The sequence below is a fragment of the Anopheles nili genome, chromosome X (assembly GCF_943737925.1).
Source record: "Anopheles nili chromosome X, idAnoNiliSN_F5_01, whole genome shotgun sequence".
In the NCBI taxonomy this organism is placed as follows: Eukaryota; Metazoa; Arthropoda; class Insecta; order Diptera; family Culicidae; genus Anopheles; species Anopheles nili.
In genome coordinates this window covers 4385171-4453176 of record NC_071293.1, presented here as the reverse complement: position 1 = coordinate 4453176, position 68006 = coordinate 4385171, and the positions used below count along the sequence as shown (strand labels likewise).

The following is a 68006-nucleotide window of genomic DNA, read 5'->3' as shown; positions in this document are numbered from 1 at the left end:
AGGAGAACATGCGAGCGACGAAGGGTGCTGGGATCCGGACGCGCCGTACGAAGGATGGTCTGATCACTCCGATCGCGTGGGTCAACACGATGGTGTACGATTACAAGAACCAGCTGAAGGTGGATTTGGTGACACTGTACACGTGGGAGTACGCCGAGGACACGCAGTACGACGAGATCCTGCACCCGCTGGGTACGGTCGAGCCAAACCCGAAACGGGACGGTATCGTGATGCCGATGTTACTGAGCTTCGGTCCGTACGGGACGGATGGTCGCAGCATCGTGTACCCCAGCGAGGAGGAATTGCTGGCACACGCGGCCAGGATGAACCACCGTAACCAACATCTCAACCGAGAGAGCGCTGAGGATACGCGCTCGATCAAGGCAATAATGTCGGCGTACATGTACAACGATCGGTTGAACGATATTCATGAGCAGGATCGAAACGCGATCTGGGCGAAGCGTCGAGACTGCATGCTGCAGATGCCGCAAGGATTGCCCTGTCTGCTGTACTGCGTTGAGTGGAACAACCGGGATGAGGTGTCTGAGATCGTGTCACTGTTGCAGGAGTGGCCAAAGCTGCTGGTCGAGCGTGCTCTTGAGCTGCTCGATTACGCCTATGCGGACAAGTACGTGCGCCGGTACGCCGTGGATTGTCTCCGCACGATGCAGGACGACGAGCTGCTGCTCTATCTGTTGCAGCTTGTGCAGGCGCTCAAGCACGAGTCGTATCTAAACTGCGATCTCGTGTATTTCCTGTTGCAGAGAGCACTGCACAACCAGCACATCGGGCACTATCTGTTTTGGCATCTGCGTTCCGAGATATCGGTTCCGTCCGTGCACGTGCGGTTCGGGTTGATTCTGGAAGCGTACCTGCTGGGTAGCCCCGAGCACGTGTCGGTGCTGTTGAAGCAGAGGCAGATGTTGCGCCATCTGAAGGATTGCTCGGACCTGGTAAAGGTCGGCAACAAGGAGAAAGGTCGCGCGCTGTTGATGGAGCAACTGGGAAAGGATATGACGGCGATGAGCAATGTTATCAGCCCGCTCAATCCGAGCTTCCGGTGTAGTGCGGTCCGGATCGAACGGTGCAAGGTGATGGACTCGAAGATGCGTCCACTCTGGATCGTGTACGAGAACAGCGACCCGAATGGTGATGACATACACATGATCTTCAAGAATGGGGACGATCTGCGGCAGGATATGCTGACGCTGCAGATGCTGCGCATAATGGATCGGATCTGGAAGAGCCACGGTTACGATTTCCGGATGAACCCGTACAGCTGCATCAGCACCGACTTCAAGCTTGGTCTGATCGAGGTCGTACTGAACGCGGAAACGATCGCGAACATCCAGAAGGAGCGTGGCATGTTCTCGGCCACTTCACCGTTCAAGAAGGGTTCGCTGTTGGCGTGGTTGCGTGAGCATAACAGCACCGACGAGCAGCTGGCGAAGGCAATCCAGGAGTTTACCCTTAGCTGTGCAGGTTACTGCGTAGCGACGTACGTGCTCGGTGTGGCGGATCGCCATTCGGACAACATCATGGTGAAGAAGACGGGCCAATTGTTTCACATCGATTTCGGGCACATTCTGGGACATTTCAAGGAGAAGTTTGGCTTTCGTCGTGAACGTGTACCGTTCGTGCTGACGCATGACTTCGTATACGTCATTAACAACGGGCGTACGGATCGGGAAGCCCAAGAGTTCTGCCATTTCCAGACGCTCTGCGAAGAGGTACTCTATCCTTTTACCCCCGCGAGATGTTTGAATTGCATGAAAATTATTCCATTTCTCCTATTATCTCCTTCAAACAGGCATTCCTCATCCTACGCCAGCACGGCTGTCTCATTTTGTCGCTGTTTTCGATGATGATCTCGACCGGCTTACCTGAGCTGTCATCGGAAAAGGATCTTAACTATCTGCGAGAAACACTGGTACGTAGAAAGGGCCTGCACAGAGGAGAAAAGCAGTAGTGTATCGTGGCATTTGCTGTTGTTTTAGGTACTCGACAAGACGGAAGAGGAAGCGCGAAGCCATTTCAAACACAAGTTCAGCGAGGCACTTGCCAACTCGTGGAAGACGTCGCTCAACTGGGCATCTCATAACTTCTCCAAAAACAACCGTCAGTGACAGCAAACCCATGCCGGACGCAACCACCAGACGATGTAATGTGGAAGCGATTGATTGGAGCTGCTTTGTATTGTTCTCCTCGCACCTGAGAAAGCTAGAACCCGCTAGAGTGCTTCTGTTGGAGAGGTCTAAGACTTGCCGATCCCCGCCGATCGGGCGTATGTAATGTAGTTTTGGGAACCGTGTGGGGGCGGGCTTTCTAATATTTGAATTACTTCTCGATTTAGTTTATCCATGCGTATATGCTGAATTTGATGTGTATTTATGTTTCATTACCTTAATGTTAATCAAGCGTTTTTCTGCATCCCAAGGAATCGAGGTTATGAAAGGTGTCGGAACGAGAGACAATTATCTTAAGTTATATTGTAACTTCTAATAATTGCACTACGTAGGGTTTGGTAAACTGAACAATTGTTATCTAGTTCAGTGATTTACTAAACGCTACGCATTCACGATTATCCCCCACATGAGAGGGTATATTATGATTAGTATTAGCATGATCCGACTACAGAACGCGATGGTGTTCGAAGATGATTACATGTGCGTTGTAGAACCATTGAAATGACGTGTCACACAGGTACGATCGCTGTGAGGAACTTGAATTTATTGTAAATCGATTTAGAATACCATCTTCTCAACCTCACGAATATCGAGGCAATGTAGTTTGATCGGTTTGCAACGGCGTTTATCAGGTGTAGCTTCGACTATTTAATTGCATGCAACATTCGTACGATTTGAGCCAAACATCCTTGAAAACATTTGAGAATTTGACCGAGGATCGCTAGGAATTAAACAGTAATGCGACATAAGAAAGGATGAAAGATGAGGAGAATAGGAATGAAAACTCAAATCGCATGCAGGTTGTTGGGCAACAGGAATCCATAAATGCAGGAATCAAGTTTGATGGGTAAAAATCATTGAATTCTATCTGACGATTATGTTGAGATCATTATACTTAAGAAAATGTTACTTTTGAAATATGCAATTTGAAATTTGTATGCAATAGAAACAGTTCGAAAATCTGAAAAATATCATAGAATTATCAGGTGAATACAAATTGATGTTATTTTCTGTATAGATAATAGTGTTTGGAATTCCTTCGTTAAGAATGAATACAATGTGCGTGAGATCACAAATTCATGAAATTGCAACCTTGAGATGATTCATATAAACGGTGGAAATATTCACCGACAATAAATTACCAACAAAAAACAATAAAATTATCTTCTACAGATAATACAACCCGTCACGTACAGAACAACGTTCCTTCGCAGTGTGTAATACACTTCCGATACCGTAATCAATACGTCAGCGGTATTAGAGCATCAATTACAATTTCCGGACACCATTGCTTTATCAATCTTAATTAGTAACATCACAAATTTGTTCCAGTTGCCGTATCATGTGTGTAGTATCTCGAAAAGGAGCATATTTGCACGAACCGCATATTTCCGGTATTATTAAAGCTTTTGCTTTGTTTATTGTAATAGGACTTTTTATCGCTTAAGTCTCTTTTATGGTTCACAAACCTGGAAAGCATTTTCAAGCTTTTTTTTATATATAACTTAAGATTTGTTTAGATTTCTTTCCGTATACGATCGGTTAACAACTTTTGGATCAACAAGTGGTTCTTAATTTTTCACACATAAAAACTGTTTTTAATCAATCGGTTGGTATTGTGATTGCCTATGTAATTTTGGAACAGTTAATTGAGTGTTGAGTTGCTTGATTGGATTTTTTGTGATACGCTGATATATATCATTTTACTGAAGTTGTAACATCCTGATAATTCGGAGCAATGGTGATTTGCGGATACTTGAGTCATTATACAATGTCTTCAAGAACAAACTCCTTCAACTGTAAAAGGATACTATATTCACAATTATCGAAAATAAACTTCAATCAACTTATAATTCTGAAAACGATCAGATTACCATAGACAAAATGAAAGCTTTAATCAACATCGAATGATTGATAAAAGAACGATTTTTGTGTGAATGTTAAAAAGCTTGTGTTCCTAATACGTAACTGTTAAACAAAAAGATTGATTTTATGAAACGAGACATTAAGAGAGAGAGAGAGCATGTAAGCAAGCAGGAACAGAGATACAAAAGTTGGTTGCGCCACCTTTCTTCGCTTGGGGAAAAGTGGTTCCTTCATCTGTAATGTACATTAATCAAGAACCATGACGAGCAGCAGCTTGGTTCAGATGTGTATCCTAGGGCAATATTTGAAGATGGAGGTGGGAAAGTTGAGCGAAAAAGAAAATTCAAGACCGTAGTGGAAATCAAGAGAGAACGAGTGAGAAAATGGAGAGAGGACCACTGCAAGGCGGCCTCCACTACAATCGCAATGGTGTTCGGCACAAGGAATGGTATCGTGCAATGTAGACTCTAGCATTGGGATAGGGCTGACGATTCTAGCCTTAGGGTCGTATATTTTAAAGATCGATGATAGAAGACGTTTAGTTCCCGCAAATGTTGAGAATGCGTTGTAGAAGATTGGCTAGGTCTTTTATACGGCGTACAAACGCTTGCACACTCCGTCTATGAGTTAAAAGGGGCGGACGGACTTACTGCACTTACCGGTTTACGATGAAATTATAGGATAAAGGTAAATGGAAAGGTGCGATAAAGCAGCTCACCATTAAATGGACATATTACAGGCTATCACAGTCTTATTTATTGCAATATTATTTGTTTCATCACTTTTCTGTACGTCGTTCGCCGACTATGGTCGTATTATCATATACTGCATAATGTTATCCCAAGTTAATTTCGGTATTTATTGCTACCCAGCTTGCATAGTTCGTTTTTTTTAATTGCACAAAGCTACAACACATCCCTTTCCGTTCCGTGTCCTCACGTAAAGTGCCGAGAGTGTTTAGAGAGTCTTGTGCCTTTTTTTCGTATAGTTTCTTAAGTCAAACTGTTTGTTGGACATCATCAATTTATGTTTTAAATTTAATGTGTCTTGTGTCCTTGTTAGATAATAACCCTGGTGCTGATGGTGTGGGAAGAGAGAGGTTCGAAAGTATATGTCAATAGAAGTACGGCTAGGCTTTGTGATGAATACCGATTCGAAGGCAGACGCTGTACACTTAAGAATTGTAGATTGCGTTGTGATTGACGATTACATAAGCGATTGAATGCACGTATAATGATTAGGTGGTAAGGTTCTGGATGAAAAAACACGGTACAAGTTAGGGTTATTTCGTTCGGTCCGTTTTCCTCTAGGCTGCCATTCCAGGAAAATGGCTACTATTGGGTTACGCATCGACATCAAAGAGAGCATGGATATTCACACGGACACATACACACATTATACACCCGGACGTCATCTGCCGACCAGATATTGGCGAACATTTATTTTTCCCGGATTCAATTGAGGCGTTATTCTAGTCTTGATTCTTTAGAGCAGATGAAATTTCTATTATTTTACAAAAAAATTTGACAATCAAGAACTTATTCTGAAAATGATTTTCCCTCTAAGTTTAATTAATTTACAAGTCATTTGTTGAGGCATGTCGTCTCCGGTCCTAAAAAACTTAAAATTTTTTAGATGATTTTTTCAAAACTACTATTTTTAATTTGCATGATTAATAAGTAAGATTTTTTCGAAATACTTGTGAATGTTAGTTTACATTCCTTTATAAACTGAACCTAAACTTACATTGAAAAATATTATATTGGTTATAATTAGGAAACTTTGAATATTAATTTCAATGATCAAATGAATTGAAATGTTAGACCCCGGAAATTAAATCGTTTACTTCCTGCCCACTGAATGACAGCTCGTAAATTTTTACATTTTTGAAAAAAAATTAACGTAATACTATAAATTTGACAATGTTTCATGCAAAAAAATAAGATAAGAGTACGTATCCGTTTCGATTATACAGAACTTCAAAAATAGGCAGAACTGTATGCCTCTAGACTAGAACACCCCTTTAATTTCAAAGACGTTCAAGAACCTATTATGGGTTCTCGATTAGCATCAGTGCTGATTTTCCATCAACACATTCTGCTGGGTAAAGCAGGTTTTGGTATTTTATCTCATTTATATTTTTTAAAATACTTTTAATATGAATAAGAACTTCATTAATAATAATATTAATTTTATTTCGACAAACAAGGAAACAGTAAATGCTGCTCTTGATCTAAATTAGTTTGAAACTTTATCACTGCATCAGAAACAAGAGTGATCGTGAGAAACTAACTAAATTCGTTACGCGCTGGTAGGATTTCGAACCTCGACCCTCGATCAGCCTTCGACCCCTTCTTAAAGTACTGCATTTTTCTGTTTTAAATTCCCACAAGACAATGATGAAAAACTTAGTGAAAACCTACCCAGCCATATCGATTATGGGGGAAACGATGAAAGGATACATATGGTCCCTTAAATAAATGACGACGTAGAATATGAAACACTCACTCGTCCTTATCATGTGGCATTTTGTTATCATCCCACTCAGGAGTGGCAAAAATTTTCTTTTGGCGGTTATTATCGACTCTTGTTTTCCTTTATCGCAAGCAAGCTGGAAGAGAAGGGACCATAGATCCCTTGCTTGGTAATTGTTTTTTTTTGTTCTTATTTGCATTCTTAGTGGCACAAGTGCACGCTAGCGATACTAAGCCAAAGCGCTAGAATCGGCTGTGAATATCGCGGGAATAAAGGAAAACTAAAAAAAACACAGACACCACCGGAGAACACCAGGAGGCGTGGCCGAGCGTGGAAAATCGTGTTACGGAAAATCGGTGTCCATGTCACAGCGAAGTTGAGGGTTTGGAGGAGGAAATGAAATCGACACAACCATTTGACGGGGAAGATGCGACAGATCGAGGGCTACTCGCGTGTGTACACCCGATCTAATAACTATTCTAGAGGGGAAAATAAAAGACCGACCTCCTTTTATTAAATATCTTATAGCGTTAAGGAACATCTCCCATTAGCACGTAAATGAGGGTGGCCGGTGTATTATGTGGGTGTGTGTGTCTGGTATATTATGATATTGGGATGGAAAAAAGGGGGAGGCACATCAAAGTGGAGTTTTATGAACAACATAAAATCAGAAAAAGTGTATGATAGCGCGAGAGATAAGAGAGTAGGATCAATTTGGGATGAGAAGCCCCCCTAACAGCTATACAATAGAGAACCCGAAAAGTTGATAACAAATAGAGAGATGCAAGGAGCGAGAGTGAGATTAAGCAGAAGTGTAAGTGGATGAGTAGGCAGGAGCCCTTAACACCTGCTGAAAATTGGGATAAGGAAGGGGTTGGGTTCATGTTCCAGCACACGCGTGTCTTCAAATGTCCAGTTGCAGGGTAGATCTCGAGATCTCCACGCCCGAGCGTGGCGAGTGGAACGTGAAATCAAGTGCCAGTGGTGGAAAAATTGTAGTTGCGAAATTTATAGACCGTTCCGTGAAGGAAAACCTGTGGGAAAGGATGCAAAAGGTGTGGTATATACGGTAGCTGAGAACAAAACCTCTGACATGAAGGGAGAAGGATACGGAGAAGGGGTAAGGGTGCAGTTGATCGATACACACAGTGCAGGGGGAAGGGGGGTGCGGACCGATGGACGTATTTATGATAGCACGATCTTATATATACATCTACCTAAATATACACAAAATACTGAACAGTAAATTATATGTCAAGACATTAAATACGCTGAAAAATGTGGGAATCAAAATGATCACAGAGAACTGGATTGGAGGGCGAACAGCAGAGGTACGGTAATAATGAATCAATATTGTGTGTAATCGGTATAAGAGATGGAAGGTTTGATCAGTTCTGCAAGGCAAAAATAAAATCATTGTAATTTTCACAAAAAAAAGACCTATTTTTCTCTCGGATGACCGTTTTTTGGGGGGTTTTTTGTATTTTGCTTTAGGTTGGCTGGTAGTAGTATAGTTTTACAAATTATTTTATTTGAATTCTATTATTTATTAAGACCAAAATCTATTGTAAAACAGTTGAAAGCCCTTATTCGTTTCTGTAAAATTGCGTGCGCCTTGAAGTAAATATTCAAGTATTAGTTTAAAGGATTAAATTTTTTAAATAATTCCAGAAGACATCCTTTCAGCTGTCTCTCCCAACGGCCCAACTGCCTCTGGCTGCTGTGTATATTTCGGATTCTGATGTTAACTCGCAACAGTCGTCAATATCAACGCCACAAACCACATCCAACAACACTCCACCGCCGTTCGGATCTTTTCAAGGATGTTGCACACGCAACGGGACACGCTACGATGCCGCCATCAAATTCTCCATCGACGCCGTTAAAGGAAACCGTCCGTTTGCGTAGGCTCAAAGCAGATCGACATTCGTTCACAACTTTAACCAGTCATCGACGACCGGAACGGAGCATTTGATAAAACGGGCGCTGAAACACGGCATTCCGTCAGGCCGTTTGTGCAAACCAATTGGTTCGGCGTGCGGGGTTGCATAAAAAGCTGAAGAAAGCTACGAAATGTGAAGCCCGGGCTGTATCAAAACCTTGAATGAACGATCCTTTCCAGCACCCACGTCCCCCCTCCCGGGGTATTATTGTCGCACAATCCATAAACAGTAAACAACCGGCGAATAATCGCGGGCAGGAATTATCAAAAATTGCGACATCTCCTCCAAGCGTATGCGCTCACGCGTCTCGGTAGAACATAGCATTGTAGCACGTTTTTTTTTTGCAAAACCCGCTCTCGAACACATTACGCCAGCATGAGTTTAAAGATGGTTTTGATTACGACTCTCGGTGGCATTCGTGAGGGGGAACCCGGTACTGAACGATTTTTAAGATTTTTTCGCTTGATTTGGAGCATGTTATTAACGACTTGTTGTCACGTCGAAATTAACGCATGTTATCAGTGGCAGGATGTACGGAATGAAGATGGTAAAAGGAAGGAGTAGTTATTTAAAACAAAATCAACTTGATTAGCTTTTTTAATTAACACTGATATAAGCAGTTGAAATATTCCAAACAGAAGAGAAAATCTCTATAGCTTTCTTAAATGTAGAATATTTTTCAAACATGGAATTATTCTATTTCGCCAAGAATTTAATATGCATGATTGTAGATTTCTGATTCGATGATAATAAATTTAAAACTTAAAGTTTCTATTGATTATTAATTAGAAGCTAAACAATGATTGTATCTAAAAGTTAGCTTTTTAAAAGCTCATCACGTACACTTGGGACAGTTGAGCAATAATGCTGAAAAGGAAACCAGATCCATCAGACGACAGGAACAAGGACAAATTACAGATAACATTCGGAGAAAAAAGCTTTCCTTCGATCACTCGATGCGACCAACGATCGGACGCAATCAAAAAGCTAGATCAAATCGATTTCGAATTTCGAACGACTGTAGCTAATACACTACGCACTGTAGTGTCGCATTCCCTGCAGTACACAAACGAACCGGCAAGATCGGGTTCTGGCCGCCAACCAATACCACCACCACGTGGGATCGGCCATGGGAAGCAATCGGCCACAGGGCAAAGCAAACGCATGTGCCACCGCAGAACATTGCGCGCCACATCGGTCCAGCGTTACGCACTGCAGCGCATGGGTTGGTGTATGTGTGCACCGAACCCGCTTCGGGGATGCTTGTTTTCCTGCCCGAGACCCGGTTCGGTCAGAGCTCAATACCAGTTCGATCACGGTCCGGAACGGTTGCACCAGCGAGCGCTGAGCGACCGACAGCGAAAGTGCTAGTAGTGTGACGTGCAAGCGAGTGACAGTGAGGTAGTGGTTCGAGAAGAGGCTCAAGGATCGCCAGCAAGCATTGTGTGGGTGTCCTTTTCCCTTTATTCTTTTATTGCACGATTTTGCGCGAGTCTCCCGTGGCGAGGGAAGCTAAATTTAAAGGGCCCTCTCTTCAGAGTCCTTTTTCTGCCGGTGAATCTTCTCCAACGGCTCGGTGGGTGAACGTGAGAGTGTGTGGGAGGACATAAGAATAAAATGGGGTGAACGTAGCGAACTGAAGGCAATGATCCGTGGTACAGGACGCACATTAGCTAGACACCGCGGAACCTGATGCTGTGCAGCACAATCAAAAATGGATGCTTCCCGGCCCGGTGTCTGGCTGCTGGCAGCTGGCTCCAATACCAGAGCAGGCTCTTCGAGTAAACTTCAATCAACCGTGGTTGTGGAACGAACAGGGACAGACAATGGCTGGGCTCGGCATGGGTTAATCCAGACCCCAATGGCTGCAGTGAATGATGATGAAGGCATCGCTTATCAGCGATCTGTTGACCGCGAGGAACACAAGCACACATACAAACGAGAAAAAAAGCGCATTCCTCGTTGCCGGAAGCCACTGCGAGAGGGGGGAGAGAGGGTTTCGGAAGTGACAGGACGACGCGCGTTCCTTGCGCCTTTAGGAAGCCCTTTGCCGGTACCAGGAGAAGAAGCCGCTCAGGGTGAAACCAATCGGATTAGTGGCGGAACCGGCACGCCAAGGTGTAAACGGACACCACCACCCTGGTGACGCGTACACGAGCCGGCAGGCAGGTTATGTTTCCACGTGCTTTTTTTTTTTTTGTCTTCTCCACCCCCGACCGATCGATCGTTGGTGGTGGAAAATTTCACCCGAATACGGTGCAACGGTTTCTTTCAAACGAACCATGTGCCTTTTTTTCGTATTTGTGTAACGCTCCCTGCTAAATCACGCGTTACATCCCAAGGCAATCAAATTGTGGAAGCCTCCCAAAAAGACAAGAATTGCTTATTACCGCTGGTGCGATGTAAAAAGCGACCAGACCGAAAATGCGCTGAGCCGAGCAGGCTAATCGCGCGGCCACCGGGAATCGGGTCCTGGTATCTGCACAACCGCCCAATGCGAGCCCAAGACAGATCGGTTTAGGTGGAGTGGATGGTAGCGTTAAAGCAAAAAAAGGGGGGGCCACAATAAATACAACACACAAAAAAAACCTTCTGATGCTGATTATGCGCTGAGGCAGGAATAGTATTGCTGCTAACCGCCATCTTCCCGGGTGTCTTAGCGGCGTAGTAGCTGTTTTGGTGGATTTTTTTGTTGCACCATCGCAAGAAGGACTTTTTGTTTGTTTGGAGGGTTTTTTTTCGCTCTTCCTACTTCAGGGGGTTCTTTAAATCACAAAAAGGAGAATGCTGCAACCTGGAAAAAGGGTTTGTTGGGCTCTAAGGTAGATGTTTCGATCTCACGTGCAATCTAGCAGCTAAAGCGATCAAAAAGGGATCTTTTACACAAACTTGCGGACGGTTTTTTGGGGATGACTGCTCATTAAAGGCCCCATTAGAAGCAGGGCAGTTGCGGGCTGATAGCGCATGAATGGTATGTCGTGTGATTAGGTCTAATCTCGTTCTGTTTCGCTTTCACTCTTCACAGGATCAGGCAGTCGGTACAGAAGAACAAAAACATAGTAAACCCTCCCCCGGAAAAGGTACACAGCCAGACGTGAACCGGGTGTAGAGTAACGTTGGCCAGCGAAGGAATCGGAGGCACAGGATGACGATCAACACCGACGATCAGTACGGAGATGGGGAGTCCAAATCCACCATCAGTTCCAGCCGGGTAAGTCCGAAACAATCGGTAACGGTGTTGCTAGTGAAATGATCAACCTGGGATTGATGGCCTTTTGGGATCTTGCCACTACGCAATACGAGGCCAATGGGCTCATTCCCCGATCGTGCGGTTCTTGAACCAGTTCCGGACATCACGACTGAAGGACTGGTTCCTATCGGTTCCCGTGGCGTGTTTTCACTTCACGGATCGTGATGGAGGACGCCGACGCTATTGGCTCTCGGGCATGGTTCATTGGCAAGGAGAGATTGCGACTGCTCAGCCAGCAGCTGGGAAAGATCCCGACGTGCCTGAAGGCCTCCGGACTTGAGATCTTAAGCCACCAGGTTCATCGAAACGGAAGAAGACTTTCGTTTTCGCTCGCGGCACATTCCGGAAGCCGAGACGACGGATAACCAAGAAGCCGGACAATGGTCTGGATCTTGCGTGGGGCGGTGTGTTAGAGCGAGAAAAACGAGAGCACGACCGAGGTACATTAACGCCAGCACACCCGAGACGGCTTATTGAGCACCCTTGGGAGCCGGTGTGCGGTTACAACCCAGCCCCACGAACCATAACCTCAACTAACGCCAGTCGCGCTAGATGTAGGTTAGGGTAGTCGCATCACGCAAACGCGGTTTCGCTTCCATCGCAGATTTGCCACAAACACACGATTTGCCTATCAGCCCGACGTCATCGTTTCGTTTGTCAACGTTTTGCGATGGTGGGAACGGGTTTTCCGAGCGCAAATTCGCCGGAACCTGAATCGAGCCACACTCTCCGGTCGAGGTCTCAGCACACGGTGTTCGATGAACCGTGATGCGAGCGAGGCGAACCGAGACGATCAACAACAGCTTCTTGAAATGATGCTTACAGCATGAGGTGGCGATAAGAGCCTGTACGGTAGCGTTCGAGGCGTTGTCTTGCACACTGGCACAACATGCAGTAGCTCCTGAGGATGCATGCTTGGGTTATCACTTCGCTGGAATGGCCCCAAAATTCAAACGAATCAACGCACGGCTAGCAGGCGGTTGACAAATGTCCCAAATCGTTCGATCATTCGACGTCGTAAGACGCGTTAGTTGCATACATCGTTAGTAGCGTTCGATTGCATAATTCCGATGGTTGAAGGGACTATAGACGGTGCTTGTTGCATGGAGGTGGCTCTGACCCAACTGGGACGTGGTGGCGACGTTGAAACCCCCCACCTGGAAGCAGTACAACCGTCGGTGGTGATGGATCTAATTTCACTCCACGGTTCTACAACGGTTTTCGCAGCAGTTCCGGCTCACTCCCAGGTACCGGTAGCGAGCACCCGGTTAGAACGGACACACGAAACAATTCGGGAGTTGTAGGCTTTCCTCTCACGACAGACTGCCCAGAAGAGGGCTGTCGTTCCATAATCGGTGGTATTTTTGAGTCATTACCCGGCTTTGCGTGTCGCGGTGTATGTCTGAATACTAGCAGAGCGCGTTAACCGGGGTAATGGTCAATTTCGGCACCAGCTACCGGCAGGTTTGTTTTATTTCCCGCCATCTCGATGGCCGTTACCCACCCGAGCAATTTTTCAAATGCACCGTAAACCCGCCATGGCGGGGATGCATTTTATTGCGATGCATTCCAACACACCTCGGTTGCGGTTTTTTGCATTCCACTTCGCGATGGACGGTTGTGGTTTTTTTCTTCGCAGGTGAGGGGAAAAAAGAAAACCACCGGAACATGGCTGACATGGCAAATTAGCGTGCGGTAGAAATGTGTCACAATCTCCGAGAGTAGAAAAGTAGCCGCCTTTGGAGGTACTAACCTAAGTCTCTGCTATATAAGACAATTAGCAAACTGGCAGACATCAAACGGAATGGCGGCTTGTGGGTTAAAAAAAGCACCGACAAATTTGTGCAAATTGAACAAGGAGAAAGAGAGTCGATCAGGGAAGACCCTGCAGGTTAGTTTGCTGCCTTAACACCTACGCATCCTCTGATGACTGAGCACTTTTTGTGACGTATCGCGCATGCAGGGAACTACGACAACAAAAACGCGCCTTCTTACTGATAATTTTCACCATCACTCAGACCCGCTCTGTTTGCCGTCCCATTCACCGATGGCGCGCAGCGGGGTCTTCCGGCAAGTTTGTAGAATTCAAGCGATTTTAGGAAAAGGGAAAAAATCTTGATAAGTCCGGTCCATTTCGGTGGCGACTCTCAATGAGGCCTGGTAGCGTTTGGGCTTATCAGGAACACGCGCCCGCCCGTCCCGGGGTACGGTAAATTGATAACGCTCTGGTGTCCTGTTTTCTTGTTCTTCTGCTGCTTGTTGGCTGCTGCTACGACCCACGGGGTACCTTCCGGTGTATACGTACGTGCAGTGCGAGATCTACGAGTGCACGTGGAGGTTGAGCTACGAGTCGAGAAATTACGACTTCCCCGTCACGTCATACGTAATGTAGCGTAGGGTGATGCCCGTTGTTGTGTCGTGACTGCTCAGTATCCTTCTGCCGTAGTTCACCTTGCTCGGGACCTTTCAAAATTTGCCTCCTCAAACTCCCAACTACCTGTTTTCTCTCTCGCACTCTCTCTCTCTCTGCTTGGTGGATGCTTTCTATCTCTAAAGGGACTCCTATCAAACGCATGACCATGCTCTTCCTATTCTGACTCACTAACAGCGCTACAGCAGCAGCAGCTATCAGGACCAGTCGATGGACGATGCGTTGAACACGACGCTGACGAACGACAAGGCAACGCTGATCCAGGTGTGGAAACCGAAGAGCTACGGTTCGGTGAAGGGTCAGATCCCTCAGCATGATCGGCTCACCTACACCTGGAAGGAAATCGACGTGTTTGGTGAGGCACCCTCCGACGGGAAAGCCCGCGAGCCATTCTGCACCCGTTTGCGCCACTGCTGCACGCGTCAGCGCAAGGACATCAATCCTCGCAAACACCTGCTGAAGAACGTCACCGGAGTAGCTCGCAGCGGTGAGCTGCTGGCCGTCATGGGAAGCTCAGGTGCCGGCAAAACTACGCTGCTGAATGCGCTAGCCTTCCGTTCACCACCGGGCGTGAAGATCTCCCCGAATGCGGTACGCGCGCTAAACGGGGTACCGGTGAATGCTGAACAACTGCGAGCGAGGTGTGCGTACGTGCAGCAGGATGATCTGTTCATACCGTCACTGACGACACGTGAACACCTGCTGTTCCAGGCGCTGCTGCGTATGGGTCGTGACGTGCCGGCAAGCGTGAAGCAACACCGTGTTCAGGAGGTGTTGCAGGAGCTGTCGTTGGTGAAGTGTGCCGACACGATCATTGGGGCGCCTGGACGCATCAAGGGCCTGTCGGGGGGTGAACGAAAGCGGCTTGCATTCGCGTCTGAGACACTGACCGATCCGCACCTTCTGCTGTGTGATGAACCGACGTCTGGATTGGACTCCTTCATGGCGCACAGTGTGCTGCAGGTGTTGAAGGGTATGGCGATGAAGGGCAAGACGATCATCCTTACGATCCATCAACCGTCATCGGAGTTGTACTGCCTGTTCGACAAGATCCTGCTGGTAGCGGAGGGACGAGTTGCCTTCCTTGGCTCTCCTTATCAGTCGGCGGAGTTCTTCTCTCAGTATGTACTCATTGGCTTTTATGCGGTTTTTTTTTGTACAACGATTTAAACCCTTCATGTCTCTCTTCAGGTTAGGGATACCATGTCCTCCCAACTACAACCCAGCGGACTTCTACGTGCAGATGTTAGCGATCGCACCGGCCAAGGAGAGTGAATGTCGTGACACGATCAAGAAGATCTGTGACTCGTTTGCAGTGAGCCCAATCGCTCGTGATGTCCTCGAGATGGCGTCCGTTAGCGGAAAAGGACTAGATGAGCCGTACCTGTTGCAGCCGATGGAAGGTGTCGGCAGTACAGGCTACCGATCGAGTTGGTGGACTCAGTTCTACTGCATCCTTTGGCGATCTTGGTTGAGCGTGTTAAAAGACCCAATGTTGGTGAAAGTTCGACTCTTGCAGACAGCGGTACGTACTCTTCTTTGACGTATCACCTGAGCTTCGTACCTAAAGCAACAACCTTCGTTTTCAGATGGTTGCAACCCTGATCGGTTCGATCTACTTCGGCCAAGTGCTCGACCAGGACGGTGTGATGAACATCAACGGTTCGCTGTTCCTCTTCCTCACCAACATGACCTTCCAGAACGTGTTCGCCGTTATCAACGTGTTTTCCGCCGAGCTGCCGGTGTTCCTGCGCGAGAAACGCTCCCGGCTGTACCGTGTCGACACGTACTTCCTTGGGAAAACGATCGCAGAGCTGCCGTTGTTCATCGCCGTACCGTTTGTTTTCACCTCCATCACGTACCCGATGATCGGCCTGCAACCGGGTGTGTCCCACTATCTTACGGCCCTGTTCATCGTGACGCTGGTTGCGAACGTGTCCACCTCGTTCGGGTATCTGATATCCTGCGCTAGCTCCTCCATCTCGATGGCGCTGTCAGTGGGACCTCCCGTCGTGATCCCGTTCCTTATCTTCGGTGGGTTCTTCCTTAACTCTGCCTCAGTGCCGTCGTACTTCAAGTATCTGTCATACCTCTCCTGGTTCCGGTACGCCAACGAAGCGTTGCTCATCAACCAGTGGAGTACGGTTGCGGACGGTGCGATTGAGTGTACGCGAGCCAATGTCACCTGTCCGCGGTCGGGTGAGATCATTCTGGAAACGTTCAACTTCCGTGTGGAGGACTTTACACTCGATATCGCCTGCCTGTTCGCGCTTATCATCCTGTTCCGGCTCGGTGCCCTGTTCTGTTTGTGGTTGCGTTCGCGCAGCAAGGAGTAAGCCCGGAAGTGGCTCTCGTTTTTTTTGTGTATTGGATACATGTTTGTTCGTTTATTTTTCTTTCCACAATACTTTTCTACATCTCGTTTTCTTTAATTTTTTTTATGATTAAGTAACTTAACCCTATACCGTTGGGTGAGGGACGCCACCTGCGACGGAGCCGTGCAAAGAGACATAGATATATACATACATAGCCAATTGAAAACTGCCCAGTTACCGAACCAAATCAGTCGTTTGTGTCAAGTATTTTCCTACTCCCTTGGCTTTTTCCCGGCTATATAAAGAACGTTATTTCACATTCAGCCTTGGATTGAACCTCCAGCATTCCGATCGCAAGGAAATAACGATCACGTTTTGTCTCATGCGACATTACCGTTGATTTTTTTTTTGTTTTTACATGTAGGAATACACTGACAAGTGACGAGCAATATCTAGGAGTAAATGCAGTAATAATATTCTATAACATTAATATAAAAATATCAAAAACGAAACGGCATTGCTTTGTATTTTAGTGGGGCTTTTGTGTGAGCCATGAAACATGTGTTTGCTTTGAGAATATTCTCATTGTGAGAAAGAACATTTTAAAGATACCATATTTTCACGACCTTGTCATCAATGTTCGCATAAAAAGCATAATTTTTACTACTATAAAGTGTTTGGTTGATTTTAAATTTATTAATAGATTTTATCTTGCTTGAATCACTGACATTATTACAGTGCAGAGCAGAACCAATCGAAGGTATGAACACGCTTTTCTCCTCAACCCATTGAATTGTTTCGAGATGCTGTAAATTATAATTCTCAGTTATATATTGGAAAATACGCTACACAGATTGATCCTCCAGGGACCCTTTTTTGTTGCAAGCACATAATACTGATACAATTTGCAAGCATTACCGGAATATGATAAATCGTTGTACGCCTCATTCTGGCTGATCCTTATTGCGTTGTGTGAGCCTTTGCAGTACGAGCGCTGCTGCCTGGTGGATCTTTGAGTCAAGCATATCTAAGGAGAAAAAGCGCATATAACATAAAAGGGAAAAAGATCATACATTAGCATCGATTATCAAGAAAATATCAAGAAAAAAACAGGCAGTGAGATTTTACAGATCTTATGCTCGCCCTTGATAGGGAACTGAACCGGTAGCGTTTGTGGTACGCTGCACACGAACACGAAAGGGCTGTCGGATTCGCCGGATGGGTGTTGCTTCCGATACTCCTCCTGTGGCAGGCAATCCTGCACCGAAACGCAACCGAGCAAGCATCCGGACGGGTATTGAGTGGGAAATTCTATTTTCTCGTCGTTGTAGTGCTGACGGTAGAACGCTTCCAGTTCCCGCACCGTCTCCGGACAGACGGGTTTCGCGGTGGCCGCAATCCATAATCGACCACGGTGTGATGAGTACCATGTTCGACCTTCGTGGCGTTTGATACCGGCCACCAGTAACGATGCCCACGGTTGATGCATCGATAAACAGTGTCGTTGATCGGACATTTCGAGAAACTCTTTATCCTGCACTCGACTATAAATGCCATCAAATCCCTGAGGGCGCATTACTCCCGCAGGTCGGTCAGTTAGTCTGCCTGTGTTCACGAACTTAAAAGGAGATAAAATTATACAAATAAGAAAATTAGCACACATTACCATGCCTTGTATAATATGAGTCATTTACCGTCGGTGCCGGCCCGACGAGTCCTGGATGGACATTTTCGTTCGCCTGTGACCAATCCGGATCGGTATTTTCGTTGTCCACTGGTCCGCTTAGTGGCACCGTTTGCCCGATGCCAATCTGATCCGCACGCTTTAAAATCTCCTGCAGCTCACTATCCGTCATCGGTGCCTCGTCCAACACCTGACGGCCGGCGAAATCGAGCGTTATCTTCCGTGATAGCCGACTGGCGTGGCGATTCTCTCGCACCTGCGCTTCAAGCCGTTCTACCGCTTGCCGTTCTGCATCCGACAGCCACACCGAGTTGGTCTTAAAGTAGTCCGACTCGTCGTCAATCACGGTCGTTCGTTTTTCGCTGTTACGGTCGTACTCGAGTAGCCGGTTGCGTGTGGCAAGTGCTTCTTCCCAACCAGCTGGTCTGGTTTGCTCCATTAGAGTACGCCGTAGGTTGTCTCCTTTACGCGAAGCGCCATCAATTAGCCGCTGTTCGCTCTCGGTACAGACAAGACTGCCACAGAACAGACATGGTCCACTGCCTTCTTGTTCGCACACAATTCGACCACAGTGAATGCAATTATTAACTAGCCGATGCTTTGACGCCTGACAATCGCAGTGGTGGCGTCCTTTGAGGATTGCCACGTCCGCAAGTTCACCATCTTGTCCGTAAAGGTTGACGTACTTCGTTTTCTTCTTCGCGCTGGTTTCCGGGGGCTTTGCAACCATCGCCGGCTTCGTCGCCGTTGTGGCTACTTGCCCACCGTTATAAGTAGATTTCGATCCCTTTGCTTGCTGCTGGTTTTGCTGTTTCGGTGGCTGTTTGTTCTTGCCTCCCGCTTTCGACGTTGCACCTTTTAAGGGTTGCACCGGTTTGTCGTTTTGCGAACCACATAGCTTGAACTTCAGATCACCGAGGAATGCCACGTGTTGGGGGTCGTTGAAGTCAAGCAACGATCGGAAGTACTCGTCAATCTCTTGAATGTTTGCCATGCCACGGATGAAGCTACAATTGTCTTATTATAATTACCAGTTTGCTTTCTGCTTGCAGAGCATATTTTTCCTCACCTGACCATTGGATCCGGTACATCGAATAATAGGCATTTAGAAAGTTCCTCTTTAATCCACTGGTCCATTGCGTAAGCTGCAATAATGTACAATCGAGATAAAAATTTGAATATATACTAGAATACCAGAACCTGTCCAACAATGTGCAATTGCAGTAATTTTCCCCAACCAAAACAGTAATTTGCGCAAGCTTGTGCAACAACAGGCTGCCAATCGGCCCTTTGACATAATGTTTGTTTATATCGCGCTGTTTACGATGCGCTCTCGTTTACACCGCAGCGTTATGGAGCCGGGAGTAAAATTTACACTGTGGAAAACCTTATTTTCTCGTTACCGGCACATGAAACTATTACTAGATTTCCTGACTCCACATTGCAATCTTTCTGCTACGAAGGAAGCAGCCGTCGAAAATGTCAACCGATCTCTAAACACTATCATTTTCGTCAACGACACGGCCGCCAACGTAGCAAGCTCTGTTTGAATTTTTTTTCTTTACATCACTCAAGGCCTTCTCTGCACTTAGCAACCGTGGTTGCCAAGGGGCAGCGAGAGCACGCTAGGAAACGGTGTGGTGAGGTGTTTAATTTTCTACGATGAGTGCACGCTTTTTTCGTGGTGCGTTTAAATGTGGCTCACAGTAGACGTTGATTTTATCAAGAAGCTCTTATGCGTCGATGCGAGCTCATCACAGCCGGCGAGTAGTTATCTGCTGTCACACGATCACTATCGGGGTAGTTATCAACGTGCCCAGCTGAGCAGCGGAGCTAGCTGACCCGTAAAAAAAATCCAGAACCACATCGTCCCTGCAGGAGATGGAGTTTGTCAACGAGTACAACGAGGAAGAAACGCGCCAGATAGAGCAGGAATTTGCGCGCCTTAAAGGTTGGTATCCATTGGTGTAAGGGTTTCAAAACCGTTCTTAAAAAAGTTGTCTTCCTACTCCCTTTACAGAAAAGTGTTACCTTGACCATGCCGGCACGGCACTGTATGGAGAATCGCAGCTTCGCGGCGTTCAGGAGCTACTCACCGGTGGTTTATTCTGCAATCCGCATACCAGCCGCACGATGGAGGACCTAATCGATCTGGTGCGGTACCGGGTGTTACGCTGGTTCAACACTCGACCCTCCGAGTACAGCGTGGTGTTCACATCAGGCACAACAGCTAGCCTTAAGCTAGTTGGCGAGTCGTTCGATTTCCAGGGTGAAACGAACACACCCGGTCCGTTCGTTTATCTCCGTGATAGCCACACGTCCGTACTGGGCATGCGTGAAATCGTACAAACTGACCGCATTAAATCGATCGAGCGCACTGACCTGCTACAGGTGCTCAAGGAACGACCGGGTTCGACAAGGCGACGCCGGCCTGGATTGCTCGTTTTTCCAGGCCAATGTAACTTTAACGGCGTAAAGTATCCGCTTGAACTGATCGAGTTTGTCGAGCGGAATGGGTTGCGTGGGTACGACGAGGATGCGTTCCACGTGTGTCTAGATGCTGCCAGTCTAGTCTCCACCAGCCCACTAGACCTTTCCCGCTATCGACCCAGCTTCGTGTGTGTTTCCTTCTATAAGATTTTCGGGTACGTGATCCTCTTCCTCAGGTGTAATGGATGATGTAATGAAAAATGATTTTTTTTTGCTTCAGCTACCCCACCGGATTGGGTGCTTTACTTGTCCGTAAAGACGCCGAAATGATGCTACTGCCGGGAAAGCGCTATTACGGTGGTGGTACGGTTAAAATCGCGATGAGCGGTACGAACGGGTTCCACGAGAAGCGTGACACACTGGCCGAGCGGTTCGAGGATGGTACAATCAATTTCCTTTCAATCGCGGCGCTTCTTCCATGTATCGACACACTCGAACGGATCATACCGTCTGGAACCCGCACTACGATGGAACGCATCCAGCAGCACACATTCCATCTGGCACGGTACTGCTATCAGTCACTTCAGGCATTACAGCATGCCAACGGAAGTCGCGTAATCGAGCTTTACCATGACACAGCATTCGGGAATTCCGCCTCTCAGGGTGCCATCGTCAATTTTAATGTCCTGAACGATGACGGTGGATTCGTTGGATTCGCGGAGTTCGCGTGTATGGCTGCTAACCATGGTATTTATCTACGCACTGGGTGTTTCTGTAATCCGGGAGCATGCCAGCGACATCTGCGGCTCTCCGATGATGATTTACTGCGGCAGTATCAAGCCGGCCACGTGTGTGGTGACGCGAATGACCTAATCGATGGTCAACCGACAGGATCAGTGCGTGTCTCGTTCGGATACTGTACGCGTCTGGAAGATATTAACCGGCTAGTGGCCATGGTAGAGCGTTGTTACGTACGTCGCTCCCTCACCGGACCACTTGCGCTTGTTTCACGCAACGAAATCGTCGCTCGGTACAAGGATTACGATCGTCCTCGGTTGGTGCAGATCTGCCTCTACCCGGTGAAGTCTTGCGGACCGTATCGAGCCAGCACTGAGTGGCCTCTTTCCCCCACTGGGTTGCTTTACGATCGCGCGTTTGTCATCGTGGACGAGCATGGTGTGGCGGTGACCCAAAAGAAGCTGCCTGAGCTTTGTCGCATCCGACCGACGGTCGAACTCGAGCGTGCGCGTCTTGTGCTGGAACATGCTGACCTTCCGGATGAGGAGCTCGTGGTGGATCTTGGTGCTGGCCCACCGGAAGACGGACAAAACGGTGTGGATCGTGTCCAGCTATGCCGCACAAAAGTGTGCCAGGACAGCGTGCAAGGAGTTGATTGTGGAGAACGGTGTGCTGATTGGATCAGCCGGGCATGTGGCGTGTCCGGACTGCGGTTATTGCGTCAATCCGCGCAAGAAACCCGCCTCCAGCGTAAAACCGCACGTGAACTTTCGCTCAACAATCAAGCGCAACTGCTGCTCGTAAATCGCACGTCGGTGCGGTGGTTAAGCGAGAAAGTGACGGATTGGGATGCCCTCGAGGAAGCTCCGTCACTCGATTCACTCGTCGATCGGTTCCGGGGAAATTTAATCATCGAAACGGCACGACCACTGGAGGAAACGGACTGGCAACGTGTAACGATCGGAGAGGCGAGTTTTACGGTCGATGGACCGTGCACCCGGTGCCAGATGATTTGCATCGATCAGGCGAATGGAGTACGGACGGCAGAACCGTTGCGTACGATAAGCCGCGAGTTTGGTGGCAAAATGCGATTCGGAGTGTATCTGTCCCTCGACGAAGAACGTACGGTCGTCGATGGTTCGGCGCTGGTGTGCAACTCCACGGTTTCGGGTACAATGGAATAGGTTAGATGGGAAAATCCCAAGTAGTTTTTACTTCGATTTCTTATTCTACAGCTGGGTAGCGGTACATCATATGGTGTACTACACGATGACTAGCGATTGAATAAATTTCAACGTGCTTTTTTTCTCTCCAACAACTAAAGCTACTGCACCACACACTCTGTGATCGGTTGTTCGGTCACTTTTTTCACCGGCCGGCCGTCCCGAGCGTTGCGCACGTTTTCTACCACGTCTTCGTATTGTGGAAATGCCAGTGAACTCAACCGAGAGTGCACAAGAGTTTCGTTAATCTGCACCTCGAAAGAACCACGCCGCCCTATTCGGCATTCAACTTGCGCCTCTGGAATCTGCTGTCGGATCACGGATGCCAGCTCGAGGCACTGTGGTTTCGAGTTGCAAACGTTACTGAAGGAAGAGAGAGGGAGAGAGCGAGTAATGGGTTAATTGCTTGTTAAGGTTATGCTAAACAACACCTACCAGTACTCGATCTCGACATGGGGTCCATCCGAATGTACGTTCTCCGGCATTTCGTGTTTAATAGCTTGTACTCGCAACAAAAAACAAATGTTCCGGCATGTACGTCAATGCTTTTGTTTACATCCACCAAAATGTCACAGCATGCTGCACTGGCTGTGTACGTACTTTGAATTGTTGGGACTTTTTCACCGGACCACCGCTGTCACGTGTGACATTTGAAATCACGGTGCCGAACGACCAGGACAGCACATGCACCATCCATCGCTCTCACCCGAATCGCACTCCATCTCCCTCACACCACGCTGCCCGTACAGAGCGAACGGCCTAAAAATGGCGCAACGAGCACTTCCCGTCCCACTCTGCTGCATCAGTCAGCCGTCGAAGGGTACTGCGTGGTGTTGTGCGTCTGCCTGTACCGCGTGTGTTTGCGCGTACGTGCCACTGTAGGCTGTAATGCGTGCACCAGGAGAAAAGCTAAAATCACGTCCGGTCAACATCAGCTTGCAGTTCGCGCGGCGGGCAAAATAGACAAGAGTGCCGAGCGGTTCTAGCGCGTACAGGAAGCGTCGAAACGGCGAACGGTATCCTGCCGAAAAAAAGAAGGAAACCCACTGTAAAAACGCGTGTGTGCGTTTGTGCTTTCACTTTGCGCGTGTGTGTCGCGGTTTTTTTTCCGTTTCCTCTTCGTCCGTGCCTGTGCTGTGCGTGTACCGTTCTCTCGGGCAATCCGCCATCCCGTCCGGGTGTTCCGTAAACGGCTTGAAACCTCCGCCATTGCTCCGACAGGCGAGTCACTCGAAAGGGCCAGAAAAGGGCCCCGTGAAATAGTAGCTTACGCGTGAAATAAAAAAAAACGCGTGCTCTAATTCGTGCCTCCTCCCTCCCCCCTCCGCTCCCCTTCGTTGTCTGTTCCGGTGATTTATCTCCTGCAGCGGCCTACATATAGCCCTGTTCCGCGTCGGTTAATGTGCCGTTTCCGTCAATTATCGTGCGTGTATAGTCGTGGTTTGAGGCGCTTCCGGTCACATTCCCACCGTTAGACCGATCGATGACGTGCTGGTGGTAATACGCGCGAAAACCCCACCAACCCCCCACCATCAACCTTCGTCCTGTCGACCATCAACGCCCGCCCCCGCCACCAGCACCAACAACACTCAACCCACCCCGCCCTCTGGGTGACATCGATGCGAGCGGATCCTAATCCGGCCAGCCGCGAAAGCTCATTAGCGCGCCATCTTAGAACCGGATGCCGGCACCGAAGACGACCCACTGCCCACCACCCACCAAGGGTGGCCCTTCGAGTGCAGCCCTAGACGTGCGAGTGTGCTAGCTTCGCGCGGCCGCCCACCCCGTCCTGGGTGTCCTTCAACTCGGCTGGTTGCAAAGCGAGCGAGAGAAAAAAAGCAAAACAAAAGAAAAAGGGCTGCAACGCGCAAACGGGTTTTTTTAGGTTTCGCAAGGCAAGGGAAGCCCTGCGACGGTGCTCTGCGCGGCGTGTGTGAGAGAGAGAGCGAGAGAAAGAGAGAGAGAGAGAGAGAGCGTAAGGCAACAGCATGCTACCGACGTACCAGCGTGTGGGAAGCGGAACCGGTGGTAGTGGCGGAGGTCCTTCCGGGGTGTCCACGAGCGCCCTGCTTGGGCGAAGGTCCTTCCGGTCGCGCGAGAAGTGCCTCATCCTGCTCGTCCTGTCCACCTTCGGGTTCGTCTGTTTCGGGGGCTTTTTCTTCCTGCCGGACAACTTCAGCGCCGATCGCGTGCTGAAGGCGTACAAGCAGCTGCAGCGGGCTGGGCCCGAGATTTTCATCCCTGCACCCCCACCCGCCCACGGTCGCACCGGTGAGGAGGACATCCACAAGCAGGACGATCGGGAGAAGCTGCAGGAAAAGATCCGCAAAGAGCTGCCGGATGAGTTTCTCGAGAAACCCGCCATTGGGGGTGACGCTGGTGAGGAGCAACCGGGTGGGGTCGATGGAGGAGATGAACCGGAAGCGGGAGAGCGAGAGGGTGGCCTGGGGCCACAAGAACAGGAGCAGGTGGCGGGAGGCCCGGCAGGACCCGCCATTGAAGGACCGGCTGGTGTCGTGCAACCGCCACATAACGCCCTGGAAGAGGAACCTCACGAGCTCGAGCTGGAGCAGGAGTTGGCGGAACGGAGGCCACATGGTGCCCTGCACCCTCCCCAACCAAGTGGGGTCGCTTTCAACGCTTCCGTCGGTGAAGATCCGGATCGCGCCGTGCGTGAAAAGCGCAACAAAGTGAAGGAGGTAAGTAACCTGATTCATGGGCTGGGAAATACAACGCTTGTTTTTATTATAGAAAATTTGTATGAAGGGTGGAGGAAGGAAGCTAATTATCCCTTCTTCCCCCGCCACACACACACACGCACACATTCCCCCACAGTAATAGGGGCTATCGTGCACCGGAAAGGCTGAAACAACGCCCGGCACGCGAAATGGAACGAAACAATTTGCAAATTTGCCCTCGCTTACGGGCGATAAAAGCCACCAACCAGGGCAGAGGGAGGGGGGAGGGAGAGTGAGTGCATGCGAGACACCCTTGTTTTACACCCTGTCCACCCCTCCCTCCTCATTCTCACCCCCTCCCTTCGATGTACACAAAAATGGCAAGTTGACGCGGTATACTAATCAATTAATTGCAACCATCGCCCGCCTGATACGTTGCGTCATTAAACAGTGCTAACCGCAACACCCTCACCCCCCACCCTCATCGTGTGTGTGTGTGGAAACCGTGACCAATACGGCACGACATCGGCCCCGGGAGTTGCTACGGGCGTTTCAGATGTTGTGAACGCTTAGGCGATTTCTTGGCGTTTGCAATTTGCACAGGGCTGGAGGCTGGTGGTAGGTTTACCCATCACAGGGGGGGGGGGGTCAATATTGGCACATCGCAAACACAGGGTGCCGTCCCTATCGCCCTTGGCCGTCTCCGGACGGCTTCGTTTTCCTTTTCCACGAGGCACGATCGAACTGACTGTTACAAAATGTTGTTCTCCTTTTAATGGGGTGGGGTAGGGGAGAGGGGGGGGGTGTGGCAGAGGAATTCGTCATAAGCGTGGCAAGGGGGGCCCACGATTCACCCCCCCCCCTCTCCCCCTTCTTTCGACAAAGTGCAATGCGGAATCGCTTATTAGATTGCACTTCCCACGGGGGAGAAATTAGGTCGTCAGCGTTGTTGACGATGGGGTGGGTTGAAAGTGGGGTGGTTGGATGGCGGGGTGAGAGGGTGCTTCCTCTAACGCCTTGTCTGACCTGCCTCAATCTGTGGTCAACCAGCCGCTAATAGAGTGTGGGGGATTGAAGCCGTTGGGTGAAATAAAAACAAAAATCCACCTCCTATCGCCGGTTGCTCGATGTTTAATGCCGTTGGTGGAGGAGAAGGTCCTTCCAGAGGGTTTCAATCTGAATGTCAAGTTAAAGCGAAAGCGAAACACCACGAGATATTCGAGGTTTTGTTTTTGATGACATTGTAGCTTGATGGGAAAATATATCGTTGAAAATATCGTTGAAAAATACACTTGAGTCAACTGTCAACTATTCGACCTGTTTAAAGACACTTCCCCACTCAAACTGTACGTTCTTTTGAATGGATGGAAGATACTCAGAAAGCTTTTATGGCCTCCCATGAGTAGAAGAACTAATGAGTCACTGTTACGTCGCCTTTAAATGCACCGCGAATCATTCTAACGGTTAACTAAACAACCTGTTTCGACTTAAACGCTCAAAAATGACATCGAGGATCGAGGATTTGAAGTTACATTCCGAGATTAAAGTTCGTGGTTGATTACTTCGCAATTAGGGGTGTAATTCCTTTTTGGTTTTTAGACGAAATAAAACTGTTAAATGGTAAAAGAAAAAAGCTACCATGTATTATAAGCAAAGCCCAGTTGTGGGTGATCATGTTGAAAAGTGGCGCATGTAAAATAATGTAAAGGTACGAGTGTTGATTGACCATTAAGATTACTTTATCTTTCCGCCAGCACGGGTTGCGTGAGCCATTTGCTGCGTGATTATTACTTCTTTTTTCTATTCCTTTTTTTCTTTGTGTGTCTGCTCACCACCTAATCGCTTTTGTTGCCTTTCCAGGCACGACTTTCCGTGCCGATTGCTGATGCTTTTGCGTGCAATTTTCCACCCAAACATGTCTACCAACGAGAGTCGAAGGTCAAGGTTAAAGCCCGTGGTTCGAACGTGCCCTCAACGCCATCCGCTTATTTTAAGCGAAATGTATCTCTGAAAGGAAAACAAAAAAAAAGCACACACGCACACCGGAAACTCCACGAGGTCGTGGTCACTGGTTTTGCAGTTTTTTTTTTTCGTTCGTCATCATTCTCCTCTGCCCATTCGTTCAATTACCGTGTTTCGCTTATCAATGTGTCCTAGGCCTCTGAGAGACGTGGTTTCGAAAACAGGCCCAGTTTTTTTTTGACGATGGCGGCTGTCATCGAACACCGAAATAGGCGAGACGTGGACCACTCGTAGATGTGGCGACCATTCTTTCCTGACTCGGTGTGTGTGTGTGTTACGTGTTACCAGCAGCATGTTTGCGCAACCGTTTCGTAACGGATCGTTCCATGCGTTTTTTCTTCTTTTCCTATATCACCATTTCACACCAATTTCCCCTCCCACTCCTCCGTATGTCGTCTGGCTCTGAAATGGGGGGGAATTTATTCCTTTTTTCTTCATTTGCTGTCGAAAACTGGCTCACTTTTCTCTAATACGAATAATATTTAGCACTCATTGGCGGTTCTTATCAGCGGGCTTTGTGAGCCGTTTTTGCGAGGCTTAACTTTTCGAGAATGAGCTATTTTTACAACTATACCCGTTTTTTTGTTGCTGGCACCGATCATTCTTATCGGCTCATAACGTATTGGTGTTAAGCAATATATTGCTATATAATTTTATCACTACGTTTATAATTGAGTACATATATGCAAAAGAAACTTTGTGTTGCTTGTTAACATTGTTTATTAAATTATTTCTTTTTTTCAATTTTTTTAATATTATCATTTATCAGCTTACGGGTGCGTGTTGTGCCAGTTTTTCTATGTTGAGGCATCGCTTCGTTTTTGCCATCAAATCGTTGCGTTCTAACTGTTGTTTTTTCTCGCATTTATATTCCGCCTCCATATTCGTTTCCCTTCTCCACACTCGGTATTAGGAAAACCACCCCCCCCCCCCCTCCCACCCTCCAGGAAATATTCGCGCCACTTCATGGCCGTTGCTCTTTTGGTCGCGATATCGCGAGCCAACCCCCCGAAAAGAAGGGTTGGCCTTAAAAAAGAAGACACACGGCACGAATGAACCCCCCAAAACACACCAGCCAATAGTTCACGCCGTGTTTGTGTTGTTCGTTTTCTCTCGATATTTTGTCTTCTTTTCTTCTGCTGCACGTCACCATCCGGGAGAAGGGTTATTCGCCTGTGACCGGTTAATTCCGCGAGCGAATGTTCTATTTAATTGCACCCGGCAGCAGGGTGTTTTGCATCCCAATCTTGATCTCATCAGAAAGAGCGTATCACACACGCACACACACACTCGAGCACGCAATTATGATGCGGATCGAATACGCGTTGGCGCATCTTCGCGCGTGGAACCGGCCGCGTGAGTGTGACAGTGACGTGACGTGGCGCCAAGGGAAAGGCCCACTGCCAACCGACAAGCCGGCTGTCAGCGCGTACGTGTGTTTGTGTGGTAAAAACCCCAGCTAGCTGCGCTATCTCGATCGATGGGCCGCGGGTTTAGATTTATCGACGTGTTGCCGACCCGCAATCGGGCACGAAATGCGTGCATCAGTCACCGAAGAGCCCACGAATGGTGGCCCACGCACACAAACGTCCCCCCCAATACTGGCGATCCAAAGATCTGTCGTTTCTCGCGTTTCGCTCGTTCCGTTGTGCAATCAAAATGCGGAACAAAAACGCTGTACGCTGTTTGGTGAAGCTGGGAACGGTCTCGGTGGCGTTTTTGTGCAACTGGACGATCTCTCGAAATGCACTCGACACGCTGGTTGCAACATCAAGCACACACCAGCAAAGCCCCGTTAACCGCAGTTGCACTTTTTAGCTTCTTTTTTTATCATTCCGCTTCCTATTCATGTACAACACCGCGGGCCCCAGTGCGGTGGGAAATGGTGCATTGAAACCGAAACCGTCTTGGTCGTGCAACCGTTGCATTTGAATGCATTTGAAACCCACCCCGGGTGAGCGGACGGGATTTTGTTTGCGTTAGTGCACTTTATTTCCATCGCTTTGCAAAATGGACCGGTTCCGCAAAACACACATTCCGTCTCGGGTGGGGTGGGTTTCTTGTTTATTTGTCTTGCTTCTTCGTAGCCGAATCACGGCATCGCACCTTCTCGCTCGGGGGAAAACCCTTCTAAAGGGCTTCACCATACGGAGGGTGGGTTTAATATAAACATAAAAAACTTTACGTTGCATAAAACCACCTCATAAACCACGTACCATCGCTTCGAGAGACACATTTACGATCAGCCTCCGGTTTAGGCTACTCGTACACGTGCGATTCCGCCTGAAAGGTAGGCAACCCGCTCAACACGATCGTACACCGACTGCAAGCGGCAAATCGAGCCGGATCAAGTTGATCGGTTTTGCGCAAAACAAAAAGTGGTAAAGAGCTCAAAGGAGAAGGTATTCCGGGAATGCAGTTTTGCAAACACAAAAAAAAACTAAACCCCACGACTCACGCTGATCCGTTACTCGCCTCGCTCCATTAAGCGGAACACGAATGCGAGAGAGAGAGAGGGATGGACAACGCGGAAAAGCTATTAGAATGCATAAAGCTTATGGAAATGGATCGGTCAAATGTGCATATTTGCTTCCCGTTCGAAGGCGAAACAATATTCGCGACTGTTGCGTTTCTTTTATTTTGCTCCAACCGGCGCAGAGTGAGTGAAAGGAAAACTGCACGCTGCATCTCTTTCTTCCACGTGACGAATGATCATATCTAGGTGGCGATACGGTTTAATGCGAGGAGGCCTACTTTCTCCGTAAAATCGCGTACGTGTAGCATAAAGGGACCGGAGATGGCGATGTGTGTGTGGTGTAGGTTTGTGCAAATGTGCCGCACGTCTTAGTGACACACCAACCTTCGATTCTCCCCATCCTCCGCGTCTGGGTTGGATTTGCATCTCGAACGCGATTAAATGTCCACTAATGGAGGCGCTTGAGCGCGAGAAAGAGAAAGAGAGAATCGGGGAAAGAATAAAAGAAGAAAACAAACCGGAACTGACGGCACGTTTTCCACCTGCCCGGGGCGGAAGTGTTTGAGTTTCTTTTATTTTCCTTTGATTTTGACAGCTCGGATGCTGTCCTTTTTTTTGTCCTGACAGCTCGGATGTTTTTGTCCTGTTGGGTGGCTTCTTTTTGTTAGAAAAAAAAATGCCTTCTTTTACCTCTGCATCGAGAGTGACGTCTTCAAAAAGGAGTGCCAGAGTTCAGGTTCTGGAAAGAGAACGATTTGTTGTTTATTTTCCACGAACAACGACTGTCAGGATGCGCGATTGTGTGATGAAACGAGGCCACCAACAATGCTAACGGGAAGGGAGGCGTGTTTGGGTGTCCCTTTCTTTTCCCCTCACCAACCTCCCCCCCCCCCTCTTTCCTCCTCTCACCACCCTATCTCGTTCCATGAACTGCTCCGAAAAACAAACGTCCCTAATCTACACCCCGCGCGGAGGTTAAAATGGCCGATTGACCTCATCGTACGATTTTGATGGCGTACGTCGATTGGAAGCACTTTGTACGGGCGTAGAACTACTGTTCGCTTATCAACACGCCGAATTGGGGTGGCTTTTGGGGTGTGTTTCGAAATTCCAACCCACCAACGTTTCGGTACCCCCACCGATGCCCCTTTTTATCCCCCACTTTGGGGGGAGGATCATCGCGAATTTGAGTGGCGATTTCCAGAGGTATCAAAAAGGGCACCTTTTTCGCGCTTTTACTCCGACAGAAGGAAGCAACCGACGAGAGCATCCTTGACCGCTACCGTGACGTGCTAATGAGATATTTTGAGCGGGTTCGTGTCTACAACAACCTCTCACTCGAACGTCTGAGAGTGTCCAGAAGTAGGTCCTACTCCTCCTCGTAGTGGCCAGGAGTAGGTGTGATTTTACACCAAATTTACCTCCAAATCTTCGTTCGCTAATTTACACCGGAAATAGTGACCTTGCCCCGAGGATGAAGACGCTGGGGGAGGAGTGGGGGAGAGAGATAGAGCTGTGGGGGGATCTTGAAATTGGACGCATATTTGCAACAGTCTGCAATCAATCGTAGACACCACCCAAACAACCCCTAGCCGATGGCGTTCGTTCGGGTGGTTGGTTACAACACACGAACTGTTCGGTCTGCGTGACCTTGACAGCATGGGTGAGTCTCCACCTCTCCATCCTCCCTCCCCCCTCCCCCTCTACCTTCATCTCCACCTCTTAAAGGTGGATGAAGGTGGGCAATCAATTTACTAATAGTGCACCACTGACTTGACCTCAACCGGGGCGTGCACTGAAGCAGTTGGTAGTCTTCTCTTCGTTTGCCGATTTGCCCCCGATCTACCCCCCCCCCCCTTCACCTGGTGACCTTCTTCATGGAAGGGGTAGGGGGGGGGAGTTGGAGGATGCCACGAGAGACGCATGAGTAGACACGACCCACGTGAACCCTTGCAGGTTGTTGCACAGTTTCAGCGGGGTTTAGTTACCGTCTGTCAAGGGTAGTTGGTGCTCACCGAAGGGTTAAGTGATGCAGAGCGTTAAGCTTGTGGTGAGGGAGAGAGGGGGGATGGAACAAGGCGCCTGAGGCGCCAGCAGGAGAGCGAATGTCCCAAGGCCCGCCAAAAGTAGCACGATCGCGTACTGCCCATGTGAAAGGGAGTGAGTGCGTGCGTGCGTGAGAGAGAGAGAGAGAGAGAGAGGCGGTACTGTAGAGCGAGAGAAACCCACACGGGGTGAGAGTAAGCGAAACGGATCCATCAGAGCACTATGGTCGAAAAGGGGGGGATTCACTGTCCAATCTGTCTTAAGTTGGTTTAATTGACATCCTTGCATCCTTATAATATTGTCTGTGATGCTCTTCTTGTGGGCCTTTCATATAAATTTGTTTATTTCAATTCTATACTGTAGGAGATTGACAATTTATATCGAATACCTCGATGATCTGGTGTTATAAAATCAAGTCGCTATTGATAAGACTTAACTACATGCGGTTAAACATTGAATATTAAGTTCGCTTTAATGAAGCGATAAAACTCGACCTCTGAAGCGTCTTATGCTATATTAGCTCAAAAACACCATCTAATTGTGTGATTTCTATGATATAATTAATTGTGATGTTGAAAAAGCATCAAAAAGTCACCAAACACACTAAAGCTACTTAAGCACTCAATCTGCCTTGGTCCAGTCGATCGCACATTGTTTTTCCCATAGTGCTGCGACGCCAGAGAAGCAGAAGCCAAAAGATGAAGAAGCAAACAGCTCCACCGTGTACCGGGTCTGAGCGGGCCACCGGAGCGAACAAGGACTGTGATCGGTCGGTATGTGGGCAGTATGCCGAACGACACCACCGCCTCCTGCAGCAAAATACGTACGAGACGGCGGACGAGTCGGTTCGCGCGGTTTTTACCGACACCCCGGGTGTAGTGAGTGTGCTGTGTGTGTGTGTGTGTGTACGTGTGTCTTGGGTTGAAGATCACACGTTAGGGTCTCGACGTGTTAGGTCGAGGATCGATCGGTTGCAGATCGTGAACCAGTGGTGAAATATTCACCATTATCCCAGAACGGCCTGTACGAACACACCGAGACTGGGCCGATGACACCGGAAGCCCCACAGATAAGGGTCAGCATATGCGTGGCGTAATTCGCGGCTCCCCCCACGCTAATCAGTTACCAGGCGCACCAACGAAGGCCACCGACAGACTGCGCGTTCTAGCGATCACCAGGCAGACGGAGCTAATCCGAAGTTGACCCGAACTCGGCAGCCTAACGAGCGCGCACACACCAGCTGATTCCAAATCGCGCGCTTCGATCGTTGTTGCCCAACCCGATGCTCTGGATGCGCTAGAACGAGATCGAACCGGCACTAGCGGCGATGTACTACTAGGTGGTGTGTTGCGGTGAAAGGTTACTACCAGCGCGTCGAGAGTGAGAGTGATTTTGGTTGAGCTTTACGGTGTGTGGCTGTGGTTGTGCGTGAAACGCACCCAACAACCGAGAACCGGGTGACCCCGTGAAGGCAGCCTGTCACAAGGGTTAGCGACCGAAAGAACGGAGCATCATGAGTGCGGTTGCGACGGCCATGTTTCTCGTTGCGATGACCGGTGTGACGCTGGTCGTACGCCAACAGCGTGACTTGGACCCGCTACAGGTGCATCAGGAGCGTTTCCTCGACTACGACGATCACGTACGGTTTAGTGGGTTTGCTGGTGCTAGCCGCGAGTACACCTCCAGTGCGGAGTTGGATCCGACTAGTGGTCATCACCATCACCACCACTATTACCAGTACAGCCACAGCAAGCGTGCGCTACCGGCGGCGGTGTCGGAAGCACCCGTGAACCCTTCCGAGATGCCAGAAGAGGACGAAGAGACCCGCGAACGTCGGTCGCTCTTCGAGAGTGCGTCGTATGTGCCGCGTTACTTCAACTCCAGCAGCTGGTTGCGGATCAACGATGCACCTTCGGGTGCCGGAACCGACGACGCCGGATCGATCGATCACGAGAAGCGGGACTACGTGCGACAGGTCTGTACCGTCTCGGTGCTCAATGACGACCTTTCTGACGCGCTGCAATCAAAATGACACGCGATCAACACACCACCATTACACGCGAACGTCTTCTAGACGTCACGCTACACCGGCAGCATCCTATCGCTCCCGCTTAGTCGGCGTTATGTCAAACAAAACGTCTTCCAATTGCTTCCGAGATCCGTGATCAACAACCGAACAGGCGACATTTACGATCAATCAGCCTCGATCCTCGTCCTCGACGATGGAACACGGGCTGGCGGGCTTGCCAGTTTATGGAGATGTGTTGACTCGCTTCTCTCAAGTGCTAGGGAGAAAGATAGATAAAAAAAAGGCTCACAATCACCTCGACGATGCGTCATCTTGAGGCAGATCCAGGCAGGCTGTGATAGCACGGCGAGATTGTCGCAGTAAACTTTGCGTCAAATTAAATTCGAACTCGCGATCGTTTGAGATAAATACCCCTCCACACAGGTCCAGTGACCGTGAGACTGTTGAAATAGTCTGACATTGCTATTGAACAGGCATCCTCTCGAGCGTGGCTGACGCTCGTGTGAAGATAAGTTTGATTAGATGACGATCCTGGGCTGGGAGCTAGCTTTTTTTTGCGTGTATTTGCATAACCCACCGTACAATGAACCTGCCAGGTTAATGGTCTTTTCCGTGTATGCGTCAGCTGAAGCTCTTACTTCTGCCAGAAGGTGTGAGATGTCACACAGATTTAACTCCCTAACTAGAGGAGTCAAGGCATACTAGACTAACACAAGCTAGTAAGAGCTCTAGAGGGTCATATAGTCGAGCGAAATCGCAGAAACTCAACCTGCTGCAAGGTAACGAATCACTGATTCGAAGTCGGAATTGATTAACTGCTGCGTACTGGCAGGGAAACTTCCAAATCGGCCTTCACGCTTCCACAGTGACTTGGGTCAGTGCTGATGTACGATTGAGGCAACCTCTCTATCTCTCAGGTTAAAAGTGGAGCGAAAGCGTTAAGGTACACCGGCTCGGTTCTGATCACATGGCGAGTGGAAAATCGTACGACCTGAGATAGCAAAACGTTAATGAACTGTACGTCAATCAGAAGGGGAAACTCGGGTGAAGCTCGTAATGAGGTGGCAAACGTGTAACAACACCGTGCTGTGGGTTCTGAGGGTTTTTTTATGAGCTGTTATTGTCACCTATTTTTGCTGACCAAACCCAAGTTGCAGGAAAACGAATGTGTCATGACAATGTCCAGGAATCTAGGGGATGGACAACCAAAGGGGTTCGTAAAGGTATAGGAGAGGGTCGATGTGGGGGTACTGTTCAATGTGGTGAAAATTTGCTGACCAATCAAATGTTGCCAATAGCTGCACACTCAACACCTCCAGGACACGACCTCAGAATAACACCACGCTTCCGTTTCTTTTCACAGATGATGGTGCACGCCTGGAGCAACTACAAGCTGTACGCCTGGGGCAAGAACGAACTCCGGCCATTATCAAAACGTGGCCACAGCAACAGCATCTTCGGTTCGTTCGATCTCGGTGCGACGATCGTCGACGGTCTTGATACACTCTACCTGATGGGGTTACACCGGGAGTTTGACGAGGGTCGCGAATGGGTTGAGCGGAAGTTCACGCTCGAGAACGTCGATGCGGATCTGTCGGTGTTTGAGACGAACATCCGCTTTATCGGTGGTTTCCTCACGTGTTACGCCTTCACCGGGGACAGGTTGTTCCTTGAGAAGGCACGATATGTCGCGGATAAGCTGCTGCCGGCGTTCCAAACCCCAACCGGCATCCCGTACGCGCTTGTCAACGTTCGCAATGGGGTAAGTTTGTGGTTTTAGGCTCGTGTATTTTTTTTATTTTCCACCTCTAGCCCACGTTGGTGGGTCTCTTGCGATGTTTTATGGTCGGTAGATAGTACGTGGCACTAGTGGCACACTCACGTAGCGTTTTTTCCTCTTTTTTTCGCATCTTTTAACAGTCACTTGATACGTTGGCTCACTTTCATCGTTATCGTGCACTTTCTCTATTTCCTTGTTAGGCGTTTGTCCAAAACCCTCCAGCTTTCGAACGATGTTCACCCTCCAGTTAGTGTTGTTTATTTTTTGTTATTCAACTCTCTCAGTTTGCGACCAGCAAGAGGTTGTAGAGTTAATTAATGCAGCTTCAACTCCTCTGTTTGGCAGCTTGTACTCTATCTTCTATCTAACCTTCTACTGGTGTATCTCTTGATATTAAACAGCCGTAAGGTTTAGACCATTAAATACTTTTAAGAGACGGAATATTTGAATACCTCCCCCCCATGTTAGACCTGCTAAGGTGACCTTCTTTTAAAAAAATTTCTAATTTTATTCTCTAATCGTTGCTGCTAAACTTTGAAGCTAATTTATATATTCAGGCAACGATATTTTGCTCATTGGCCTTGGTTTCTCTTTCATGGATCTTTACATGAGTTTTGTCGCGTCCCATACATTTTTCCCGCGAGCCTTTTCCTCCATTTCGGTTCAGTTTACATTCCGTTAATTCATATTTAATCACCTCACACTAGCTTCGATGGTTTCGCACCCGTTAATCGAAATCCGTTTGTAACGCTGCTCAGTCACAGCCAGTCCTTGCCATCTTCATGGTTCATATTCACTTCGATTCTATCGCATCTCAACATCCGCTCAATATCGCGCTAAGCTTCCACCGCAACCTTGCAACCATTTCCACACCGTGCACACCGTGCCATTTCCGTGTTGCGCAGTCAACGCGTGTTTGTGTGTGCCGTGTGACCTAATGGCTGCTGCCGATAACTGTCTCTCTTTCCTTCTCTCTTTTATCTCCATCCATATTTGCCGCGATTTGGCGGCTGAACACGTGCTGAACGCCTACGGTGCGGAACGGAACAAACACCACCGCAAAATGGTGGCACTCGTTGTGTCCTTCTCATAAAATAAAATTTAAAAAAAAAAAACGTCTGCAAATAAACCACCGAATGGCATCCCTGTACCTTAACTACTAACTGTCTATCACTAACTACTACACACACCTCCTTGAATCGAATCCTTTTACTCTCCGGGCGCCATATTTGTGCGCCGATTTTTCCTTACGCTGTGCTAATTCCAATGTCACCCAAATTCCAATGGACACCTACACGTCCGGTTACGTTTCCTTTTCGGGGCTTCTGTGCCGGTGGGCATCCTTCAACTGCTTCAACCGCCTGTGTGTGTGCGCGTTTGATTTGTGTATTGGTACATGTGCATTTGTGTGTTTTGTGTGTGTGTGTGCTCGTACTGGTACTGGTATCTTATCGTTTTCTCGTGCTTATCATTTTCCACTGAATTGTTGTTGTGTTTTTATTTTGCGCCTTGAAATACTGAAATATTAAATATAAACAAACAAACCAAAATGAATCAAACCTACCCAAAATCGGCGCCGAACGCCCGTAACCTTCGCCCCGCGATTAAATGTCGGGAAAAGCCCAAAACCATGCTCGATCGCATACTTAATCACGTAGAGCTATTCTTTACCACCCTGTTCTATAAGGTTAGTACGTGGCGGCGGCAGGACTCTGTCGTCCCGTTTTTTTTCTCTCTTCCTCTAAGAAGTAGTAGCGCTTGAAGTAGAGTAGAACGGTTTTGCAAACTGTAGTACTCCACCTCTCATCTGCAGCCCTATCTTCCTTTGCTCAACAGCCACTCCTCCACACTAGCAATCAGACATCTGGCTCCTGCCCTCTCCGCAAGACGTTCCTTCCCGTCACCAGTGCCCGTAGTGTTGTAGTACGCTAAAGTGCGTTTCTTCTGAAGTAGAGATAGACCACACAATCACTCAAAGAAACACCCATTTGTAGCGCTGGTAGTGTCATCCAAAGGGGGACATTGTTGGGGACAAAAAAAGAGGCTTAGATTGAAGATCTGGTGGTTTGGTTTGGTGTGTTTAATTCACTATGAAACACGAGACCACACGTCAGGTGCGAGAGGTAGAAGACCTCCCATTGGCGGTCATTTCAAAGAATTCGTTGTCAAAGTTTGCATCAGCTATCCTCAAACGTCATCCTGCGCACACATGGCATTAGTCCACCCACACGTCAACTGAAAAACTGCACGGTGTACTAATCGAGCATCCATTGTTTGTCTACAAACCCTCGACAGGTGAGCAAAAACTACGGCTGGGCGAGCGGTGGCAGCAGCATCCTGTCGGAGTTCGGCACACTGCACCTGGAGTTCGCTTACCTCAGCGACATCACCGGCGATTCCGTGTACCGAGAGCGCGTACAGACGATCCGGGCGGTGTTGAAGGACATCGAGAAGCCGAAGGGTTTGTACCCGAACTACCTGAACCCAAAGACGGGCAAATGGGGCCAGCAGCACATGTCGCTCGGGGCGCTCGGTGACAGTTTCTACGAGTACCTGCTGAAGGCGTGGATCCAGTCCGGTCACGAGGATGACGAAGCGCGCGAGATGTACGATGAGGCGATGCAGGCGATCATCAAGCACATGGTGCGGAACTCGCCGAGTGGGTTGACCTACGTGTCGGACATGAAGTTCGATCGGCTCGAGCATAAGATGGACCATTTGGCGTGTTTCGCTGGTAGGTGACCGACGGATACAACCAGCTGTTGAAACGAACTACATTTGAGAGGATATCTGTTAACCTTTTTTTTTGTTATTGAAGGCGGCCTCTTCGGGCTTGGAGGCACCTCACTCAGCAACCAGTACTCGCAGCAGTACATGGAGATCGGTGAAGGGCTCACGAACACCTGCCACGAGAGCTACATCCGCACGTACACCCGGCTGGGGCCGGAGTCGTTCCGCTTCAACGATGGTGTGGAAGCGAAAGCCCTCAAGGTGCAGGAGAAGTACTACATCCTGCGGCCAGAAACGTTCGAGAGCTACTTCATCATGTGGCGGTTGACGCACGACCAGAAGTACCGTGACTGGGGCTGGGATGCTGTGCAGGTAAGCGGCCTCTCACGCCGTATGTCGCTGGAGACCCTTTCTGACATCGTATATGCGTTCTTTCGCAGGCCCTGGAGAAGCATTGCCGCACGCCGACGGGCTACACTGGGCTGAAAAACGTCTACCACACCGAACCGGTTAAGGACGACGTTCAGCAGAGTTTCTTCCTCGCCGAAACGCTCAAGGTGCGTATCGTTTTCGCTCAAGCTGCCGCTACGTTTGCTGACAGACACTTTTTTCTCCACAGTACCTTTATCTTCTGTTCTCCGACGACTCACTGCTACCGCTGGATGATTGGGTGTTCAATACGGAGGCTCATCCGTTACCGGTGAAGGATCGCAATCCGCTGTATCGTCCGGCGGCTGGTTCAAGCTCACCGTAAAGTTCTTGGACCCTAGCGTATGGTGACGTCTGAGCTGGGTAGCCTTACTCCTGGTAGAAAGAGACAGAAAGAGGAGAGAGAGAGAAGAGGGAGAGAGGGAGATGCGGTTAATGTGAGAAGAGCCCCCTTTTCTGCGCCCTCTCCGATCGTGAGCGATCGTTGGATTCGGGCCACGATTTAAAACAAATCCAAGCTAACCAGGAAAGCTGAAAAGATAAGAAAAGAGTGTGTGTGTGTGAGAGAGAGAGAAAGCAAGATTTCGTACCGGTATCTCAAGGTCGAAGGTGGTGATGAGAAGAACCAAAGTAAAAAATTTCACTCCGACCCAAAACTCAAGCAATAGCCGCAGAAGCACACGGGAACAAGTTCGGGAGGGTCGATGTGGTGGCCGTGGGCGATCCTTTTTGCTTCAAGGATCACGCCCTCCCTCCCTTCCCCTCCCATTTCCCCCCACGTTTCTCTCATCAGGAACGGGGCGAAGTACAAGCAGCTGCATTATTCACAGTTAACGTGCCAACGGGTGCAGTGAACAGGTGAGGAGTGGAAACCGCTCCCAAGGGAAGGTGCGAAGAGGAAGAAGAAAAAGCCCGCCGCCGTACCGGAGATATCCACATCCGGCGCAACCAAAAGGAAGATGTAGAGCGAACGAGACGCCGAAAGGAGTAGCTAATTAGGACGATGGCGTCAGATCCGAATCCCTGTCCGGCACTAATCACCCGCTCTGGATTGCGCAAGTGAGGACAGGGATGTGTAATATTTTAAATCGTTGATATTTACGTGCTTTGATCACGGAACTCTTAGGGAGAAAGGAAGCGCGTGCGAGAGAGAGAGAAGGATGAGTGAGCGAGTATGGAAGAGAAGAAGAACCGCAATTGACCACTAGTAGACTTTCTTGTGTGATTCCGCCACCGAAAGGAAGGCAAAAGAGCTGCCCGCAATTGATATTTCAAGCAAAGGGGTCCCCGGGAATGGGATTGAAGCTAGGTACCGGGTTATAGCAAAGAAAAGAAAAAAAGAAATACAAAAAATATATAACATAAAGATACATAGGACTTCTAGGCATGCGGAATATTCGAAACCGAACAAGCAGCAGACGAAGAATAGTGGCACCGTCTTCTTGGCACATTGTTCCACTCAAGCGTACACCTGCACCGGTAGCACTAGTGAATTAGAAAGTAGCCAAATGAAAGAAAGCAGATAGATAAAGCGAAGCAACAGCAGTAACAACAACAGCAACAACAAAATAGAAACTAACAAACCAGATGCACTCAACTCGCCTAGGATCAGATAGTGACTTATAGTGATAGATAGCTAGCGTGGGAGGGATCTTAGGGAGCTCGGGGAAGAGGTGTACGCAGGGCCGGTAATGGTAGAGGGAGCGCACACACTTTGCTGTCCTCGAAGGGAACTGTATTCACATATTTATGTTGCATTTTATCTCTGTTACGATCTACCCGCCCTGCTGTGGCTTCGATTAGTCCAGATTCGAGAGAAACCGAGTGGATCTAGGACATACCCTTTCCGTTTGGGGGTGTGGTGTCCGTGTTCAACCCACACTGGCCATGCTGGCCCTTCGTGCTCTCTCAAAGCCTAAGATGGAGCGGTTCGCCACAGACCGGTAACTTCTTCCGGAAGTCTCGAGATAAAGCGCCACGTGCTGTGATCGGTGGATCAATCGCATCCTTAAAGGGGGGATGACCGTTTTTATTTGTTTTATTTTTCTTATCCCCTTTTTGTGGCCCATGGTTCAGCGTGCCGATTCCCAGGACACGATCGGATCAGAATTGTACATAGTTTTTCCTTGTTTTTTTGCGATTTGTCTCCCCCGATCCTTTTCCATTCGCTCGTTGGCGGCATCTCAAATCGCTGTCCGGGTGTTGTGCTCCTTCTACAGGTGATGGGAGAGTGCAAGTGAAGGTGGGGACGATCGTTGCCTAAGGCCAACGATGGAAACTTCCGATCGGGAGCAAGCCAGCGTAGGAAGCAGCAAAGGCAAAGTGAACCGAAGCGAATTAAGCAACAACAAAAAGTCTATTTACCGCTTACGAATTATCGCTACAATACCGAAACGATACCGCTGTTAGAAGTAATAGAAATATCTATATACATTTAAACATATATACATAGACTATATGTAGTATATATGTATATAATTTATATATATACTATATATACACTTAGCTACGCTCATTACGCTCTTATACATCTTAACGATAATTAACTAAGTACGTAACAAATGAGAAAAGAGAAAAAAAATGATATAGGATAGTTCGAAGGATACTGTTGGTTCAATCGTTAGTAGCAAAATGGGGAAAAATAAATTAATTACTTGAGGTGCGGCGGTCAGAAAAATGACTGTGTAAAGGACGCGAGCGGGAGAAAAGGACGAAAAAAATCAGACACACAAACACAGGCACACATACAACCAAACGAAGGTATATCGGGAAGTGGTAGCTTTAGTGAAATGTACGAAGAATGTAAACGAATTAGATCAAGCAAAACAAAAATGCAAACACCACCAGACAAAACGAGCCTCTCGCATGCAGCACGGTGCTGAAGGGGTCCAAATCCTTGCTCCTTTCGATTACTGTTCTAATTGTGAAGGGATGTTACTAAACACACACGATACAGCTACGGGAGGAGATCCGTTCTATGGAGGCGTTGGAACGTAGACATTCAAGATCCGATCGCTAAAGCTGACGGAAGTGGGTAGCTTACGGCAAAAGAGGGAAATGTTAGGGGTAGAAAAAATACGCATATTCAATCATACACACAGACAAACAGCTACACACAAACACGAGCAGTGTGAGTCGAATTGTAATAAAAAGAAATGAAAATCTTCCTCGTTTTAACAATCGATACTTTAGGTTGTCTTTTCTTTCGCATTTCCTCATTTGTCGATGCATTTAACATGCACAACACGAATTTCCTGCGATCATACGCAATAACATTTTTATTAAGGAAACAAAAAAATTGATAAACTGTCCTACGCTCGAGTCAGGCTTTTCCCCGAAACGCTAACAAACGACGTTTCATTCGGGAGGCTTTGGTGCCGCTATATTCTTCCGATGTCTGAGTTGGGTAACTTTTATCACTTGCAGATCGGGTGTTGATGGACTCTTCAGCGTGGATTTTACAAGTTTTGTTATTTTTGCCGCTCCTTAGGCGGGTACGTAATAAGGCGACTTAGCGCAATAACATGAATTAATAAGAAAAAAATTGTACGTTGTCGGGTGCTCTCGTCCGTTTTTATAACGGAACGCTACCGATGCTCGGTTTCGAGGGATGAATACGCCTATTTACCGTGCAGCTGCGCCAACACCGCATATATGGCCGCTTCTCCATCTTCCGATCCCGGTGATGACATATTCTGCTCCTTCCGGCCACTGGCCGGTGGGCTGGCGTCGGATGGTGTGCGTTTCGACGTGGACGAACCCTGTTTCGGGGTTTTCTGACGAGGTGTGCGTGGTGTACGGGATTTTGCCGGACGGCTCTCCACCACCGGTTTCGTACTCGAGCGGGACCGTGTTGATGAACGGACGGGTGTTTTTTGGTCGCTCGATTTGGCCGACCGCTGCTGCTTGGTGGTACTGGTTTTTTCTTTAGCCGGCGTTGACCCTTGAGCCTTTTTGCGACCGCTCCGCAGCGCCCTAACTGGAGTCTTCTTTGGTTTCTTCGCCGGAGTGGCTAAGCTTTCGCTACAAAGAAATAGAACAAAATGACGTTACAATTTAGCACAACTAGCACACCCAACACGAAACCTACTATTCGGTGACGATCGCCGGAATCGGATTGAGTGGAACCGGATTTGATGGGCGGTCGGGACCAGTTAACAACTGCCGCTTCCGAGTGCGACGGAACCGCTTCACGTTCTCCGCCATCTGCCGGATGGCATCATCCTCCTCCATCGAGGAGGCACACTCCGACGAGTCCGACATCTCCTGCACGGCCACGTTGCTCGTCGACGTGGGCATAAGCGGTTCCTTCTTGCGTGGCTTCGATTGTGCCACTTTGCGCTTTTTCTTGTCGCTCGCGATCACTTTGACCTCCGCCACGGGGCGTTTTTTATCACCTTGTTTAACCACCTTATGCTTATTTACGCTCACTGAAATCCGGACCTTCGCTTTCGGGGACGGACGACTCTTCTTCGATTTCATGCTCTCTTCGGTGGTGGGTTTCTGGCTCAGCACCTCTTCCAGACGTTGGATCATTTCCGCTTCGTAATTCGCCTGCCGGAGGTTGCTGTCCAAGTTGGAGATGTTGATCGCTCGGATGCGATTCCACTCGTCGAGCGCCTCCTGCTCCACCTCCTTGCTCGTGGCCAGAGCTTCATTCTTATCGGTGTCCATCTCGTTCTCGACCGGCGTATCAGTCTTTCCGGTGTCCACCGCGTTCGTGGCCGGAGATTCAGTCTTTCCGGTGTTCTTGGTCAGAGATTCAGTCTTATCCGGAACCACCTCGTCCAGTGCGGCCAGCATCGCCATCACGCTATCCAATGAAAGTGTCGTGCCTAGTGCGGGCTCAACCGGTGGCGTTTTTTGGATGGAAATCTCCACCTCATGTTGCGGTTCCGGTGCCGTTTGCATGTGCGCGGTAGCCCCGTTCTCGAGGATTTTCGCAACAGAACCGATCTCGAGCGTGTGCCCGGGTGAACCGATCTCGGGCAAGTTGAGACCCATCTGTTGTTGGCCAACAGCCAGCGGGTCAGCATTCTGCACGGGCTCTAGAGCGATCAATTCCGGCATGTTATTTTCCGGGAACGGTTGCAGCACGTATTCTCCGATGATATGGTTTTCAGTCGCGGACTGGGGTAGGAAGCTGTACAAATCGTTCGTATCGTTGAGAGTCACGGATACCAGTTCGTTTTTTTCGTCGCCTACCATGTAATACACCGTTAAATTTCCATCCATAACGCTGGTCGTAACCGAACCGTCATCGAGGATGTGGTAAATAAGTCGCTTCCCGGTCATGTTAGTAGCGGATTCGCGAGCAGGTGTGTTGGATGGTTGCCGGATCGAAATAGCCTGTGGTTCGGCTAGATTTGCGTGCTCCAACGTTTGGTAGGTGAGCGAAGGCGGCTGGGGTACGGTAACAGACGGGTGTGGCATGAACGATCGAAAATACTCCATCAGATACTCCACCTTCTGCCAGGTGGTCAGCGATCGGGGCAGTTGCACGTCGCTGCTGTACTTCGCAACCAGCTTCACCACTGGAAGTTTGGTTAAGCGCATAGGTTAGGAAATTGTGTAACAAAGAAATAAAGAACTGCGCAGTATTCTCGCACTGCGTACTTACTGTTTTGTTTGAGGAAGTTGTATTCGCGCAACATTTCGCTGACACACTTCACTGTTCCTACATTCATTATCTCGGGAATGTGCGAGTTATCGTTTTGGGAAAAATACATACTTGTCTTGCAATATTTCTCGGCAACTTTTATCATTCGCTCCTCAATTAAATATCCTGACAGTATCCGGGAACACGTTGAATTAAATATTACTCCAACTTTCCGAAATTGAACAGTACGAGAACAACGGTCGTGTTTTACTTACTGTAAACAGCCATAGCAATATCGGCTTTTTCTTGGTAATCCATATTCACTAACGTTTAGCAGCTCTAATTATTTCAGAATTTGCACCGCTCTCTTAGAGATGTGCGTTGCAGTATATTCCGTAAGCTTCTGGAAACGGCTTACGCTACCGTTGCAATTGAAATATCATTAACCGGAATTTCTTAAAAGAGTACACAACACAAAGAACGGCTGTCATCGTTTTGACACGTTACCATGCGGCTACATAGCGCACATGTTTCATTAGATGATGTGTGCCGTTCAAGCATCCGATTGGCAAACAAAACCCGTCAAAAAATATATAATGGTGAATATTTCAAGGAATACTTTAGCGTAGTATTTATAAAATAAGTTTAAAAATAATATTATAAATAATCATTTAGTATGTGTTCAAGCATATGGTTCTATATAAATTCAACACACAATTTCGTCCAGCTTCGACGCATCTACTGGTCAACCAAGGCTGCTATAACATAATACCAAGATGTTAATAAGGTTTAGAAAAAAATATCAAAACTCGGCGAAATCAAGCGTTTATTTAAATCATACGTTGAATCATTTTAAATCAACAAATATTTTCCTCGAACGAATTATGTGCTTTATGTTTTGTGCCATCTTTTCTAAAGTATGGAAAAGTTGTTGTTGAAAAATGTTCCCTTTTAAAACACATTTCGCAACCATTCCCGGTGCCCAAGACGTAGCGGATCGACAAGTAACGGAGCTCGGAAAGGGATATTAAATCCGAACAGAAGTTAACAAAACCTTTTAATATTCTACCACTTGAAGTTGTTCTACTGTTCGTAAGATGATTGACACATAGCAACAGTTCTCTTTTACACCAAAATCTCTCGAAGCAGGAAGCTTTGCGCGGAAGCCACAACACGAAAGTTAAGGTATAACTGCGCAAGATTCTTCTCAACTGCTTACGAGTTAATCACGTCGCGTTGACTGCTTTGATTTGAGCATCTGTCTTTGCCGATAATGCAGTACGATCCGGTCATGTTATAACGCTGCAAGATAGTGAAAATAAAAATACTAACCCTACTTTTCTCGAACGTAAACAACTCAAGATGCACAATCTTTTAGCTACCATTTTTATAATGCTTTCAAATCGTTTAATTAATCATTATACATATTTAACCTTAGAAGGTTGTTGTATGTTAAGTCAGCTAATTAACGCATATAATTATCACATACCATGACGCGTGTTTTGTCTATGGCTTGAATTTTGGTCGTGGATGTTTCTTCCTAGCAATCTTTCTCTATCCAAATTGTGTATGGCAATAGGCATTCCTTTGCCTTCATCTATAGTAAAAACCCCTTGCCATGAGTGGACGAATGTTAACTATCTTCCGGCAACATCTTCCTACCATTCATGTTGCATTTTACTCTAATTTTTTGTTCGATTCGTCGCTGCTTGAGAGATTCACGCCGCATGACTCGAGGACGGCGTTTTTATCCGTGATGGAGTCGTTGTTACTCTCATCGTTCTTGTTGAATGTATTATCCTTATCTGAATCCAAATAGGATACGTTTAAAGTGTATTTTTTGGGCATGCCAATATTCTCTTCCTCATATTCGTCATCAGCATCGTACATTTCGTCATCTTCGTCCAAAAGACTTTCTTCTGCGAAAAGCATTAACACTTCCTGCTCTTCAGCTATTGTTATGAGAAGCTGTTCCAGTTCGTTTGTAGTGAGTCTTTCGTGTCCAATTGACTCATCCCAGAGGATCGGGCAGGTTGAAGGAGCACTATTTATTTGCTGTTTGTTGTCCATTTTGAGGATATCTGAAAATGAATTCGATGCAGAATGTTAGTCATGTATCGATAGAGAACTGTGTGAATCATGAAAAAACAGTAAATAAAGTATCGTGAAACTGTGAAAAAGAGAGTGAAACCTGAAATTGAATAATCTTACCTAGCCTTTATGACTTCCAGAAAAGGATTGTGCTTAAAGTGTTGTCAATCCAAATTAGAATGTTATCCCGCCTGCTTGGATTATTTTCCCGCCTGCTATACGATGATGTTTTTGGACGAAGAGTCTCAGAGCGGATTCTTTTTCGTACACTTACATTCTATAACGCGTGGCGATGTATCGGCTAGCTATTTGACTCGCAAATTACCAACAATAAAATACAGAGTATCCTTTAAGTGTCCTCAAGAGTAGTAGTAAGTAGTTTAAGAGTATAACAGAGTATCCTTTGAAGAAAAGATTTTTTACCGTTTCTATATTCTGATATGTTCCTTACAATACTTTTTCTTTCTAAACGACATTTTACACTCATTCTCCAATTGCATGAAGCAATGCAGTTTATGATCATAGCTATATTTTTACAGATATACGTTGATTCTGAAATTATTCACAAAATATATACAAAACATGACAAATGGACCTAACCAAATTATTTTATTTTACCAAAGTAGGTTTTCCAACTGCCATAGCACATGTTGTACGCTAGGCGGATCGCTATGAATCACAGGTGTGTCTACAGTTATTCGAATGTATATGATCCCAAACGATGTTTACTGTCTAAGTCAGTATTTATTAATTTTGAATAGTATGTGATGCTGTCAAAATCATAACGGTTCTATTTAGGGTGGGCAGTCTATAAAGGCATTGCAATTGACAGCTAAATTAAATTCAAAATTTCCAAAGTTCGTTAATTAATTAAAAAGGATTGGCGTTATTTGTTAATTTTTAATTTATTTCCTTTTTCAATGCTTCTTTTTCGGCAACAACCCTCCCACACACTGTTCGAATTAAAAATAATCAAATTGAATAGTCTCTTAGTCACAGGTGGAATTAAAAAATTCTAATAAATTTTTTCCCCAAAACAAATTTAATAATCATTAAACATTGACAGCAAGCTGTTGTTTTTTTAATCACCATAAAATGTTTGTTCAAAAGCTATGCTAAAATTTGCAACCATTTAAAATGTTTAAAGCGAGAAATTACTTTCGCAACGCGGTTTTAAGTTCGATTTTGTTTTCCCAGAGCATAATGGAGATAAGAGAAAATTCAATACTGTTCAACATGCGTGTCTGGAAAATGAGGCGCTTGGTTTGGGAATGGTTGACAGAAAAGGATAGAAAACAGAACAGGGATACAGTTTGAAAACAGAAAGAAAGAGAGAAAAAGAGAGAGAGAGCGATAAAGTTTAGAAGAGAAAGACAGAGCGACAGAGAGAGATAGTAGAAAAGTGTGAGAAAAAGACCTACAGAGTTCTGTTTTGTTTTCATTTGGAAATAGCTCTGCCTCTCGATAAGAACAAGAAGGACTTCCTTCGGCAACAAAAATCGACCATACCCCCTCACAAACGGGGTTTGTTGTGTGCGATTGCGATTTGTTCGAGCCGGAAAATCAAGGCTTACGATGGTTTAATAGCAACGCCGTTCGTGGTTTGTGTTCGGTGCGATACATGCTATGTCGGACTATTGTACGAAAATGGTGAGTGAGCCTTTTTTTTGGGGTGAAACAGGATCCCCACGTAGTATCCTGTTTGCCCTGCAAAGTGCGCTCTGTCGGTCCGTTCCCTAGCAATCGACGGATGAATGCTGCGTATTAGCGTTCGACGTTGCTTAGTTTCAGTGGGCAAGCCAAAAGAAAAAAAGAAAAAATCAACGACACAGTGCAGTTGCCCGCACCGCAACTATGTCCTTTTTAAGGTGTTTTTCCCCGTACCGTAACATACGGGGAGTGAATCGCGCTCGTCTCTCCAGAGCACATTTATCCTGTGGAATAATAGTCTGCTAACATTGAACCTTTTTTCATCCCCCCCGCCCCCCACCCTACCCCCTCTTCTACTCAACGTGCCAGGCGCTGCTGGACGATACGAACGGAAACACGGTGAACCTCAACTCCCACCCGGGTGGGGAAGCCGCCGGAGAAGGTTGCATGGTGACCACAACCGCTGAATCGGCCGCGATGCTTCAATCCCCGTCAAACGACGATCTGAGCCAGAGTCTCTCGGAGTACACGGACGCCGATGAAAGCATATCAGCCCCAACCGAACTGCTGGCCGAGGTAGACAATCACCGGCTTTCGAATGTCCTTTTTCAATTCCATTACGTATCTCAAACTTGTGCTTACAGTTTCTCTCCGCCATCATGATCCGGGACTACGTGAACGCGCTGAAGTACTGCAAGCAAAGTGAGTACGAACGAGTCACCTGGGAAGGATGTGCTTTCGAGATCTTAATGTTCTTCCACCCTCCCACGCAGTACTACAATACGAGCCGAACAACACGACCGCACGGGACTTTTACCCGCACATCCTGTCAAAGATCAACGAGAACCAGAGCAATGAGCTGTCTGGTGAGAGTGATGAGAACTACAACTTCAACTACAGCTCGCCTCTGGCATCATCCGGCTCGTCACCAACGTCCTCATCCGCACCGTCCCGCTCGTCCCGTGCATCCGCCTCCTCATCATCATCCTCCGGTTGCGATGATATCGACGAAGTGATCATGGTGTGCAGCAGTGACAGCGACGATTCCTCCGAGGCGTGCCATTCATTCCCGGAATCGATCGATGACGAACCGGGTGGGGAATCCGGTACGCGGCAGGTTCCGGTGGCCAGCGGTCGGCTTGGTCCTGTGCGGTCTTCACATTCCGGCCGCAACCCCCTGGCCCCGGCCGGGTCTCGTTCGCTCAGTGACAGCAACACGTCGCAGTCTTACTCGAGTTTGCTGCTCGAGGACGAGGAGAAGGACCTCACGCTGTCAGACATTTCTAACCTCAACATCGAGGAAGACGAGACATCCAATGGTAAGAAGGGGAGGAGGAGGGGGAGGGGGCATACTATTCACTTCTTCCTGGTTCCAGATTGTGGAGGTTCTCTTGGGAGCAGCAGTTCGCCACTCGATCCGGTTGGGAAACCGGCGCTTCTTGTTCCGGCAGTTGTGGCCAAACCTGTCGCAAGCACGAACCTCGGATCGGCCTCCGTGTTTGCCTCCAAACTCGTCGCCATGCTACGGTCAAAGGTTATACCCTCGAAGGGAGCGGGCGACTGATTTGTTCCCGCTAGCCTTTCGGGCGTTTAAGCACCTTTGGAGAGCGCAAGACTAGACGGTGTTTGAAGCGGAGGGATTGGGAGAGGAAGAGGGAGGGGGAGAGGGAGGGGAAGGAAACAAACTAATGTGTGTGTGAGTGTGGTTTATTGCTTGATTCTATACTTGATACGGCTTGGCGTTTTGAATGGGTTCACATGCTTTAACCCACCTGACTTCGTGTGCTACGCATTCAGTACAACCAAAAGTATGATTCGTACAAACTCTGATACCCTGACTAACTAGCATAAGAGCATATAGAGTAATCTAGAAGTTAGCTTTACGTTCTTCCCTTGCGATCGGCCTCTGCAAGGGTAAACGGTGCAACACCACTATTTTATTGAGATACTTCGCTCAAACTACCTTACTAAATTACATATTCGCTCCTATTTAATAATTCCTTTAGTAATTCAAAACACTCGCAATGTGCAAACAGTCCTGAGTGGAAGTGGAAATATCTAGCACCGATCTCTAGTTTGCCTTGGCACATTGGCATTTCCGCATTGCATTATCCTTACACGTGCGCCATGTTGCGATGAAAATCAATGAGATAAAGGGATCAAGTAGATCGAAGTAGAAACGCTAGGTAGGCAGAGGGCAGGTGAAACAGAAACATAACATGTATTTATCTTCATTTCATTCCGTGCAACCGTATCAAACCACTTAACGACAGGCGTGTTTGGCCCAGGATATCCTTGCCAGGCATGCGCTAGGAGAGAAGTAGTTCCCTCTCACACGACTGGCGGTATAGATTATTATGTGTCTTTATTAGATAGTAGGGAACATAAACGCATCATTCGCGGACAGGGGTAAACCAGTATCTACATGAAAGAATATTTTATATTTGTAGCATATGTAAGGGGTGTGTACTTGTGTATGAGCAAGAAAAAGAGAGAGAGAAAAAACCAAAGGTACTAATCGTGTATTTGGGCACTAGTCATCGTTGTATAATTGTGTACTAATGATCCGGACAGAATAAAATTAACAAGACTTTCCGTGATTCAGCCTTCGGCCGAGGAATGTGCCATGGAAAGAACGGAAAATCCTTTACGGGCAGATCCTTTCGCTGCAGGGATGCTGGTGGGAACGTAAATTGCGCAAGAACGGATTTGACAGCGGTTTGTTATTGTCGCGTAACAACAACATTGCGTCGTGTTCGCGCGTCCGTGCACAGCAGGTTTGGGGTGGAAAATGTGTGATAATTGTAGTTAACCAGCATCATCCAACACTAGGGCACGCGAAAAGAGACGACAATTCGCCAATGTTGCGAATTTATTCTCTCGGACGGCCTTTGGCCGCCCTCGGACCACTTGCCGGGTCATCCAGCGGCTGCCGGCGCGGTTATCACGCCTTACCGAATCGGATAGGAGTAACCGAGGATGGATTGCTTCTCCGTCGATTGCTGTCCCATCCAACCGTGCCATCAAACGGGCTTTTCTGGGAACGTCATCGTAAAGGTGGCTACCAGAAGGAACAACGCGTCCCACTCCGGGAACAGATCCAAAACGGTTTAAAAGAAATGCGAACCGAATTCGCGCTGTTCGCGCAGGAATGGAAAGAGAAGGTTGAAAGCGATCCACTCGTGGTGTTTCGGCCAGGTGAGGTAGATGTGGTGTTTGGGTTCGAAACCCAAGCAGAGCTGGACCGGTGGGTTGTGACATCGGACCGTGACCATGGCCAGGGTTATTCACAGGCGGCGTTCGAACTTAGCCCGGCTGGGTTCGGGTTGTTTCACGGTACACTTGAGTCACGTGTACCTAAGGATGGCCAGATTAAGCGAGCGGGCTACGCAAACATTAAAAGCATGCGCGTGCGGGTAAGTCTTATCCGTGGAAATATCGACCATACACCAAGCTAACCGAACGTTCCCTTCTTTTATAGAAATCATTCAAACGTGAAGCGTTCTACGACTGGGGCCAGTACAACACCCTCGTGATGAAGGTGCGCGGAGATGGCCGGTCTTACCTGATTAACCTAACCGCGGAGGGCTACTACGACATCCTCTGGAACGACATCTACCACTACGTCCTGTACACACGTGGCGGACCTCACTGGCAGCTGGTGAAGATACCGTTTTCAAAGTTCTTTCTCGCCTCAAAAGGCCGCGTCCAGGATCAACAGGGTCCGGTGCCGCTGAACCGGATCACGAACGTCGGTTTCTCGGTGGGTTCACGTGGAGGCCACGAAGGTAGTTTCCGGCTCGAGTTTGACTACATTGGCGTTGAGTTTGATCCGTCGCATCAGGAGGAATTTGCGTACGAAATGTACCGCCAGGACAAGTATATTGTCGGGACGTAAAGGCGGCTTTTGGTTTTTATACATATGTTTTGCTGTTAGTCGATTGTTGGCTATATCATTGCGTTGGATGAAATAAATACGGCCACCGTATTTGTGTAATGAACACTCTAAGGTGTGGTTGTTATTTGAATAACATCCGAAAGATTCAATTAACGAAACTTAATCTTCGGTTAAGCCCAGCTTCGGATAAAAAAAACCTCGAAAGAAGCTCACGTTATGTGGTAATGTGGAACTATTTATATTTATTTACACTTTTGCACAAAAAAATAGTTCCCAGGTTGCCAATAATGCCAAAAGGTTATCGCACAAAATAAAGAATAAAACACAAATTCTATCTCGAAAAACGTGGGGCGTAAATTTTGCCATGATATACGGCCATCATGCCCCGGAAACACCGCCGGATGGAGCTACGATTTCCGGCGCAATATTTTGTATGTGTCCTTATTCGTGAGGTAGCTAGCGGCAGCCGCCACGGTTGTGAATCCGGTCAGATACCACAATCCATGCAGGTACGCGTGATCGACGTAATTGAAGATTGGCGCCCCAAGCGTGGCCGCAACCGCGACGAGCTGAACGGCAGTATTAAGCTTGCTGACGAAGGTCGGTGCCAGCTGGGCGGTAGCGTGTGTCACGTCGAAGTACCGCGAAAGTGTGCGCTGAAATGGTCCGGAAGATGTTACGAAAAAGAACGTTGAGTTGAAGAAACGCACGTGGCTTACCGGCTGTGGCAGGCTGATGTAGCGTATGACGAACCCGGCCCCGATAAGGAACACATCCCGGAAGAGTATCATGGCCGTGAGCCAGAGTGGCAGCAGGTCGATGTAGCTCATTGCGATGACGAGCGATCCGACCAGAACTTTGTCCGCCATTGGGTCGAGGAATGAGCCGAGCCGGCTCGCCTGGTTTGGCCAGTTACGTGCGATCCATCCGTCAGCTAGATCCGTCAAACCGGCTACAACTAGCATGCCCATCGCGAGATGAAACTCGCCCTGTACGATCACGTAACCGAGATATGGCGACGCAACGATTCGCCCTATGCACAGCAGATTGGGCACCGTAGCGACGTTTTCCCGCTCGATCACCTCCTCGACGCGTTCCTTCACCTTTTCCCGGCGCTCGCGGATGTCGCGTACCAGTACGTCCCGCTTTTCTTGCAACAGCTGCTTGTTCTTCTCCAGCACGTTCTGCAGCAGCTCGGATCCTTCGACCGACTTGACGGCAACAACACGTGGTTGCTTCTTTTTCAGATCAGACGAATGGTATCGCTGATATCCGATGGGTTGGGTGCCGGCTGGTAGCAGGGAACCGGTGTTAAGCGTACCTCGCAAGCAAAATGGCAATCGCGTATAGCAGTGACGCCAGGCGAAAGGGCGCCTTGCGATCAAAGGTTGGCGCATTCCGCGACCTAGCCACGAACGGGGCAGACTAAAAGAGCGATGGTAAGCTTGTCGCAGCAAAACCGATAAAGGACTAGAACTGCCGGTGACGGCCATGAGCCTTCGCGGGCCGAGAGTAAGCAGCATCCTCGTTGTGGTCGGATGTCCTTTGCTGCGTGCCTATCGGGAGTGTGTTCCGGTTGCAGCGGAGTTGAGCACGAGGATGGAATACATGCGCGCGATGGCAGGAACCAGTTGCGGCTCGTTGATTGCAGGCTGCAAGTACACAGCAATGGCTTTAATCAGAATGTAGCGCTATACGGGGTTGACACCACCATTTAACGATTCCGACCGAACGATGGCCGGAATGACGGATGAACCAGTTATAAAAGCCTACCCAAAAAGAGGCAACTTTTTGGCAAATTGCTTCACTTTGCCGGCGGATCGATATGGGACGGCACAAAATGTGCAATGTTTTTATTATGACGATTTTTATGTAATGCACTGCTACTGACAGCTGCCAGTCTCGGCATACGCAACTCCGGTACGTTCAGGGTACAGCTGAGAGAAAAACACACGCAATATGAATGTCATTTCAGTGTAAAATACACAGGCAATCAACGATTGCACATGTTCATCAAATTGTTGCTTTTATTTCGTTGAAACAGAAAGCAATTATTTGATGCACGAGGTTTGTTTACATTTAGTGTTGTTTGTTTACTGTTTATTGTTTACTTGATGCTGTTGTTATGAAATCCTTGCTGATTTGACAACTGTCATGCCTCACACCGTTTGAAATGACGGTTAATTTGTCCTGCCGGAAAACTGCCTGCCCAACAGTTATTTGTATACTTCAAAAATGAATTCAAGAGCCTGAAAAAACTGTGATATCTCATGTTTTAATATCTCTTTATTGATAATCAGCAACAGTTAAATAAGCTTTTAAGAAAATACAGAATAATGACCTCAATTTGTCGCTCCTATTCATGCTGTCTGAAACCAGTTCAAAATGTGTGCAACGTGGGGGCCACTGTTGGAGCTAGGTGACGAAATTCATACTTTGTATATAATATTGCTTTATTTCAATGGAAGTTTCCTACAATTTTTTCATATATTGTTTCCTAAACTCACTAAAACAAGTCCGTTAGATTACATAATGTACGATTTTCAAGTTCCAGAAATAACTTGAAGAAGTGATTTTGGTCAATGCACAATTGTTCGCTAGAATTAGTTGCGTCTGTGTATGTATGTAAGCGCGCACGCTTGTGTAGGTGTGTCGGTATGTATGTATGCACGTATGGAAGTGTAGGCTTGTCAGTTTTACATATGTATAAATTTCTATTCATTTAGTTATATTTTATACGTTAATCTGCTGGTTTTTTTCCGCTACAAGTAACGTTCAAGGAAGCAAACAGTACGGTACCGTAAAGGGTGATAAGCTTCAACTATAGAGAGTTTCGCTGTGCAGCCAGAACCAACTCGGCGTTTAGGCTCTGTGGAATCATTCTGCTGTCGACGCAGGTGGAGAGAAGTAGAGAGAAAGACAGATAATGGGGGAGAGTATATGTATGTATCGAAATCAAAGGATAGTGTGTCCTAAACGCTGCTTCCACCTGGCATCTTCCATCGAGCGTTCTCGAATCGGAATATTCGCTATCAAAGACGCGTTCGGTTCGATATACCGAAAGCTCATCATTATACCGAGTAATTGATTTGTTGTATTGTAGTGTTTGCTTGCTTCTCAGCCATATCCTTCCTCTACCTTATCCTGTCCTCCCGCGCCCATCCTCGACCATCCAGTTTTCGCTGCGAATCCCTTGCGATCCTCGAACGATCCCAAAACCCCTCCTACCCGGTCTGCTCGCGAGAGCAGAGCGAAGCACAGATCTCCAACCTTCTCCCGCGTGACAGCTCAGAACCTATCAAACACTTTAAAGCGCGAAAAATATAATATCACATTGCACAGTAGTGTGTAGGTGGAATTGCCATTTCTATAGAGGGTTGTTGTTCTCTCCTCGCACGAGTCGCCGTGGGGCTGAAACGAGGACGAGCGAAGGCTAAAGGCGCTGTTCGAGGGGGAGTAAATAAAATACACGCAGACACACACACACATACACACGCACACAACCACACCTGCGCGCTCGCATACGCACGGCAGAGCACGGTGCGGGGGCTAGAGATCTGGTCCGTTCCAGACGAGGATGTTTGCTACAGTGCTGCAGATAGGGTTCGAGAGAAAGGAATGAAGTCGCTCGAGCAGAAGTTTGCCACGCGTGCCACACGTTCACGTATTGTCACTAGGTCCTGCGGCGAAAGCTTCTGCGGAGGAGGCTGTACCCTCGCTGGCGCTAACTATGCTGCTACTCTCAACTACTATCTAACGCTAATAAAGCTTTCCATTAGAACGAAATTTTGGCTACTACCTAGCGAACAGTGTTAGCTGTCGCGTTGGAGCTTGTAGGGGAAAAGCGAACGTCTAGTCGGGGTGGGAGTGGATCGGGAGGTAAACCAACAAAGTAGTATTCGGGACATACAGCCCGTGCGCCCGGGAAGCTTTCTTTTTTTGACAGAGAACAGGCTCGCACGCAAAAAGGTGAACCAAGGCGATCCATGTCATGTCAACATAGTGATCACAGATACCGTTTCCTACAACCTTCGAGGATCGCAAACTAAGCAATCTAGCGGCTGGGCGATTTGGAGGAGAGATCCGGTGCGGGTGGAACAAAAAACAAAGAAAAAAAAAAGAACAGAGCTATATTATTACAAATACAGTGGCTAGACGTAGCAGATGGCGCTTCATTTTGGTTAGGTTCTCCTTCCTTACTTATAGCTAGAGCGTAATGTAGGGCGTTGTGGGGAAATTAATACTTAAACAGCCTTTCGTAACAGTTTCATAGTTAGTATCCTACGGTAGAAGGTACGATAAAGAAAGGTTGCACCGTAAAGGAGCATGCCGGGTGCGTCAGGAGTCTTCACCCTCAACGCCCGTTCGCTCCTCCAGTGAAGAAGTTCAACCCCAGGACTAGTGCTGGCGATCGGCCTGCGGCTTGAAGGGAAGGGAGGGAGGAGATTCACGGAGACGTTGTCAGTAAAGTGAGGTTACCGCTTGTCAGCCCGTAGTCAGCTGAAACCCATTCGAAGCTACGCTTTAAATCATACATGTATAAATATAAATATGCGGCCCAGCACGGACCGCAGCAACACGTGCCGATAACCATGAATTGTCTCATTTTGTTCTATCTACCGGTAGTAATAAGTAGTAATAGGAATTCTAGGGGGTAACCTCGCTGGATGGCGAGTAACCCACGTGCCCCTATAGCTAAGTGCGTTCGTGTCCGCATCGATCGAAACCCTTTCGTGCAGGTGTTCTACGTCAGCCGTACGGAATGCGTTGTCCACCGTTGTCTAGCGCTGTCAGGTGGCTCAGCAGGTGTTGGACCTGTCAGCTACCCTTGCAACGATGGTACACCGGTGTACGGCTTCACGAGCCACCCGCACGAAAGCTCGACCGTTACGTCCAAGAAAAGGGTTTAACGGCTCCTAAGTAAGGCGCCACGATACGTCGAGACGTCTTAGAGTGCGCCCTCTCACGTCCAGGTGGAAGAACCTGCGAGGTTGGTGCCTCGGCTCTATTAGGCTTCTAGACATTCGCAAGCTTCTAGACATTCGAAAGATTTTATAGCTCTAGCTGGCTGACCGTTGGAGTGGCAAGAAGAGGGTTGTGTTGGAAAAAGGAAGCCAGAATGTGTCGTCTTTGTGTATTCTTCGTCCTGCTGCTGTTGGTTCTTCCCGTGTTTCCGTTTTTCCATTTTCTTTTCCGTCATCCCCACTCTCACCTTTTTTTTTGTTTTTTTCTCTCTGCACCCAACGTGGTTTTGGATGACGAGGTTTAATTAGTTTACCGAAGGCTTACGTTCAATACGCTCGCGTACCGGGCCGTTTTGAACAGCTCGGTGATTCGTGAAAAAGAGCAAATTGACGGACCGAGCTGCGCACGTTGCTGGGTTTGCTAATGTTGCTGGGGTTGCTGCAAGTCATAGCTCCAGGTGTGACCCGTTTATGGAGTCTATGTTCAGCGTTGAGGTATAGTTGAGCCCGTTGCATTCGGCTCGCTGCATCCACTCGATGTCGCGTATGGTGGCCTGCGTGAGTAGATTTGGGAAGCATTAGAAAAGTCGAGCAGATGAGTTGAAGCGGTCAGCTTTAGAGGATGCAGCGTTGGAAGAGCTTTTTAAGGAAGCTTTCCCGAACTCTGAATGAAGCCTGAAGCGCATAAAGGTCAACTGATTCATTATGCAGCCGTTTCTTGCTTTCAAATTCTGACTTTGATGGACTGTTGAGCGTCATCCGAGGCAGGCGTTGTGGTCGGTTTAAAATGTAAACCGCATCCAAACCGCAACGGTATTGAACCCACCCTCAATCGATAAACCCTCAAAAGCTCCACAAAACATCCACTCATGTGAAAGCAACATTTTAAATCAAATCCCCCAACCGAAAATAGCGTGCAAAGGGTGCAATCAGGCGCATTTGTACGGGACTCGTGGAAAACCTTGAAAATTCATACCACCCAGCTAACGCGCCCCGGTCCGTAGATCGATCGCGTGCAGGCGGGGGAAAATCAATGGAGGAGGGAGGGAAGGGTGAGGGGGTTGGAAAATGGGAAAAAAGTGAACCTACCTGGTGCATGGAGTAGACGGCGACCACCACCAGGACATGCATGATGTTATGCGAGTTCAAGTAGATGTCAACACTTCCGGGAAACCATTTCTCGGGAATGTGCATCGCACCAATTACTCCACCCACTGCTGACACGGCGTCCTGACAGAGAGAGAGAGAGAGAAAAAGAGAGAAAGAATGTTACACCATAACGATACAATGTGAGCAGGCAGGTATTACAGACAAATCAATGTGCGCACCGGTGGAAAGCGCTGGTGAAGGTGGAGAAAAAAGAAAGGACATAAAGCAGAAAATCAAACACGAATAAAAGAAGAGAGAGAGGGGGGGGGGGGGAGGTGGGTGAAACAACGAATCAATTGCCCGATGGACAGCGTAATAATGCACCCCGTCAACCATCGACAGCTTTCCCGGGCAACGCAGCGGAAATTGGATGGTGGAAAAAATCCGTGGAAAATCCGTGGGCGCGTGCCGGTCGCAAGGATACGGTGGCGGATGATTGCCGGTTGATTACCGCTACCGATGGAATTGTAGCCGCTGCATATCGATTACATTCGCGCTCGCTGCCCAACCGATGGAGGCGCCTGGTGGCTCGTACGATTAAGGTCGTTAGCAATTTATGGGATTTCCATCGGCGCAGTGTGCGGGGGTGGGGAGGGGGGGGAGAAGGGGGGATGGCTGCCGGAAAGCCGTAGCATTACGTCGGTGAAATTATCATTAGTATACATTATTCACCAGCCTGCCCGTGTTGGCATCACCGAAGGGTAGTTTTAACAGTTACGTGAGTCTGGTCGTTAAAAATTAATTCACTCTTCCTGCCCAATGCAGCTCGAAAAGGGAAGGGTGGATGGGGCCGAGGAAGAACAGTGTCAGTGTGCATTCGAAATCGGGGAGGGGAAGGGGTGTGGAGGTGGGGGGATAGGGTGTAAAAGTTAATTGTGTTTACAGGGCCGTGTCAGAACACGCGCAGCTCACGCGGAATTGCTTCGATCGTCGTCTCCTTTTTTTTCTCCCCTCGCCTTGCCTACCCGCACAAAAACACACCTCCCCTTCTACCTACCTGCAGGAACACGTGGGTGAGTGAGGTAGGATTTCCGCCACCGAGCTTTGAAATTCGCAGCAACGTGAGCACGATACGCATGCTAAAGGGCAGCAGAAAGCATAACCGCCGCTGCCAAGGTGACGAAGCCGTCATTGCCTGGTGGTTTTGGGGAGGGAGAGAATTTGTTCGAAACAAGGGGGGAAAATGAATCAGAATGATGGACGCTGGTGTTGGTGGTTGCTGGAAACAGCGCAGGGCGCGTACCTTGAAGAGGCCCCAAATGCACAGCAGCGAGTAGGAAATGATTAGTAGCCATTTTAACGGAAAATTCAAACAATACACCGTTGCCGTTACCATCGGTAGTGCTCCTGAAAGGTGGTTTAGAAGGAGCAAGAGAGAAAATGAGTAGAAAAGGATAGAGGTTTAATTACTGCCAAGTTCTTGTAGAATGAACAAGTTGAGAGAGTTTCGTGTTTGGAATCATCTCACTTCAGAGTAGAGTTCTTTAAACCGCGCTAGTTTGATTCATCTCAAGGTTGCAGAAAGTGAGTTGTGATTTCTACGCTACATGATCTGAAGTACTACCTCAGGATAGAGACACAAAAGACGGCACTAACAGGTCGTAACGTTTCCCAGCAGGCTACATGAACGCGGGCTCAGGCGAATGCGTGCCTTGTGAGTGCATTGTATAGGTTCATATCTCCTCCGAAAGTACCGACATCAACACCACCAACTGTCACGCTTGTCTGGTCGAGATCCTACAACACCTGCACTCACGATCGCAACCACGGGACCACGCGGGGAAACGGAACGGTCGCTACTTCTACACCTAGAGGAAACACCTGATGAGGTGTCGAGGGATGCGCGTTGTTGGAAGATCGGGGAGTCCTCTGTCGCGACTCCACACGTCCGCAACACGTGCTGCTTCACCTCGCCTGACGCTTACCGAAACTCTGACTGATCCATATGCCAAGCATGTCCAGCTGCAGCAGCCGATAGTAGATGCCCTCGCCGTTCTCCAGGTTCATGAACAGGTGGTAGACGAAGCTGCCGCACCACGGTGCAACGGAGCCGACCAGATGACACCACGACAGAAAGCGGTAGTCTTTCTCCCATGGCATCATTGCCGGCACGGTTGCGAGGATGTAGACAATTGGAATGCCTGCAGGGTCGGCAACGGCAGCCCCGGTGGTTTGGGTGGCGATGAACACGATGGAGGAGAGAAGAAGACAATGGAAAAAGGATGTAGTAGAGAGGTTATTTGAGCATTTGAGGTGAGATTTGGGAAGAATAGTCCCATCTACTGATGGGATGAGCGATAGAACACACTGCTGAGGAAGTGTTGATGAGATTTGATTGCCGGTTGATTGATGCAGGTTGATAGGTTGATCATTTTGATGGAGTTTCTATCTGCAGGAAACTGGTGTACATTGTCTATAAGTCACTGCCAAATGTCACTACCATTTCGGAGAACAACACCTCACCTAAGATCCCAAAAAAACACTGACGACCACCAAGAGCTCGAAGTACTTACCGTGTGTAAGTATGTTGATGGTTTCATTGTGAACGTAGAACAGGCTGCTGAGGCATCCCTTCACGCCCTGCAAAGGCCGATAGCCCGTGAGCACGTACGGGTTGAACTGAAGATGTTGTGGCATATCCTTCCATTCGAGCAGATCCGCCGGAGGTGTCAGCATCTTGTGCACCTGCTTGACGAGTGTGGATGACTCCTCTGGTGCGGTCCCGGCCGGATCCGGCGAAGGTGCCGGAACCGGATCCGGGGCCATAGCCACCGGTTCCACCGTCGGCACGGACTCCACCGTGATAGACGTCGTAACTCCTTGCGAAACACCTAGATAACCTCCAATCAGGCCCGGTTTCGCTCGCTTCCAACTCCTTTGGTGCTTGAGGTGGTTTGTTCTTGATGCGTTTGCAGTGTACCGACTACTTGCAGCGTTGGGTAGCCGTCGTCACTAGTCGCTGATTGTCTCGCAACTGTCACCTGATGGTTGACGATGTCCTGTCACAGCGCTCGGAGAGGTTTAGAGCGTGCCGGCTTCCACCATGTGCCCGGTCAGGCGACTGATGGTTGTCAGCACGCTACTCGCACACCTCAGGTACGTCCCAGTGGAATGGTAGACGTGTTGAGACCTACTGTAGCTATGGTTGTGACGGTAGGGACGAGGATATGGACGTGGTACTACCTCTCACAACAGCAGTACTTCGATACCGGCACCGGGTAGTGGTTTGTAGTAGTAGTGGCGAATAATTTCCCACAGATGCCAGCACTTTCTCTCTCTCTCTCTTTCTCTCGATTTTTCTGTCTCTCACTTACTCTCACATACACACGCGCGCGCGCACGCAATGCGATTTACTCCAAGACTCAGCTCGATGCCGAGAGCATGATCTCGTCCGAATAAAAGTGTATCTGCCCGATGCCCGATGCCTTCACCTACATGTTTATTTATGTAATCGGGAGCTGTGCCTGCGAATGTACGAAGCAAATAAAGAGCAGAATGTGCTGATTATGTTATGGTGTAAATGGGCGAAAACAAACCATATCTCTCGCACTCTCCCCACCCGTGCCCAACGTCCTGACACTCGCCGTGGACTACGTAAATCATGCAGTAGAAGAAGAGGGTTTAGCCGCCTCGTTTTGCTGAGCTTGATCCGGAATACGCACTACAAATTTATGCACTTGATTTTTATGACAAAAAACCCCAACGCCTCTAACAGTCAGTTCGCTGCAGTAAAGAGGTTTTGTCTAGTGTTAGGAGTAGCTTTTAGTACCCAAAAAGTAGTAGTACTCCTTTCTAGACGAGTGTAGCAACAGTGAACGAACTACCCCCAGTTGGACTACCGGATTTATTGGCTGTACGTGAGCAAACCCGCCCTGAATACGCAGTAGGGTGATGCACACATATCGCACCCCCTTCCGGCGATCGGTAACCGCACCGAGCATATTGTTGACATTATAAGCTAAAACGATCCATCCCGCCCTCCCGGCTACCCTAATTAGCATCATTTTGCACACCATTCTCGTGTCTCGTAAATTTCATACACGCGGAAACCCCGGAGGTGGGTGGAATGCTGCGGCAGGAAATGCGATTGTGCAGGGTAAGGGTGAGTGTTGAGGCCATCCCGCCCCCGGCACACAACACCACGATCGTCCACCACGATCCGATCCCATGCCCTTTTCGTGGTTTACTAACGGCTTTGCGGGCTGTCAGTTTGACGGTTTAAAATAGATCAAAAACGGTCCCACCGGCGGCACCGGGTACCGGATGATCCGAGATGTTAGAGCAGTCCACCAGAGGAGGAGGGGGGAGGAGAGGGGGGATGGAAGGTTGACGAAGGAGGTGTTAAATCTGTAGCCCCCGGGGTTGACAGAAGAACATAATTTTTGCTCACGTGCTTCGGAAACGCTGCGGGACGCACACACGCGTGCTCTCTCGCGTGACATCGGCGAGTCGGGATTTTGGTACGCGTGACATTTCGCAGGGATTCTACCAGGAGTTCGTTGTGTAGCGAGGAAGGGAGGGAGAGTGTGATGGATAGAAGGGGGAGTCTTGTGACGCCGATGGCGAACGGGCGCATGTCATTTTGGTATTGTTATTTCATTTTTGTTATCACCCAAGCGAGTGAAATTCCAACTACAAATTGATGCCACCTTACTGACGTGTATGACAGCAGATTTTGGAGCTCACCGTATGCATCACGAAGCCCCACGCTGGCTTTAGCGAAGTTGCTGGAGCACCCTGTCAGGTGGCTGCCATTATGCAGGCGTTCGAGGATGCCGCGAAAATGAGCAAACCATACACGTTTCGCTTAAGCTTGGCGTTTTCCACGGACTAAAGCCGGGTTGGCGCACATTTGCAGGCTCCTAGTGCTTTACATAACGCGCTTCAATGTGTGAAGAAGGTAGCGTGTAGGGCTAGTGGGGCTTCAAAGGGGCAGCTGGGTGCTCTACTTCCGGGTGCCGCATGGTTTTCGAGAACTTCCGGGTGCGTTAGGATTCGTGGTACCACGTTTTGCTTTTCGGCTTTAGGTTGACAGCACCGAAGCTCATCGATAACCACAGAATGTGGGTGCTCGCGTGAAAATGGGACGAGAGCACGAGAGAGAGAGAGGGAGAGAGAAGGAGGAAGAGAAAGAGAGAACAAGCAATGTAATAATTACACCACATGAGCCAATTCGAAGGAAAAAAATCAACCCTGCCGAACGAAATGTTCTGTCGAACCTGCTGCCATCCTGGCATATATCCTTCCTTCAAGGTCGGGCTGGATGAACCCGCAGTATATAGGATCTTGTGTGGTTTTGTGCGGTCTTGGGAACATGTTACCTACATGTGCAACACCAAAAAAACCCGTATTAAAGCCTGCTCTTGTGGAAGGGAATTAAAATTGATTTAAAATCGGCACACGTGCTGCGGTTGCTGCAGGTGCCTTGGACGTTCTACACACACACCCACGCTACACACACACACACATGGTTACCAGATTCTTTTCCTCTCTTTCTCTCTTTCTCGTCCTTTTCTCATTGTGTTTTTCCGGCTCTTTCTCTCACATCGGGTGGATGGAGCGTGGACTCCACGACACGCGGGCTCTTGCCCTTCTCTGCCAGGCCCTCCTCACTAGACGAAAGCCTATGCCGATGTTCGCTACATGGTGGCCACCCCGAAGGGGGGGAGGGGGGTGGTGGGAGGTCTAACGCGGATTCATAGCGAAAAAAAATCGTTACCTAAGCTCAACTTGCAAACTGATGGATTGCATGCGAAGAGAGTTTAGGAAAAAAAAAAGAAAATGCCGGGACGATGGCGAGCAGAATCTCGCGTTAGAAGAAACTCCCGCTTCCGAAAAGGACACCACCAAGCGTGTGCTGCATGGAATACATCCTTCTAGTGCTAGCTTTCCTGCGACCCTTCGAGCCCAAAGAAGATCCTCATGGTCGTGAACTAACCGCGGGTTTTTTCGACGACTGCTGGACCGTGATCAGGTGCAAACGCCCGCGTACACACATACACAACACACACACATACACACGCGCGCACTGCTCACGAACATGCACACACACGCGCACACACACAAACAAACACATACACAAACATACACCCGCGGACAGGACTAGATCGAGCGACGGACGGGAGAACACTGGATTCCGAATCCGCCGCTAGAATGTGGCCCTCTGCACGCCACACGGTTGCGAACCTGCTTGTGTCGGTACGCTTGTACGTGTGGCTGTATTCGCAGGGGAGAAATTGGATTGTGCTGCTTAAGGGTGGCGATAACGCGGGGCAGCGGTGGAGGGAGAGGTGGTTCGATTCCACGCGTGCACTACTCAGCGCTTTCCACCGGCAGGATCTATTTCGCCCCAAACCATCTCTCAATCCCTTAATCAGCAGATCGTGCTCTCTCAGCTGCGCTCTCGCGCACATCATTCTCTCTCGCTCTCGTTCAACGCGAGCACGCTCTCTCGGGAAAACTTTCGGGTTTTTTTTTTCTCCTACATGGAGTAGTGTTTTTCGTGCGTGCTTATGTTATGCATTTTCCCATCATTTCATCACAGAAAAACTATTCTACCCACCGGTACCATACTGCCCGATTTACTGATGCTGAAGGAATTGGCTTCATTTTTTGCTTACTTTCCGGCAAGTTTCTCTTTCTCTCTCCCTCTTTCGCTCGCTCTCTTCGCATCCTTCTCCCTCCCGCCTCTTTCACAAAACGCTCACTTTCTCTGGCCGAGCTGAGCGGCGTGCTGACACGACAAGGTGAAAATTGTGCTCTCGCAAACGTTTCCTAATCGCCGGTCGGGAAATTCCAAGCTCACATCCACCATCCTGGCATATGCGCATGATCGCTCCGCATTTTCCACCTACTGCTAGCGTGCGCCAGAGGCGGGAGAGTCACTTTCGGTTTTCAAAACCTCCTGCGAGCTGCAGCGCTCACGCAGTCCCGGTGCCGGTGCCGGATGGTTTTTGCTAAACTGCCTGCACGGTCTGCTCTCTTTACCACCCAGGCATCGGGAAAGAACGGCATTTTCCGGCACACATACATACGCACCGGAAAGGCCCGCGCATACGCGAATGAGCCGCATGAGCCGAATTTTCCGAAAGCGCGTTTTTCCCGCACTGCACGGCGGTTACCCCGCCGGGTTCGCCCACTCACACGTTCCCACCACGTGCGTGCGTGTCACCGCCGTTGCATTGGGGATCTGTATATCGTGGCGGGTCTCGTAACGGTCGCCTCTTTTGGAACAGGGCTGTTCAGTTTCGGTGGTGTGACCTTTGCAAAACGACGGCAGCGATGTTTGCCTTTACGATCAGCTGCATTCTATGTTTATGTTGTTAAATGATAGTTTGTCCTAGCTCTGCCATGATTGACAAGCTATTTGCATCGTAGCTTATGAGAAAATGAACTTGTTTGTAATGTGGAAACACTTACAGATAACTATGGAATGGTATCGTGAATATTAGAAGGTGTTTTTTTACTTTTTAATCGTTTCTATACTTTGATAACAAATGAACAATTCAATATGAATAAATTGCAAAAACATGTAGTAGATTCAACTTCTTGCTGGTAGTTGAAACAGAAATCAAACATCAAAAATAATTTAAATTGATGCACAAAGGATTCTGTTTGTAAGATAGAGCAGCATCATAACTATGCTTCTATCTCACTCAAGCCCATTTGCTGCAATACATGTGTTGGAATGCAATTTTACCAGCGACCGGCGACATAACCAAATATTTATAATTTATTTGGTTCTTATAATACTTTTAAAACTAATACTTCGGAAGTAACGTGCTAGTTTTAAACACATTTTATTTTACAAGAAGTTAGACAACAATAATAGGAACAATGATTTTATACTGCATGTTTTGAATTGTCCTATTTCTAGCAAGAACTTTCTCAGAAAATATTATTTTCAGCTTGATTAAAAACGATTTGTATCCTGAGCTTTCAAAGTTTTTTCACCCGGTGAAAATATTATAACAATCTCTTAGAAACGTCAAATTTCATCCGTTAACTGTCAAGTGTTTCAACTGCACGCCGGGATCCGACTCGCATATGAATCTCGAATATTTCTAATCCTATACATTTTGTGCTGCTGTTTATGGTTCGTACGGAAACAGGTTCTTCTAGTGCTCATATCAATAAATGTTTTTGGCGGAGAAGCATCTTGTTCGGCGTCATAGTGCATAGGCATAGTGAAGGCAGAATAGACGCGAACCGGCTTGTTTTGGCCTTAGTTTGTGTAGCTTTTTTATAGCGCGAAATTCTTGAGATTACTGACTTGAAACCGTTTTGATGTGATATTGAGAGTTGTATCGTTACTTTAAATCGTAGTATTTGCGCAATTGTTAACTTTACAGTACGTTATTAGCCGTTGGCTTCAACTGTTAGTTGAGCATTTACGGTGTGCGTGAGTGTGCGTGTGAGCCCGGGGGAGCATCATCTCGTGTCAGTTTCGTTTTGTGGTGTACTAAACGGCTTTCAATGTTGACAGGCTTGTTTTCCAAGTTTACGGTCCTGTCGGATCTGCTTGTTGTCGTCGTACGGGGTATTCTACCGATTGCGCCGTTTCTGGTAAGTTTACATCTATTCGTAGTAAGTAAGCAGCGGCAGAAGTAATGGCGGCAGCGGCCTCAGCATCAAGCGCGTTCCTTAGCATAACACGACACCCCCTTCCCCCATCTGTTGGCGGCTGTTCAGGCCTCGCCGATAGGTCTTTGCCCCCACGAAACATGGCCGATCGCATTCCAGCAGCTTCACCGATCAGCCTCTCTGCAATAAAACTTTACGATCAACACCAACACAACCAGTGGATAGCAAGATGTGGCTGAAACATAAATCCATCTGCTGCAACATGAAACATGAAAGGAATGATGTTCGGAGTTTCTACTGCTTTGCTTCGTTCTAAGCGGAGGGCTCTTGATCCCCATGAACAATTGGAAGGCCTAAACCTTTGGATCTTTTTCGTTTTCTTTTTAGCTGATGCGAACGAAGAGGAAAAGAATTGCATCCAGCCCGACAAGTGACCTCGAGCCGCGGGTAAAGGTGCCACGACGCAATGATTCCTTGTAAGTTTTTATTACTTTCATATTCACAAATACAACTTCAAATGTAATAAAAAGGCTAAAGAAGAGGCATAACATAATAACATGCATCCCCTGCTGGAGCAGTTTGGGTACCAGCGGACTGAATAACTAAATAATATATCCACTCCTTCGACTAAAACCTGTTTTAAACCCAAAAATACAAACTGCGGACTGCTAGATATATTCATAAAAACCATATCTTCTCTGCTTCGACCAAATCCTTTTATTACCATGTATGCTATATAAACTTTCTACTTTTATCCAGCCTCACATGGGGCTTTTGATGATGAAATGGTTTAAAATATGCTATTGTTGAAAGTCTGAAGAACAGACATAACGGCAAATGTTCCCTGCTGAAACAGTTAAATATCTGCGGACTGTTGGATACTTTCATATTAACCATATTTTCTCTGCTTCGACTAAATCCTGTCTTGCGATGTATGTTATATTAACATTCTATTTTTATTCAGCCTTATTTCAGGCTCTTGATCACAGTAGAAAAGTTTTATAATATGCTGTTGAAAGTCTGAAGAACAGACAAAACAGCCGATGTCCCCTGTTGGAGCAGTTAAATATCTGCGGACTGCTAGATATATTCATAATAACCATATCTTCTCTGCTTCGACCAAATCCTTTTATTACCATGTATGCTATATAAACTTTCTACTTTTATCCAGCCTCACATGGGGCTTTTGACGATGAAATGGTTTAAAATATGCTATTGTTGAAAGTCTGAAGAATATAAAAAACGGCCGATGTCCCCTGCTGGAGCAGTTAAATATCTGCGGACTGTTAGATATATTTATAATAACCATATCTTCTCTGCTTTGACTAAATTCTATTTTTA

General features: G+C 47.9%; 10 protein-coding genes across 12 annotated transcripts in view; 6 read left to right on the top strand and 4 right to left on the bottom strand.

Annotated features, from left to right (window-relative positions):
* LOC128728487 (phosphatidylinositol 4,5-bisphosphate 3-kinase catalytic subunit delta isoform) overlaps nt 1–2126 on the top strand; it is a 6224-nt gene extending 4098 nt beyond the window's left edge. Inside the window, exons 2-4 of the mRNA XM_053822113.1 lie at nt 1–1730; nt 1811–1930; nt 1998–2126. The exon at nt 1–1730 is cut by the window's left edge and continues 1147 nt beyond it. Coding sequence (XP_053678088.1) covers nt 1–1730; nt 1811–1930; nt 1998–2126 — 1979 coding nt within the window. The remainder of the gene's footprint in view (nt 1731–1810; nt 1931–1997) is intronic.
* A 9489-nt stretch (nt 2127–11615) lies between these two features.
* Nucleotides 11616–16487, top strand: LOC128729292 (protein white). Of its 2 annotated transcripts, XM_053822959.1 has the most exons (5): nt 11616–11681; nt 14032–14103; nt 14329–15272; nt 15343–15676; nt 15741–16487. In XM_053822959.1, the coding sequence occupies exons 1-5, from the start codon at nt 11616–11618 to the stop codon at nt 16485–16487; spliced, it is 2163 nt and encodes a 720-aa protein (XP_053678934.1). The 2 variants fall into 2 exon arrangements, with proteins under 2 accessions (XP_053678934.1, XP_053678935.1); XM_053822960.1 differs by lacking the exon at nt 14032–14103.
* A 659-nt stretch (nt 16488–17146) lies between these two features.
* Nucleotides 17147–19287, bottom strand: LOC128728761 (activating signal cointegrator 1). 2 transcript variants are annotated; one of them, XM_053822406.1, is made up of 5 exons: nt 19220–19287; nt 18161–19157; nt 17595–18084; nt 17385–17493; nt 17147–17272 (listed from the first exon to the last, which is right to left on the bottom strand). In XM_053822406.1, exons 1-4 carry the CDS (start codon nt 19285–19287, stop codon nt 17411–17413), a joined length of 1638 nt encoding a protein of 545 aa, XP_053678381.1. In that variant the 3' UTR covers nt 17147–17272; nt 17385–17410. The 2 variants fall into 2 exon arrangements, with proteins under 2 accessions (XP_053678381.1, XP_053678379.1); XM_053822404.1 differs by having other exon boundaries at nt 17161–17493.
* Nucleotides 19288–20031: 744 nt separating this feature from the next.
* Nucleotides 20032–22630, top strand: LOC128728303 (molybdenum cofactor sulfurase). Its single transcript, XM_053821924.1, has 3 exons — nt 20032–20101; nt 20171–20795; nt 20861–22630. The coding sequence occupies exons 1-3, from the start codon at nt 20032–20034 to the stop codon at nt 22500–22502; spliced, it is 2337 nt and encodes a 778-aa protein (XP_053677899.1). The 3' UTR covers nt 22503–22630.
* On the bottom strand, nt 22513–23026 carry LOC128728485 (migration and invasion enhancer 1). The gene is made up of 2 exons (XM_053822110.1): nt 22977–23026; nt 22513–22904 (listed from the first exon to the last, which is right to left on the bottom strand). Exons 1-2 carry the CDS (start codon nt 23024–23026, stop codon nt 22643–22645), a joined length of 312 nt encoding a protein of 103 aa, XP_053678085.1. The 3' UTR covers nt 22513–22642.
* A 1325-nt stretch (nt 23027–24351) lies between these two features.
* LOC128729123 (mannosyl-oligosaccharide alpha-1,2-mannosidase IA) lies at nt 24352–41908 on the top strand. Its single transcript, XM_053822773.1, has 6 exons — nt 24352–25240; nt 35156–35554; nt 37868–38306; nt 38391–38674; nt 38743–38859; nt 38922–41908. Exons 1-6 carry the CDS (start codon nt 24530–24532, stop codon nt 39054–39056), a joined length of 2085 nt encoding a protein of 694 aa, XP_053678748.1. The 5' UTR covers nt 24352–24529; the 3' UTR covers nt 39057–41908.
* A 6139-nt stretch (nt 41909–48047) lies between these two features.
* Nucleotides 48048–49635, top strand: LOC128729133 (uncharacterized). The gene is made up of 5 exons (XM_053822783.1): nt 48048–48071; nt 48441–48647; nt 48716–48773; nt 48845–49390; nt 49448–49635. Exons 1-5 carry the CDS (start codon nt 48048–48050, stop codon nt 49633–49635), a joined length of 1023 nt encoding a protein of 340 aa, XP_053678758.1.
* A 1297-nt stretch (nt 49636–50932) lies between these two features.
* LOC128728483 (complex I intermediate-associated protein 30, mitochondrial) lies at nt 50933–52053 on the top strand. The gene is made up of 2 exons (XM_053822108.1): nt 50933–51487; nt 51553–52053. The coding sequence occupies exons 1-2, from the start codon at nt 50933–50935 to the stop codon at nt 51967–51969; spliced, it is 972 nt and encodes a 323-aa protein (XP_053678083.1). The 3' UTR covers nt 51970–52053.
* Nucleotides 52054–52203: 150 nt separating this feature from the next.
* LOC128728764 (probable cardiolipin synthase (CMP-forming)) lies at nt 52204–53810 on the bottom strand. The gene is made up of 3 exons (XM_053822409.1): nt 53743–53810; nt 52689–53621; nt 52204–52625 (listed from the first exon to the last, which is right to left on the bottom strand). Exons 2-3 carry the CDS (start codon nt 53490–53492, stop codon nt 52377–52379), a joined length of 1053 nt encoding a protein of 350 aa, XP_053678384.1. The 5' UTR covers nt 53493–53621; nt 53743–53810; the 3' UTR covers nt 52204–52376.
* A 3314-nt stretch (nt 53811–57124) lies between these two features.
* Nucleotides 57125–60848, bottom strand: LOC128728734 (progestin and adipoQ receptor family member 4). Its single transcript, XM_053822375.1, has 6 exons — nt 60596–60848; nt 60008–60223; nt 59326–59429; nt 59080–59217; nt 58023–58163; nt 57125–57487 (listed from the first exon to the last, which is right to left on the bottom strand). Exons 1-6 carry the CDS (start codon nt 60846–60848, stop codon nt 57380–57382), a joined length of 960 nt encoding a protein of 319 aa, XP_053678350.1. The 3' UTR covers nt 57125–57379.
* Between the last annotated feature and the right edge of the window lie 7158 nt (nt 60849–68006).

Bases quoted from the DNA above. Each gene is read 5' to 3' on its own strand.
- LOC128729292 (XM_053822959.1), top strand. From the start codon at position 11,616: ATGACGATCAACACCGACGATCAGTACGGAGATGGGGAGTCCAAATCC. The intron at 14,104-14,328 runs GTAATGTAGCGT...ACTCACTAACAG, and splicing joins ACTTCCCCGTCACGTCATAC to CGCTACAGCAGCAGCAGCTA. The intron at 15,677-15,740 runs GTACGTACTCTT...CTTCGTTTTCAG, and splicing joins TTCGACTCTTGCAGACAGCG to ATGGTTGCAACCCTGATCGG.
- LOC128728761 (XM_053822406.1), bottom strand. From the start codon at position 19,287: ATGGACCAGTGGATTAAAGAGGAACTTTCTAAATGCCTATTATTCGAT. The intron at 18,085-18,160 runs GTAAATGACTCA...TCTCCTTTTAAG, and splicing joins TCGTCGGGCCGGCACCGACG to TTCGTGAACACAGGCAGACT. The intron at 17,494-17,594 runs GTAAAATCTCAC...TTTTCTCCTTAG, and splicing joins CAAGGGCGAGCATAAGATCT to ATATGCTTGACTCAAAGATC.
- LOC128728303 (XM_053821924.1), top strand. From the start codon at position 20,032: ATGGAGTTTGTCAACGAGTACAACGAGGAAGAAACGCGCCAGATAGAG. The intron at 20,102-20,170 runs GTTGGTATCCAT...CTCCCTTTACAG, and splicing joins GGAATTTGCGCGCCTTAAAG to AAAAGTGTTACCTTGACCAT. The intron at 20,796-20,860 runs GTACGTGATCCT...TTTTTGCTTCAG, and splicing joins TCCTTCTATAAGATTTTCGG to CTACCCCACCGGATTGGGTG.
- LOC128728485 (XM_053822110.1), bottom strand. From the start codon at position 23,026: ATGCCGGAGAACGTACATTCGGATGGACCCCATGTCGAGATCGAGTAC. The intron at 22,905-22,976 runs GTAGGTGTTGTT...CTCTTCCTTCAG, and splicing joins CATGTCGAGATCGAGTACTG to TAACGTTTGCAACTCGAAAC.
- LOC128729123 (XM_053822773.1), top strand. From the start codon at position 24,530: ATGCTACCGACGTACCAGCGTGTGGGAAGCGGAACCGGTGGTAGTGGC. The intron at 35,555-37,867 runs GTAAGTTTGTGG...AACCCTCGACAG, and splicing joins TTGTCAACGTTCGCAATGGG to GTGAGCAAAAACTACGGCTG. The intron at 38,860-38,921 runs GTGCGTATCGTT...TTTTCTCCACAG, and splicing joins TCCTCGCCGAAACGCTCAAG to TACCTTTATCTTCTGTTCTC.
- LOC128729133 (XM_053822783.1), top strand. From the start codon at position 48,048: ATGTCGGACTATTGTACGAAAATG. The intron at 48,072-48,440 runs GTGAGTGAGCCT...TCAACGTGCCAG, and splicing joins CGGACTATTGTACGAAAATG to GCGCTGCTGGACGATACGAA. The intron at 48,648-48,715 runs GTAGACAATCAC...TTGTGCTTACAG, and splicing joins CAACCGAACTGCTGGCCGAG to TTTCTCTCCGCCATCATGAT.
- LOC128728483 (XM_053822108.1), top strand. From the start codon at position 50,933: ATGTTGCGAATTTATTCTCTCGGACGGCCTTTGGCCGCCCTCGGACCA. The intron at 51,488-51,552 runs GTAAGTCTTATC...CTTCTTTTATAG, and splicing joins TTAAAAGCATGCGCGTGCGG to AAATCATTCAAACGTGAAGC.
- LOC128728764 (XM_053822409.1), bottom strand. From the start codon at position 53,492: ATGCTGCTTACTCTCGGCCCGCGAAGGCTCATGGCCGTCACCGGCAGT. The intron at 52,626-52,688 runs GTAAGCCACGTG...GGACCATTTCAG, and splicing joins ACATCAGCCTGCCACAGCCG to CGCACACTTTCGCGGTACTT.
- LOC128728734 (XM_053822375.1), bottom strand. From the start codon at position 60,848: ATGGCCCCGGATCCGGTTCCGGCACCTTCGCCGGATCCGGCCGGGACC. The intron at 59,218-59,325 runs GTACGCGCCCTG...CAAAACCACCAG, and splicing joins GCATTTGGGGCCTCTTCAAG to GCAATGACGGCTTCGTCACC. The intron at 57,488-58,022 runs GTAGGTTCACTT...CTACTCACGCAG, and splicing joins CCGTCTACTCCATGCACCAG to GCCACCATACGCGACATCGA.